At 39.2% G+C, this 72,089-nt stretch overlaps 1 protein-coding gene across 1 annotated transcript; it reads right to left on the bottom strand.

The window, feature by feature from the left end:
* Positions 1-21,366: 21,366 nt before the first annotated feature.
* Positions 21,367-40,403, bottom strand: TMEM212 (transmembrane protein 212). The gene is made up of 4 exons (XM_061168017.1): positions 40,245-40,403; positions 32,177-32,236; positions 30,891-31,214; positions 21,367-21,474 (listed from the first exon to the last, which is right to left on the bottom strand). The coding sequence occupies exons 1-4, from the start codon at positions 40,401-40,403 to the stop codon at positions 21,367-21,369; spliced, it is 651 nt and encodes a 216-aa protein (XP_061024000.1).
* Positions 40,404-72,089: the final 31,686 nt, after the last annotated feature.

The following is a 72,089-nucleotide window of genomic DNA, read 5'->3' as shown; positions in this document are numbered from 1 at the left end:
GGTTGCAAAAAGTTGGACAAGACTGAGTGACCAAACACACACACACAGTCTCTTTCATGTGAGAAAATACTCCAACCTAAAGAATAGCCCTTGGATTAGAAAATCACTTTCTAGGCAACTGCTGTCCCACTCCTCTCCCATCTACCTGGAATTTTACCCTCCACATTGTAACAAATCCCCTCAACTGAAATTTCTTGGCATCTTCCTGCAAGTCCCATGTCAAGGAATATCACCTGTATCTTATTAACTCTGGATGAACCGCGTTCTAACTTGCCTTCAATTCCCTGTAAACCTAGAGTCACCTGGCTGCAGCCTCTTGCCTTAGAATTCTAAACCATAATACTGCTTCTCTATGAAATCATTTACTTTCCCATACAATTTGCTTGAGAACTATTTGATAAGTTTGTTGTCAAGAAAGAGAGAAGGAACCCAACAAACATTTGTGTTGTGTCCTGCATCTCCCACAAAGATAAAGCTATTCTCTCCAAATTATGGCCTCCAAAGACATCCTAAATCCTCCAGGCTTAAGTGTTTTAGGATAGCCAGTGAGAACTCAGCAAACAACACATGGCAAAGAACCATAACCACAACGTCTGCTTCTAAGCAATGTAACTCATGGGATCTGAGCAAAGAACTGGTCTTTCAAGACTCCATTTCTCACAGAAGTACATGTAATTTCTTCCTCATGCCTTAATTTAGCTTGGCAATATTTTCCAGCTTTTGTGTTTTCCAGCTTGACATGGGTAAAGAAGAAGATACGGCTGTAATACCTTTGGATTTTGTACGGATTGTTGGTGCCCAAAGCCAAACTTTTCCAGCAGCTGGTAAACAGCTTTAAAATTCAGGATCTCTTCTTTTGGCTCTCATTTGCCTGAAGAGCCATAAATGTCAGTCTTGTAACTTCCTCACAAACAAAGCCCATTGGTAAGTCAGTAAAAGCAGGCGGGATGTATGCTCATGACGAGCATGTTAAGACATTTCATTACCTTCTTTTCCTGATGGCTGTGCAAGGACAGAGCAGAGCAAAGAGCCTGCACAGCTTACTGATGAACTGTGTTTTTAAAGCTTAGTTGAAAGATATACTTAGCATTCAACTGAAACATGCAAGTCAAATGAAAGGGCTATTTTCATCAGGTTTCCCTATAGTTTGAACAATTTGGAATAATTAGATTGGATCATTAGGCCAGAAATGAGTGCAATTACAATACATAGGCTGTCTTCTAAGGATGGTTATATTTATTGAGTAGGGATTAAAAAGCAGAATGTCTTTTCTTGCCTTTTACATTTATTCTCATCTTTTCTAAAAACTCCCACTCTGCCTTTTCCTGTCAATTATGTCTAAGTTGAGGTTATTTTAAAATTTTAGTCTTTTCAGAATTATCTGTGTGTTTTTTTTTTTTCTCCTAGAATGTTAAGTCTTCCTGGCTAAGTCTTACAATCTCTTTTCCTTGAACCTATAAGAACCTTGTTAACTACATGATATGGAGTAAACCAAACATTTGTGCAGTGTCTGTCTGCTTAGGAGATAAAGTTATTCTTGCAATGAAGTTCTGGAAGACATCAATAACCCCCTTTAGCTCTAGGCATTTTAGGAGTGTTGTCTTGAGAAAAAAAGACTGTTTTACAAACTCTGGATGTGTAGGGAGCCTTAATCTCTTGCAGTAAGATAATGAGTGTACTCTTGGGTAAATAAGTGAAGAAAAGATTGACAAAGAATTGAACATGTTGACGACTTTTATTCTTCAGCAGTAATGTAACAGTAAAAATTTTTCAAAATAAGTTATTTTTGACCAGATTTTAAAAATAAAATGTATTACTTGATCCTACTTGATCTAATGCAGCAAACTCTTGGTTTTTCTATCTTAGTTTCATGTGTTGAATTTTTTTAAAGAATAAAAACTAACTCATTCCAGTAAATTAATAGAAAGAAATGTTAATTTATAATAGTGTCCTTAGTTTTTGCCAAAGATTGTGTAAATGACCATACCTACTTGTAGATTTTAATAGGCTATTCTTCCAAATGTCACAGATCCAAATGACTAAAATTCTATTATTAAGGTTTCTATACATCACTGAGTTTTGTTCAGAACTTTTCTCAAGGGTTATGCCCATTAGTAAATTGTTCTCAAAACCAGTGACTTACTTTGAGGATTGAAATGCTTTGCTTAAGGAGCAAAGGACATATTTTGTGAAAAAAAACTCTTCAAGAATACCATTATGATACCAGAATGATTATAAAAAGTGACATCTATTGTTTGGTGAATTCTAGTTCTCTGTTATTCTACAAATGAGTCACAATTTCTTCATTTTCTAAATTACAAACTTGCATACACATAATGTGTGGTGATGGTGGTGGTGGGGTGTGTGTGCGTGCAGAGAGGTAGTTAGAATGTGATATGATCAGTCAAGTTTAAGTAATTTGTTTTATGTGAAATGAAAAGAGCACACTACAGCTCATGAGAAAGTCAAGACTGGAAAAGCCAAAGTAGTCCTCCTCTTTTTTAAATGTCCAGAAAGTTGCGTTGGCTTTTAACAGGCATACCTCAGAGACATTGGGGATTCAGTTCCAGACCACCTCAATAAATCAGATGCTGTAATAAAGTGAGTCACAAGAATGTTTTAGTTTCCCAGTGCATATAAAAGTTATGCTTATACTATACTGTAGTCTATTAACTGTGTAATGGCATTATGTCTAAAAAAGTCCACAACTTAATTAAAAAATTCTTTATTGTTAAAAATGCTAACCATCATCTGAGCCTTCAGCTTTGCTGGTAGAGTGTCTTGCCTCTATGCTGATTGAACAGGGTAAAGGTATTAATTGGCCTAATTTAAATATTATTGTGTCTCCAGGGTATAGGGAGGGCTTTCCCGGTGGCTCAGATGGTAAAGAATCCATCCGCCTGCGATGCAGAAGACCAAGGTTCAATCCCTGGGTCAGGAAGATCCCCTGGAGGGGGAAATGGCAACCCACTCCAGTATTCCTACCTGGAGAATTCCTTGGGCAGAGGGAGCCTGGTGGGCTACAATCCATGGGGTTGCAAAGAGTCAGACGTGACTAACATTTTTTCAGGGTGTAGGGAGGCCCAGGGAGAGAGACTGAACTTTGGTTGGTAGAGTACTCAGAACACACTCCCGCCTGCCCCAATACACTAAGATCCAGTGCTTATCCCGCTTGTCCTCAGAAACCTTCCCTGACCACGCCAGCCCAGGGAAGTTTGCCCCCTCGGTCTCTCACTTACTATTTGAACTAACCATTTGACCCATATCAATGACAGGCTGGTGGTGCCATTTATCTCATCCTGTGTTTATGTCTTATCTGTCCAATTAAATTCAGGGTTCTTAAGAGTTACTACCTTACTATCTTGGTTTTTTTTTTTTTTTAATTGTGTCAAATAAGAGCTCAGCATGGTGCTTTACACAATGGAGTAGGTGGTCAACAAATTTGGTTGAATGATTAGACAGTAGAGAAAATAATGTATTTTTCAAGACCACCTTGTTGGCTAAAAGAACAGAAAAAAGTTTAACAATCCTCAGGAGTCAGAAGTTTTCCTTTATGGAGAGTCGAGCTTCAAGATCCAAATTTGAGTGACTTCAGGTTGAAGATAATTCCATTTCTGCTGTTGTAGCAAGCCCTGTCATTTAACAGACAAAACAGCCACCCAGCTGTAGTATCCATTTCAATTTACAAATTTTAACAAAAGAGAAATTTTGAGGAGATTTGTGTTGAATTGGTTAGAAGGAAAGAAAGGAATTGGTTAGCTGCTGAAGAAGCATTGTTTGTACTTTCACATCCCCCTCTTAATATATTAAAATTTCTTTTTTCGTATTTCTCTCCAGAAGCACCATTTTTCACAGTGGCCAAAGAGCTACTTAGGACTAGTTTTCCTTCCTGCTGTATTTTTGTCCGCATCAAACTGCTCAGCTTAGATTAGAAGTCAGGGGGTTATTTTGTTTTTTGTATCCTGGACAGGTCTGAAAATAGACTTTGTCACAACAAGCAGCAATTACAGAGCACTTAATATTTGTAAAGTGCTTTCCAATCTTTTACCAGTTTGCCTTTGAAATGCTATTGTTGATGTGAGCTACTTATCTTCTGAATTTCCAGATGGAGAAAGGGCAGAGAGGTTAAGTGGTTTGCCTGAAATTTAATAGTATGTTACTAGTAGTGCTCCAGTATTAATGCTCCACAATTCCTGAGTGAAAAATGTTATCCACATTTCCTTTCTAATTTTGAAGGAAAATAGAATCCTAGAGCTATCCATTAGACACTTATTGGTAGAATGGTAGAAGTATTTGATTCCTGGTTTTTATTTGTTAAGCGATTAGAAGGAGCTTTAACAAAATAAGACCAATTAGAGAACTTTTAGAGGAGGAAATGGCAACCCACTTCAGTATTCTTGCCTGGAGAATCCCATGGACAAAGGAGCCTGGAGTCACAGAGTCGGACATGACTGAAGCAGCTTAGCAGCAGCAGCAGACAACTTTTAAGTAACTTCGTAAACGAAGAAAACAATTTTGTGGAATAGAGATACACAGGACTTTTACATAGGACAATAAAGCTACATAGGACTTTTTTTTTTTTTACTTCGGTATCCAAATAGTCAAGAGCTCATGTTAAATGCTAACAATAAAATTCTCCTTTACGAAACACTTTTAATCTTTCCATTTTATTGAGATAATTTTATGCATTGAGAAAAGGGGAGGTGGGATCACACTGCTGATATGGGGTAGAGATTATCGGTGAGGGTGACCAGTTCTTTCCCGAACTCAGTTTCCAGTGGGAAACACCAAGACCCCATCCTGTGGACTTAGCACTCCTGAATTCAGTGAGTGACCTGGAATGACCTGGCACCGTCGATTTTTTTTTTTTTTTCTTCTCTAGATCCATCTAGGTGAATTGTAGACACTTCTTTCCACACAACCAAAGAAAGCCATTTGGGAATGCTATTTTTCTCTGAATAGGCCTCTTGTGTTGTGATTGTCTTTGCTCTTGGGAGACGGACTATAAATGGAGAGTTGCAACTGTTAATAATAAAGATTCTTACCCAAGTTCATTGCTACCTCTGCTCATATCTGCTTGGTTTTCAATTTGTTGCTCACTTGCAGGTGGAGCAGGGTTATATGCCTCTAACTTAAACACCATTGATTAAGCAATATAGCAATCTTCTGTCAGTATTGAAGTACAGAGCTAAGGAATCCACTCCTTTTTAGGCCCACTCACCAGGAATCACCTTGACCAGACTTCAGAGAAATGCCCTTTTTCATGAGGCTCTGGAAAAGCTGAATGGAGAGTAACTCATATCCTCCTTCTGCTTCTCTGTGAGTGAGAAATGCTTTAAAAGGAAGAGAGATTTGCATACCTAGGAAGGTCACCATGGCTCAGATATTCCTGGCCTCATCTTTGAAATTGCTCATCAAATAGAGGTTAGGAACTCTGACATATTTGGAGAAAAAAAGAGATCAAATCAAGCAAACTCTTTCAAAAGTTACTTCTAGGGAAAAGAAAAGTGTTCTTATTTGAAGTAGCCAATCTTCTTCATTCTCTGAGAAAAGATGCTTTGGCTACCTTTGCGATGTTGCTAAGTCGCCTCAGTCGTATCCGACTCCGTGCGACCCCATAGACGGCAGCCCGCCAGGCTCCACTGTCCTTGGCATTCTCCAGGCAAAAACGCTGGAGTGGGTTGCCATTTCCTTCTCCAATGCATGAAAGTGAAAAGTGAAAGTGAAGTCGCTTAGTCATGTCTGACTCTTCGTGACCCCATGGACTGCAGCCTACCAGGCTCCTCCGTCCATGGGATTTTCCAGGCAAGAGTACTGGAGTGGGTTGCCATTGCCTTCTCCCTTGGCTACCTTAGTTCACAGTAATTCTTTGATTTATTTGGAAGAAAAGAGTAAAATGAATTTTCAGCCCCTCTGATAGCTACAATCATCTTATGAGTTCATAAAGCCAAGTCTTTAGAAATATGGCCTTCAGTCCCTGTTAATATATCAAAGTCTAAAAGTCTGTATAGTGTTACTGTTGACTTATTTTTGATGACTACATTCTTTTTCCCCTCAACATATCATTAAGGGCAGGACTTGCCTGCCCCAGGATATTCAGAGTTAAATGAAAAAGTCATTTTGGAGGTAACACTCCAAAGTAATGTCACTATGATAATCCAAGGAGAATGGAATCATAGAATATATTTCTTTTTCATTTCACAGTTGGCATGTTTATTACCTATTTATTTCACTCTATCTATCTCTGGAAAAAGGCTTAACATTAAAGATGATTTACCTTTTTTCAAAGTATGTCTTTGGATGGTGATGAGGAAACCTGGGAACCTATGGTAGAGTATTTGGGTATGGTATACTAATAAAAGTCAGCCTTCTCACCTCCTCGTATCAGTTTTCTAAAACTCCTTTTTATGGAGAATGCCTAGGATAAGCCCTAGTTGAGCTTCTGAGTTAATGGCAGAAAATAATAACAGAAGACATTTATTAGGTGCTGTGTGAGAGGCACTGAGATGATCACTTTGCATGTAGCACTCTATACAACAATCCTATGATAACACTGATACAAAACCCATGTTAATACTAGAGTATTATTATCCTGAGTGAGCAGACTGTTGATACTGAGCTTAACATGGTTAAGGGACTTACATGTGGTCACACTGTTCATGGGAAAAAAAATGGAAACTGGGCAGTTTTATTCAGAGCTGGGTCCTTGGCCTTTCCATGAGCTGCATCTAGCTGCTTTTTGTTGGTCAACATCTGGGGAGGTAGGGGAACATCTTCCCATAGCTAATAGATTGTGGTCCACTGTTTGCTCTATGTTCAATCAAAACACATAAACTCAAGAAAAAAAATTTCCACAAAATACTGTGGAAGAGACTGAAACTTAATTTATGCTAAAGAATATGTGTGTGTGTGTGTGTGTATATATATATATATATATATATATATATATATATATATATATATATATGGGCTGAAAGAACCAAAAGAGGAGGACAGAGGTACTTATTTTGGTGGACAAAAATGACTGCTATTTGCTCGAAGCCTAAACTGCTGGTTAGGATGAAAGTATCAGCCTGCCAATCTCTAGAATTAGTGATAAGTAAGCACAGTGGTCTCTCCCCACCCCCTACCGGAGGACTTTTTAACAGAAACTTCCACTTTACAGTCAGTGGTTTAGAAACCTCAAGAATCATATAATAATTGTAGGGAAGTTGAGATTGAAGAAATAATGAATGTGTTTAATAGATCAAATTACAGTGAGAATCAACATACATACATGTATTGAATATGTATGTATGAAAAGTGAATCTTGACCCCCTTACCTCACACAATACTAAAAAAGCAATTCCAAATAGCTTATAGAACTAAATGTGAAAGGGTAAATGGTAAAGATTCTAGGAAATGACATAGAAAATATCTTTGTGACTTTAGAGTAGAAAAATATTCCTTAAACAAGACACAAAAAATTAAAAGAAAAGATTGGTATATTGGACTTTGATAAAATTAAGAGCTTCTGTTATCAAAAGACATCTTAATTAAGAGAATAAAAAGGAAAGCCACAAAATAGAAGAATATATTTGTGATGCATAGAACTCACTAATGACTCATAGTCAAAATATTTAAACAACTTCGACAAATCAGTAAGAGAGAAAACAGACAATCTAGTAAAAAAAAAAAAGTGCAAAAAACTGAAATAGAGATGTCACAAAAAAAGATATGCACATGGCCAATAAATATTATTAACCTTCAGAGAAATCCAAATGTAATTCCACTATACCTTTACCAGAATGGCTAAAATTAGAACTGAAAATGCTAAGAGTTGGCAAAGATATAGAGTAATACACAGTGCTGGTAGGAACATAAGTTGGTACAGTCACTCTAGACAACAGTGTGGCAGTATCTCCGAAAGCAGAAAGTATGTATATCTTACACCAAATTATTTCACTCCTAGGTATGTACATGGGCTTCCCAGGTGGACTAGTGGTAGAGAACCTGTCTGCCAATGCAGGAGACATAAGAGAGGCAGGTTCAATCCCTGGGTCAAGAAGATCCCCTGGAGGAAGGCATGGCAACTCACTCCAGTATTCTTGCCTGGAGAATCCCATGGACAAAGGAGCCTGGTGGGCTACAGTCCATAGGGTTGCAAAGAGTTGGACACAACTGAAGTGACTTAGAACAGCACAGCACAGCACAGGTATGTACTTAATAGAAATGTATTCATATGTTTACGCAAGACATGTTCATAGAAACATTAGTCATAATAGCCCCAAACTGAGAACAACCCAGTTACCAAACAGTAAGAAAATGGAGAAATGAATTGTGAGTATATTCATATGATGGTATACTTGAGAGCAATAGCAACACCATGTACTGCCAACACAGGCAGCAAAATAGATAAATCTTGTGAATGTAATGCTGAGTAAGAAAAGTTAGACACAGAAAAATACATATCATGAGATTTTATTTCTAAGAAGCTCAAAGACAGGCAAGGCTTCCTGATGGCCATGGTGACAGAACTCAAAACAGTGGTTATGCTCCATGATCTCCTCTGCCCTGACTGATCACTATCAAAAACTGATAGACAACCTTCACTCTGAAGCTTCATGTGATACTCTCCTGCGATTCAAGAGAATATTGCTTGTGTTTCTATTTAAAATTTATATCATCTGTCTTGCTTAGTAATTAGCAATATTCTTCCGTTTTCTTTTAATGTCTGTTTTCTCCTTCTATCACTAACCCCCATCTCATTGTATACAAATATACTCACATACTACCTCATAAGGAAAATAAGGTTGAATTTCTTAAAGATACTCCTAATAAGTCATTTAAAATAGTGTTTTTACTGAAGTATAACATACATGTAAAAAAGTGAACAAATCATAGTTGTAAATATAAATTAATTTTCACAAAGTGAACAATGCCATGTAATAAACACACAGATCAAGAAACAGCACTTTTTAGCATCCCAGTTATTACCTTCCCAAAGGTAACCAAACCCCCAAATCACAAAATAGTACTCTCTTTCTCTGAAGGAGGGTGTATTCCTGCTCCCAAATTTTGTTCAGATGTCAAAATTAATAATGTCACGAATATACCAAGATGATACAAGAAGGTTTATTCCATTCGGAGGCTTTCTGAGGAGAGTAGGGAAGGCCTCCCAAGTTGCTCTAAAATTGGCTTGAGTGATCAAGAAAAGGGGACTGGCCTCAGATATTTATGGTAGTCAAAGAATGGGGCCAGGGTGAGTGTTCCTTCATGTAAGAAGGCGCCTGAATGTTTTGGACCTCCCACCGACGTGAAAGAAAGGAGCACCCAAGAGTTTTTTTTTTTTTTTTTTTTTTTTTCAGCTTATGCAGATGTGCAACAGAAGAGAAAGAGGAGTGGTAAGGTTTAAAAGATATCAGCAGTCCCACATCAAAAAATGGAGTCAGGCTTTTCACTACATGCAGACAACCTATATTTATTTCTTGCTGTGCTGCTTGTCCATCATGGTCTGAGTGGAGCCTCTGGTCCATGACATGTTTACACTTAGGCTGTCAGGGCAACCATTATCTGGAACATCACTAATCACTTTAATGGGGAGAAAAAGTCAATCTCATACTAAATTGTAAAGCTTCTGCTGAAAAGTGACATATGGTACTGTACTTAAATTTCATTGGCCAAATCAATTCATCTGGATGCAAAAGGGTAAGAAGAGTACAGTCTACCATGTGTTTAACAGGAGGAGAACCAGAAACAATGATGAGATACACTGTTGTTACTATAGGTGGTTCTTAAAGGATGAGTAGGGTATTGACAGGTAAAGGAAGAACTGTGTTAACACTGAAGGAATAAGATGAGCAGAAATGTGGAAAGGTAGATGGTCTGGCCCAACCAGAGATTGCTTAAAATGAACATGTGGGAGATGAGATTAGAAAGAAAGGTTCAGTTTAGTAATAAAAAGCTTTGAAAATTAAGTATCTTGGGCTTTTAGCATTGGATAGAATGAAATATTTTGAGGCTGTTGAACATGTATTTTCAGTAAGAATTTACACAAATAAAAAGTCAGGAAGTTACTGTAATAGAAAAAAGTAGATCAAGGTCTGAACCAGAACCGTGGCTGTGAGAATAGGAAAGTGGAGGCTGGGGTCTTTGGTGGTCCAATTGGATATGAGGTAAGAAAGAATAGTGAAAATTATACCATTTTCTTCTATCCTGGATGAATGGAAGAAAGGTGGAGACATTTCTAGGGCACAGAGGACAACCTGGGGTGAATTAATAAATTTGCTTCTGAAAATGCTGAATTTAATATAATGCAAGGACATTGCTATAGTCTGCATGTTTGTGTCCTCCCTTCAAATTTATATGTTGAAATTCTAATGCCCACTATGATGGTCTCAAGAGATGGGACTTTTGAGAGATGATTAGGTCGTGAGGGTGGGGCCATTATGAATGGGATTAGTACTTTTATAAAAGAAATTCCAGAGAGTTCCTTTACCTCTTATGCCACATGAGGAAGCAGAGAGAAGATGACTGTTTATGAACCAGAACGTGGGTCTTCAGCAGACACAGAATCTGCCAGTGCCTCCATCTTGGACATTCCATCATCCAGAGCTGTTGTTTCTAAGTCACTAAATCTGTGGTATTCTGTTACAGTAGCCTGAATGGTCTAAAACTGACATCCAAGTGTAGAGAAACACTCAAAAATTTTTGTCTAGCACCTAAAAAAAGAAAGAGGACTAGACTTACAGATTCTAAAGTCAACATCAGATAAGACACATTGATGAGGTTGCCCAAAAAGAGACTATAAAGTTAGAAGAGAAGAAGGCTGAACTTTAGAGAACATATACATTCAGGGAGCATGAAGAATATAAAGAATGCTAGAAAAGAAAGCCAAGGAGAATCTGTCAAATAAAGAAGGAGCACATGCTTCAGGAACAGAGACAGCTGAGGAAAAGGGGAGTGACGTACAGTGTGTGAGGCTGCCGACAGGACACGCAGGAGGAACATCAGCAAAGATATGTTGAAAGGTGATGAGAGACTTGGGAAAGTAATTTTATTAATTTTATTTTTAAAGTCTTTATTGAACTTGTTACAATCCTGCTTCTGTTTTATGTTTTGGCTTTTTGGCCGTGAGGCATGCAGGATTCCAGCTCCCTGACCAGGAGCTAAACCTGTACCCCCTGCAAAGTCTCAACCACTCTAGTGCCAAGGAAGTCCTGGAAGGCCATTTTAGTAGAGAGGTGGGTTTAGATGGCAGGAAGGTTAGGGCGAGGAGGGGGAATAAGCAAATATAGACTCCACTTTTGGTAAGTTCAAAACTGAAAAGAAGGTGAGTTATGTGTGGGAAAGCTTAGGAGAAAGGCAGAGTTTCTGGAAAGCTTAGCTGTATATCTTGGCATGCTGTTCGATATACTTTCTTTAGGGCAAAGGTTTTAGTTTAAAAAAATTATGCTATAAATCGTACCCTTAATTCTTGGTAAATTCTAAAGTACATCACCAGTACTTTATAGGCGGGGCCAAGGAGAATTCCACAAGGGTGGGCACACGACTCAGGAGCAGCCAGACAGAGTCGGCCCCGGGACTGTGTCTGGAGTAATCCAGAAATTCTTCTGCCGGGTTTTTGGAAGCTGGCCGAACGTAAGCTGAGCATGGCCAGTGGCCGTCTTTTCCATTACATGGGTTGAGCCTGCCTGAGAAAGTGCCAGTGCTGAGGAAAACAGAGTGAGACAGACCGAGAGACAGAGTTGGAGATAGAAACCTGGCCCCAGTGGGATCCCCTTTCAGCTGTACCTGTTCTACACCTGTACTTTTCTGATATGTAAGTTACTCAATCCCATTTTTTGTTAAAACCGGTTTGGGTTGGGTGCTCTGCCATTGCAACTGAGAGTCCTAATATAGTACCACATCACCTAAAGTTAGGTACACACGCTTTCCACAGGTACCTTCTGTATGACAGTGGGATTTTGAAGAAATTAACATCTGTTAAAATCTGTGCATCTGTAATTACGAGAATGTCTGAAGAGAACTGGTATTTAACATTTATCTTTCCTTAGATTGTTGATGAGTTTCACTGTAGGAATAGGAAAAATGTAATGAGATAAACATTAACTTTTGAGTCATCAGAGTACATAGTTTTCTTTGAGATATAGTTATGGAATGCATACACATCAGATTATTACATTGCTTTTCTCAAATGGAAACTTTTGAAAGAAACCCATCGCCACCAACAAAAAGGTGACATCTTTTTTCTTTCTAAAGGAAAAACTTTCCATCTCTGTGATCTAATTGCAAGGTTCACTCGAAGACTCTTCCCCCACACTCATAGCATGAGCTGTCTTTCTTATTTGTTTTTGGATTAGTTCCCAATTGACATCAGACATGGTAGCAAGAAACCCTTTCTCTTTTGTATGGTATCCAGCAGCATCAATTTGTGAATCGCAAATATTCAAACTCTCTCCTGAAGATTAGCCTTAACTAAATTGCTTGGGGACAAGAAACGAGGAATTCCTCCTCCATTTGCAGAATTAAAAAAAAAGAAAGAAACTAACTTTCAAAAGGAGCAGGAAGCAGCTTGTTCACAATAAATCACCAGCAAGCAGTGTTCTGAGGACGAAAAGGTTGATATTAACAGAGGTGGCATTTTTCTTTCAGCAAAAAAGATCTTTCAGTGAATTTGGAACTGATAGCATTGAAAACCTAGTCAGCTGAGAGTTTGAATGCTATAAACTTAGGGAGAAATGTTATTGTGGTTTATATACTTGAACATGCCTCTTCCTCTAATTGGGAGGTAGTTTCATTCAAATGTCCAAATCATCTACAGCCCTTGTAAGCTCCACACACTTAAGACCACAGTTCACTTTTTGTTTCTATGCCAAGGGGTTTTACTAATCCACTTAATTATCAGTGGGAATAAAGCATCAATGAGGATAATATTATGGCATGACAAAGAGAAGTTCTTTGGACCCTGCTTATAATTATATAGAAATGTTCTCACTGCATTATTATATACGAGAAAGAAAAAGGCAATGGCCTAGGGGTCAGAAAACTAGTTCTTAGGGCCTGCATTACTGTTACCAATTTAGAACCAGGGATAAATCCGGTAATCTCTCTGGGTCTCAATTTTCCCAGCTGTTAACAAAGGTAGGATTCTATTGAGACATTGGTTGATGTCTTAGTTACTATTGCAATGTAACAAATTATCCCAAACTGACTGACCTAAAACAGCAACCATTTTATTGTACAAACAGGCTGTTTGGGTCAGATATTCAGGCAGTGCTCAGCTGGGCAATTCTTTAGTTTTTTGAAGCAATTACTGAGGTCACTCAAAAGTGCTCAGCTGGAAGATGAGATATTCTTGAAGGTTGAAGACAACCTCACTCACGTTTCTTGGCCGAGATGGGCTCAGTCTGTAGACTGGAACAGCTGCACATCGCTTGTCCAGCATGGTAGCTTCTCCAGCCAGGTGGTCTCAGAGTGATCAAACTTCTTACATGGTGGCTAGCTTTTCCCAGAATGAGCTTAGTAAGAGAACCATATAGTTCCAACCTAGCCTTAGAAATGACATATCATCATCTTCACTGCATACTGTTTGTCACAAGCCTACCTAGATTTAAAGGCAAAGGGTATAGATCCCAGGTGAAGCAGGAAATGGCAACCCACTCCAGTATTCTTGCCTGGAAAATCCTAGGGACAGAGGAGCCTGGCGGGCTGCAACCCATGGGGTTACAAAGAGTCAGATACGACTGAGCAACTGATCTCACAGATCCCGCTTTTTGATGGGAGCGAAGTCACAGAATTTGGCAGCAATATACACATATTACTGCTGCATGGGGTCTCTGTTGCTGCATGTGGTCTTTTCTCTAGTTATGGTGACCAGGGGCTATTCTCTAGTTGGGGTGCTTGGGATTCCCATTGTGATGGCTTCTCTTGTTGCAGAGCATGGGCTCTAGGACACGTAGACTTCAGTAGTTGTGGCTCATGGGTTCTAGAGTGCTGGCTCAGAAGTTGTGACCCATGGGCTTAGTTGCCTCATAACATGTGGAATCTTCCCAGACCAGGGAGTGAACCCATGTCCCCTGCATTGGCAGGTAGATTTTTAATGACTAGACCACCAGAGAAATCCAATGGCAGCTGTATTTTAAAACCACCACAATGACTTAGATGGTTCCAAATATTACTTTTCATTATTATTTTCCAGGATTGTCTCCATTCCCATATTTCTTTAATTCATTCATCACATATTTTAGTCCCTACTCTGGATCAGACATATTGGATAAAATTGAAAAGCAAAACAGAAAGATGATTTCTGCTCTTATGGTGCTTATAGTTCAATGAGGGGAACACACATTAATAGAGTTTGAGTAAGTATACCATTACAAACTCTGCTGAGTGCTACTAGAATCTCTGTGGTTTCACAACAGAGAGACTGGTTCAATCAAGATGCTGAGTCTCCCCAAGGAAAGAATTTGAGGTCTAAAGAATGTGTTGGAGTTGGCTCCGTGAAAAGCATAAATACATCATCACACAAGGCTTCCTCTTGTTGCCATGTTGTCCCTAAATCTTGGTCTCCTAACTCAGAAGACCCTTTCTCTCCACTCTACTTGATTGCTCCTTGCTGTTGTTCAGTTGCTAAGCCACATCCAACTCTTTGCAACCCCATGGACTATAGTATGCCAGGCTTCCCTGTCCTTCACTATCTCCTAGAATTTGCTCAAACTTATGTCCATTGAGTTGGTGATGCCATCCAACCGTCTCACCCTCTGCCTCACCCTTCTCCTCCTGCCCTCAATCTTTCTCAGCATCAGGGTGTTTTCCAATGAGTTGATCTCTTTAGCTGTAGTTTATTTCAGAATTTACATGCTTGAATGTACCCAACCTCTTAGTGTTCTTGTCCCCAGAACTTCTACTGGCTCCCTATTATTTGCTAGATAGAATTAATTGGATTAGTATGGCACTGGAGGCCCTACCTACATTTGCTGGCTCCATCCTAACTTCCTGGCCTCGTCTCCTCCTGCCCTATTTGTATCTATGCTCTAGCCATAGCAACCTCCTTGCTATTCCCAGGGCATGCATTAATTTTCATGCCTCTGGGTTTTTGTTCTCACTGATTTCTCTCTGAGGTGAGTTTCCCCTTGCCCCATGTCTCCCCCACTGGTATACTATTCATCCACTAGTATACTATTCACCACTAGTATACATCTTTCCATGTCTTGTTCTAGGGCCATCTACATTAAAATCTACCCTAATCTTTGGGTATGGTTACTCTATGCTCTAAGTGTTCTCTATAGCTCTTTCCTGATACTTCTTTTCCATTCTGCTTTGTTAGCTCTTTTCTGACCCCACTAAATTTTAGGATCCTTAAAGATAGGAACCATTAAAAAATCATGCCCTCCAAAGAGTCTGTCGTGGTCCTTTCCCCATAGCAAGCATTCAATAATTGTTTGCAGAATGAACAAATGAATGAATATGCATCATTTTGATCAGGTTAGAAGCGTACAAAGTGCAAGGATCTTTCCTACCTTTATGTATAGTCAGCATTTAGCATAGTGGGTGGTACCCAATATTGATATGTTGTTGTTGTTGTTAAGTCACTCGGTCGTGTCCAACTCCTTGAGACTCCATGGACTATAGTTCACCAGGCTCCTCTGTTCATGGAATTCTCCAGGCAAGACTACTGCAGTGGGTTGGCATCCTCTCCTCCAGAGGATCACATCTCTTATGTCTCCTGCATTGGTAGGCAGGTTCTTTACCACTAGCACCACCTGGAAAGACTACCCAATATTTGATATTTCACTCTAAATAAGTGTAGAGCTTTCACTTGTACATGTTGTAAAAACCACTGAATCTATTAAAATTTTTGCACATGAAGCTGGATACATTTTTAAGCACTTAACACTAAATGATAAATCCTTTGAGAGAGGAATTGTGTCTCTATCTATGTATTTTATACTCTCAGATATTGTTTTATATATGCAAATCACTAACATGAAATAAAAGTGCTTGTAAGTCATTTCTTGAGTTCAAAAGTTATTCAGATAGTGTTCGTGTTTATTATATACACATCTCTCTGCTAAGCAATATGTGAATATGGGTGTGTATATATACAAATATTAGAACTCTGGTCAAACGTATTTGCCATGGATTTGGATATGCTATGAAGGAAGTAATCTCTCCTGAGAAGTAATAACCACTTACAGTAAGCCTTTGCTATAATAACTCATAAGACTTAAGAAGGTCTCAATCTTGTCCTTCAGTATTGCTATTACAAAAATGTTGCCGCTGTACTTGTTCCCACATTGGTCTTTATTGTATTTGAAGAGGGTAAAAATGATGACTATCTGTGTTGAGTGGTGGAGCCAAAAAACTGGAAGCAGAACTGATGACTATCAAGTGACAGATAATTAGCGCTAGAAGCGGCTAGAAGACTAGTGAGTCCAGCTCATTTATTCTAGTGGTGAAGCAACTGAGGTTCAAGTTCATACTCTTGCCTTTGTATCCCACGATACTCAGTTCTAGGGATTCAGAAGTTAAAAGGGTGGACTTCACAGATTAAAGGAAGCACAAAGCTCATTGACTGTTTTTCCTCAAGGGTCTCTTCCAAACAGCACGGTTTTGGAACACACCTGTTGGATCCCAGTCAGAATTTAGTAAGCACACACTTATTTAGACCACAGATGACATTATCCATCCATCTTGGAAGGCACAGTGCTCACCCCACGACCTCTCAACGGTTGCTGAGATGTCCCCTGATTTCATCAACCTCTGTATGTCTTGGTGCCTTGACCTTTAAGGCTCCCTGGTGCCAGAATGTCTGCAGCTGTAGGATCAAAGACCCACAGGGGAAAAAATCCACTTTTAACTGAGATGGAGATCGGATGAGTTATTAGGAAAAACAGCTATATACCCCGGAAACCTTGTTCCTCTGGAAAATGCCTGAGCTGTAACCCATATATAAACATCAAGCCCTAAGATCTAAATACAACACAAGCCAGAGACAGAGTCTCCTGTCTACCAGGCAGGAGTCACATTTCATCTGCCTTCCAAAATGACTTGAAGTGCCCAGCACATAGTAAGTGCTTAATAAATATCTGTGAAATAAATTGAATGAATGAGGTGGCATGAAATGAAAGAAATGAATAAAGCAAAATTATGAGCAAAAGATCAAGTGAGAAGTTAACATTTTTTTAAAATAGGGTGTTAGATATTTAAGTGTAAGCCCTGAAATTAAATCTAAGTCTTTTCTGTAGTTTACTGGCCATCAAGGCAAAATGGCAATGCAGTGGGCTTTGCCTAGTTCTTATTGTGGAAAAGAATATATCATTCCAGGGTGTCACGTTTTCTCACTTTTCTCTCTCTTGGGGAAAATTGAGCTGTGTGAGAATCTTCCTAGGACCCCAAAGTGTCATTCACATCTTGAGGAAATGTGAAGATTCTTCTTTGGTTTGCAGCCAAAGTGATTTTCAGTTTGGTGATCCCCCGCCCAAGTGTCGTCCAGAGTCTTGCTTAAAGAGAGGAACTCTATTCTGGTTGCCATGCTTTCCCTGGCTGCCTGTAACTGCCGGTTCTCCACAATCCTCAGCTAGGACCTACTGTTTGAAACTGAACCTCAGAGCATTCTTAAAATATTTTCTAAGCCCTCTCTCCTTACAGATGTCCTTCTTCCACTAGTCTTATGGACTGAGACGCTAGGATATTTTTGCAGTACTATACTTAGCGTGGCTTATAATCCTTGACCATGTTATCTCAGGCACCCCCTAAGAATCCCTTAACAAATAAAGTAACCTGAGTCGAATAAAATCCTTGTTGATTGATTGATCTGAGGCTTGCAGTGCCCTCAGCCCCATCTTGCTTTACAGCTCTCTCCTCTGGCTCCCTCTCATTCTCTTTCCACTTAGATATATTCCCCTATTTACAGCCAAGCTCCATATTTTTCCTCCTGTTTTTCTCTATCTCTGTACTAGTGTCCATCTCCTTATCTGAAGTAATAATTCAACTTTGAGCTTATCTTCTTCACGATATTTGCCAAACAAAGCAAATTGTGAGTATTTGCAACTTTAAACTCATTTTTAACACTGGCATATATTTCTTTTAGCCCCAGAATTTGGGGACTAAAAGGACCTTACAACTAATTTTAACTCCTTTGTCTTATAGATGAGAAAACTTAAGACTGCAAAAGTAAAACAGTTTTCTTTTCAGTCCTTATCCTGGTAAATATTGAACCCATTAAAATTTCTTTGTGGTGTTTATTTTCTTATTCATCTCTCTTTTGTGGGCTAGGAGATTTCATTTCCCAATTCTTTACACCTTGTCCTGTGGCCAGTACCCTGCATATTCTCAATTGACAATAAATTCGTGAACTAAATGAAATGATATCATCATTAATTTATATTTTATTTCACCTGAAAAGAATTAATGAATTAATAAATAAATTAGGGTTCCTTTAAGATAAAAATAGAATACATAAAACCTCTCTGTCATTTGGTTATATCAAGGCAAAGTTGATAACAGGTGAGTTTTTCCACAGTTCTACGTCAGTCTCATCATTATGGCATATTAATTACCAACACTTTTTTTCACCTATCAATCCTGACAACTCTTTCTACTAAAAATATCTATTTTGATACTATGAATTTAAAAAGCCATCATGATTAGGTAAACAATCTATCCAGTGGATAAATTCCCTTTTTTAGGATGCCAAATGGGCAATGAGAGTCTTGTTTATGAGAAGTAGATTTATAGAAAAGAAAAACAAATCAGCCTGTGCAGAAGCTTCTACAAACAGGAGATGTGAGATGTGTTCAGAACAAAGAAGGGGTCATCCTTAAAAAACACAAGAAGCTTTGATCTATTTCCCTGCCTAGAGCAAGGTGAAAGGGTAGAGTCTTAAACAAGCCTCATCTGTGTATTTAAGTTAAATGACACTTTCAACATGTACAGGCAAGCAGAAGGGTTACTGAAATGGCAAAAATAACAGCTCTAGGCCTGGTGACTATACAAATAGGTCAAAAGTAAAATAAATTCCCTTTTACTCCTCATAAGTTTAACTATAGGAAATAATATGTCCTCAAAAGGGAGTGATCAGATAGTATAAGAATGCAAATTTGGCAGAGTACTAAAACCCCAGTAATTTCGGACATTTTACATTCTTGCCCATAATTTAAAGTTCCATACTTTTTTCTAGGCTTGTTAAGCTTCCTGGGCTTGTAACCACCGATACTTTTGACAGACCTTGGAAACAGTGACTCATTTACAAAGACCCGCGTATTTGAGAGAACACCCACAGGATAATGAAAGAAAGGTGTGACAACTATGCTTGTTTTGGCTCATCCTGGGGAAATATATGAGCCCTTCGTGCATGTGTGCATGCTCAGTCGTGTCTGACGCTATGAGACCCCATGGACTGTAGCCCGCCAGGTTCCTCTGTCCATGGGATTTCCCAGGCAAGAATACTGGAGTGGGTTGCCATTTCCTCCTTCAGAGGATCTTACTGACCCAGGGACTGAACTCACATCTCCCGCATCTCCTGCACTGGCAGGCAGATTCTTAACCACCCTGCCTACTGGGAAACCCCTTATAAGCCCTTCAGATATTTGCAAATTTTTCCAGAGATAACACATTTGTCACTACAAGGTCCATCCAGTTACTATGTAATGATTTATAGATGTGAATACTGTGTAAACTGTGTCTCAAAGCATCTCTGACGTCTATCCACTCAGCTGCAGTAGAGAGCTTAAATCTGTTTGGCAAACCTACATCATATCTAGAAACATTGTTTCTAATGTGTAACTTCATCCTACTTCTAGGACTTTTCATTTCTGAAATCAGAAGTGTTTGCTATTTTGGTAATAGAAACTTGCCTGCTCACTCTCCTCCAGTGACATGCAAGTGAGTTAGTGTTATTAATCTGTGCTGAAATGGACAAAAGAAGCATCAGGAATCTGGTTTGTTTTGTTTTTTTTTTTTCTGTCACATCTGCAGTCTTTGCTTGGCAGATTCCACTATCTCCCCAGAAGGATCCGAGAAGGGAGACAAAGAAAAGAAAAATGACAGAAGATGATAAGGCTAGACCCCTCACTTCACTGTATATGGGATAGACCTATGGTTTCTAGAGGGACATGGTTATCATCAGTCAGGGAAATAAGCACTTGTTCACTTATTCCCAGGCAGTACTCACCAGGCACTTAACCCCCAGAACCCATGTCCCAGGCAGACACTCAGTTATTGAACCAAATAATCACAAGGCCACATGTGGAGAAGCAAGGGCAATTTGATGTGGAGTCCCAGGGGACTGGCCCAAGCTCTTCTTGCTTGATCATGTCTCTAAGCAGTTCTGTCTGCATGTGGAGCCCAGAGCAGGGTCTACCATGTGGGGAACAGTCAGGCCACTACAGTTATGCAATTTGCATGCGAGAGCACCTGGCCAGGCTGAACTCGAGCTCAGAGCTCCCACTCGCCAAGCATGGTGCCTCACACTGCGTGTGTTGACTTATTGGAAGCACCTGTTCAAAATCCCTAAAGGACTCCCTATGTGCTTGGGTGACCCAGTCAGGAGGTGGATGTGGCCCAGAGCTCACAATTAGGCAGGTCTTCCAATACACACTTCTAGAGATATCTTTGAAGATGTTATGGGTGTCTCTGTAACTGTAGATATAACATCTTCAAGGCTGTCTCTTGAAGTGTGAATTTGAAGATTGAAAGCAAAAGACTGGCTTATCACTCTCCTTCACACTGTGTCCTGTTCACTACCAGAACATCTATCGCTGGTTGTGAGACGTTTGTGTGAATCTGAAAAAGGGAGATCCAGCCCCTCACCAGCAACCACGGTTTGATAGTCAAGAGAGTGAGCCAGATTTGAGTCCCTCTCTGCCTCTGGCCAACCTGCACAGTCACCCTTGGTGGCTCTTGCCTATATGCCAGTTTTCAAACAAATCTGTAAATCATTTTGCAAGTGGCAAAATTATATTCTTTTTGCCTAAAGTATCAAATGCTGTCACAACTAAAAAATTCAAGTTTTGTAACTATGTTTTAGCACATCTTTATTGTAAATATATCAGAATTGTCACTAAACAGAAGTGGCCAGGATCTCTCTCTCTCACTGATCTCTGGGAAGCCCTAGCCAAGGAACAGGAGGGAGGGTGGCAGGAGCTGGCATGGGGCAAGCCTGACACCTTGCACTGCAAGCACTGTGGCTAAAAGGCTGCTTGTCAGCTCTAATCATTTTCCCTGCAGGAAATGTCATTGCTTCATTGCATTGCAAGAAAATGATGTCATGGTGTGGGGCCCTGATCCATTTCCTGACTTTTAACCTGAATCTTGTAACCTTTTCAGCTGTACTGTACCCAGAAAAAAATGGAACACATTGACTGTAAAGGCCAGTATGTCTCATTAAGGCCTCTGAGGTTCCAGGACGGGGGTGACTTCTGCATATATGTTAATGATGGAAATACGGTTTTGTTTGGGTGTTACATTCTCGGTATGGCACGGGCCCAGGACCTAGGAAAGTAAACAGTCTTTAGGATGTGTCTGTAATTTCTTGGCAGCAACCTTTCCTATACTGAGTGAAATTAGTGGGGACAATGTTAAATTTAATTAGGAAGCCTTGCTTAGTTTTGGCTTTGTGGTGGTGGTCTTCTCTGTTAAACTCTGTGTGAACATGAATAATGGTCCCTGAACTGATATTTAAAATTTTACATACTGCATTTGTGTCTCCGTGTCTTAGGATTGGTTACAACCCCAGCCTAAATGACATTATTAAGCTATTTCCTGGAATGTCAAGGGTTGAAATTGCCCTGTCAAGAACGACTCTGTTCTTTCAGGGTTTCAGAGAGCAAGGGCTCAGATTGCATTCTTGCTCTGTTATTGTAAGTTTTTCCCTGGCAGGAAACCACTAGATCTCAGAAAATTTGCATATATCCAATGAGAGTGATCTCCTGTATGGAGGTTTTCAAGATTGCATGACAACACTGTGGAAGAATCTCATATGGGGAAAGGGGATTTTTTTTTTTTTGCTTTCCCCAAGCCCCATTTTAAATAGTTTCCTTCCCACAAGCTGATGTGTCCACATTCAGAGTTATAAGTAACCCAGCCTATTTTCCCGCCTTGGCGCCTGCCACTAGTCCAGTAATATCAACAGCCCCACAAAACTGAGAACAGGCTGTTTAAAGTAAAAGTGCCTTATTCTTTGTACTCTGTAAAGCAAACTTTTGGGAGTGGGCATGGGATGATGAGCATTAACCATTTAGTTTCCCCAGGCAAAGGCATAGCAAAAAACCCAGTACTTTGTACATGCAAGAGCTAGAAATAACCGGACATATTACTTTGTTTCTGATTAGCAGTTTATACAAGGGATTCCAGTTAACCTAAAGCACTTACTGTTGGCCTACTTCTCTTATGTATCCATTTGGGATCCTCAGAATTGTGCACATTTTGCTGATAGTCACTTGCAAAAGTTCCAGGAAGTGACTATTGGATTTACTGATCCAACAGTTAGTGCTATAGGGGCTGGAACTCCAACTGTTGATAAAATGCCCAAATTGTTGTTATTTAGTTGCTAAGTCATGTCTGACTTTTTGTGACCCCATAGACTGTAGCTGCCAGGCTCCTCCATCCATAGGATTTCCCAGGCAAGAATACTTAAGTGGGTTGCCATTTCCTCCTCCAGGGGATCTTCTTGACCCAGGGATCGAACCTGTGTCTCCTGCTTGGCAGGCAGATTCTTTACCACTGAGCCACCTGGGAAGTCCAAACATATTTACACCAGTCTTAAAAATGCCCAAGTCACCTTAAATCCTTTTAAAACCGAATAGGATATAAATAGGAAAACAAAATGTAAGTAGACAAATAAGTAGCCATGGTGCCCAATACTAGCTGGGAATGCTCAAATAATATTAAAATTAATTCAGATAATATACTGATAAAATTGAAGTCCCTACTTGCATAATCACCAGGCCTAGGGCTAGATACCTTATTACTGCATTAAGTGACAGATAAACATGTGTTGATTTAAGAGCTACCACTGGGAAGCACCCTAAAGGCTTCCATACACCAGCAATTGAGCTGTGTATCTTTGAACATGTCACTTAGCCTCTCTGAATGTTAAGTTTTCATTTGTAGAATGAAGGTATTTAGCATTGTTATGTCTATGGTGTTAAGTCGAAAATTTTCTGTACTTCTCCATTCTCAAAAGAATGGACTTTTTAGAGACTTACATTCAAAGGCATGTAATAACTGTGTTGAACAAGCCAGTATCACTTGACACTAATTTTGAGAGCTTACCATGTGTAAAATAGATAGGTGGTAGGGAACGGCTGTGTAGCACAGGGAAGTTGGCTTGGTGCTCCATGACAATGTTAGAGGGGTGTGAGGGAGGATCAAAAGGGAGGAGATATATGTATACATACAGCTGATTCACTTTGTTGTATAGCAGAAACCAACACAATTTTCTAAAGCAATTATCCTCCAATTAAAAATAAATAAATAAATAAATAAATAAACCTTTTTAAAAAATAATTTGAGTGCTTAGGGTGTGTTAGGTTCTCTGCTATGTGCTTGACTCATGTAGTATCACTGAATTCTCTCTGCAGGTCTGGGGATTAGCCTTGACCATTAGCTTCATCTGATTAGGGAGGAAACAGAGTCTATTGCCTAAATTGACAGAGGGCCAGGAGCTGAATCCAGGTATTTTTCATACCTAGGTTGCATCCATTCTTGGCTACACTATACCAGTGCATCTCAAACTTTAATGTGCATCAGGATCACCTGGAGGAGGGCTTCCTAAAATAGACTGTGGGACCCAACACCAGACTCTCCAGTTATTACACATTCCCCGCTGATATTGCAGATCTTGGAACCACATTTGAGAACCACTGAACTGTGCTCTCAAGGGCTACAGATGCAAGACCAAGACATAGAGATTGTGAAAAGCAGGTCTCCAGCCAAGACAAGAAAGACGTCTACATTTAGAATCATTCAATAGCTGATGGAAGATGCCTCTTGGAAATGGCTGAGCTGTCAGGAGCATGTGGATCTTGGATAGTCAATGAAAATTTGGTCTACAGTGCCTCTACTAAAAATGTTAGTTGCTGAGTTGTTTCCAACTCTTTGTGACCTCATGGACTGTAGCCCATCAGGCTCTTCTGTCCATAGAATTCTCCAGCCAAGAATACTGGAGTGGGTAGCCATTCCCTTCTCCAGGGAATCTTCCTGACCCAGCAATCAAACCCTGGTCTCCCACATTGCAGGCAGATTCTTTACTCTCTGAGCCACCAGAGAAGCCCAACTAAAGTCCTTTCTAATTAATTAAACTGTTTGTCTTAAGTGCCAAAGACCAGCTATAGAGAGGTCAGGAGGGAGGGCCATAGTCCCCCTGTAGGAGACCTTTCTCATTATGCCCACAATTCAATTGTGCTTTGAAGATTTAGAATCACTTCCGTAATGGCAATGAAGAAAGGCTGAAAAGCGTTTCCTTAATTTGGATAATATGAAATTACAGTTTAACGGAACATCACACAAAGAACAAGAGGAACTTAAAACATTTATTCACATTTATTCCATTTCTATTTCAAATTTTAAAATTCTATGACAACAATGATGTAATTTCAATTTTTGTATCATAGCATATAAATCAGAAAAAAGGTTAACTATCAAAAGGGCTAAAATGTATAATTATTTCAATTTTTATGTTATAAGAACATAGAGGAAAAAGTTTAAAGATCAAAATAATTTTAGAAATATTTCAAAATAATGGTCACAAATATGACAAATTTAAGAGGAACATTGCTTCAAATTTATTGTCCATTCTTTTGACCCTAGGAAGAAAAAAATACAATACTATTTATTTCTACAATTTATCAAAGAAAATAGAGTGTCATTTCTGACATTTAATTTAGCCTTTTTTATGTCACAGGAACCTAGTGAAGAATGATTCAAGTAACAACATCATGGTACCACTTAAGGATTTAAGAGGAATCACTAGAGAGAACAAAATTGGTGATATTGGTGGAAGGGGATGGCGGAGAAATATAAAAAAAGAAATATATGTGTCATAAAATATCTGGCATACGCATGAAACAGTCTGGAAGAACCATTACTTTTGTGGGCAGGGGTTGTCTACGGAGTGGGGACTCTCTCTGTTCATTGTCTCTTTTGGTCATTTGCTATTTTGTCTGGTTTGGGTTTTTTGGAAAATTACGGAAGGCTAAAGGGCATGTTCTGAAATCTTGACTGAGCCAAGAATTTAAATTTGATTAGAATCGAGGGGAAGAGAGCAAACATCTGAGGACTTGTCAAATACCATGCTCAGTGTAAGGCTCTTAATATTAATTATATCATTTCATTTTGCAACATGTGAGGTAGGTGTTATCTCCATTTTACCAACAAGGAAACTTAGGCTCAAAGAGGTTCAATATTGATTTGTTCAAGGCTGCTCAAATAGTTGATGATAGAAGAAGCCATTACCCTTCAAACTGTTTGACTTAAACAGTATATATCAGATTCTGTGTGTAGCCTAATATTGAAAGCAATTCTCCAGTAAGCCACTGCTCCTTGGTTGGGGAGCATGGGGTCCGACTCTTTGTGACCCCATGGAGTACAGCAGGGAATTCAAATCTACTTTTCTATTGTGTTCGTTTCTGGAGATTCTTCTTGGATTCCATGACCATAGTAAATTTCCCCATGACATGTAAATTGTCTTTACATTTAAAATTCTCCTGCTGTAGGTTTAAGTAAGATTTTCGCTATGGCTAGAGGACATAAAAAATGACATTTAGTATTGCAACCTGCTTCTCTCCCTCTTTTGATTCTCACACTCCCAGACTCAGCTTTCTTGCTCACCTTAGTCCCTGGAACTTAAGGAACTCACGTGCTCAGAGAGGAGCTGAGTACACATGATGTCATGTGAAGGAGTGTGAAGGGGAAAGCAGGGGAATGATACAAACAGATCTGAACTTGAGAGTTCATTCTAGAGCCTGTGTGGAGGATACTTTTTAAGAAAGAGATTGGAAGTGAAGAAGTCTGAGTGAGAGAATACAGGAGCCAAACCAGGGTCCCCACGGTTGGTATAGAGAAAAGAGGACAGAGTAGAGAAACACTTGAGAGGTACGGTACAGTTGTCAGGAGAGGAAGTGTCATAATGTCCGGATTGGTTCCTCACCTCCCAAAGCCTCCATTATGTTTCCCCCTCATTACTTCCTCTCTTTCTCTCCCTTCTTTCCTTTGAAGAGGGGTCTCAGGCATCCAATAATAGCTGTCAAGTATTCCCTCCAATTAATAAAATTTAAAGTGTCCAACCAACAATGTTGCAATCCTAAACGGCTTTGTATTCATAGATTAGCACCATTACAGTCATTCTGAAATATTCACTAGCAGAAATTGAGTTTGCTTTGTTGAAAACTGAATTTACATGATTATAGGGAATGGAGGCTTCTGATTTCTACTGAAGTTTCTGCCCTGTTATGAAATAAAAATTTCTTCTTTCTTTTAAATCTATTTCTAATTTTGAAAACTATGACATTTAAAATTTGTTAAAAATGTATTCACAATAATATTTTAGAGTGAGAGTAAGTAACAAGGGAGAAAGCCTATTAGGATATTTTTTATTAGATGTTTCAACTGACTGCATGTTAAAAGGAAAATATGTTGAACTCAAAACAATATATAAAGTAAAATTCAACAGAAAGCAGTTCTCTGGTTGCTAACCCCTCCCCACCTATTGCTCCCTCTTTGACAAAATATCAGGCGTATTTTAATACATTACAATGGACACTTCAGTCTCATTTCCTCTCTTAGTAAGTTGCTATCACCTTTGGTATGGTCCCACTGATTAAATAGAAAGAAAATATCCTGGGAAAAATACTTCCATTTCTAAAATATGAGTTAATTTTGGTCTGTGAATAACATAAGAAAAATTGTCCATGAAAAGCATGATTATGCCAAGTCACTTGGAGTATGTAAAACTGGAGATACACCACCTAAGAGGTATGATACAGTAGCAAGGAGCCTGGCCTCCAGGCCCTGCAAGCCCTGGGAGAGAACCCTGATCTGACATGAATACCTCGACATCCTCGTCTGTGAAATGAGTTCAGTGAGCTTTGGAGTGTTGTGAGGAATACAGTAAGCAAAGTGCCTGATGAACAGTAACTGCCCAATAAATAGCACCTACAGTTATTCTTCTATTCCCCAGTTTTATGTAACTACTATTATTATTCCAAACAAAATTATGAGATAAAAGGAATAGTGATGCCCCGAGTTGTGATTCTTTTTCTAGATTCTGATTTTTCTACTGACCAATTTGAGAAGACCACACGATAGAATTTACGAGGAAGAAATACAGTGCATTCTTACAGTTGCATGATCCTGCTTCAGTTTTACTGGATCTACCCAAAGGGATTAGTTCCCAGAGGCACCAGAAAGACCTTGCTATATAGCCCAACATGGAACCTCAGACCTTTAGAATAGAGTTATAGATGAACTTGTTTCAAAACACGTTTCTATTGCTAAGGATGCAGAGTAGGTTTGCTGGAAGATTAGGAACCAGTATATTGCTGCTAATCTGCCTTTAGTTTGAAGAAAGGAAAGTCGTCCACTTATAATCTGTCCCCAATGTTTTAAATTGCATTTAAAGGGTTTACCTACACCTTTTATGCCAAATATTTCTCAATTCAAAAAAAAATAAAAAATAAAACCATCTTATCACATGATAAGGGGAAAATATTTTCTTTCCCCCTTTCATTAAAAAAAACAACCCCAAACATAACAATGAATAATGAAAGGAAAACAAATGAAGCCATTCCATTCCATGGAGGAGGGGCAGAGTAGCTGTAGGGGACAGCTGCAGTGTGTCTGGCATCCCAATTCTTTCCTTTCTCATCACTTGATTACTTACTGAACCAAGAATGTAGACAATTTCAGCTATGGTTGTTTTGCATGTTAGTTTTTCAACTTAAATTTTATGTGATGCTCATTTGCCCCATGCATTGAGTGCTAAGCCCACAGGATCACTTTAGTGTGTTGTATGGAGCCACGCAAGCAGGGGACTCTCAGTCTTTTTCCAGCTCCACCCCTTCCCACGAGGCCCTACAAATTTGGAAGGACTCACTGTCTTGGTCAGCCTGGACTGCTATAACACACAACCAGATAATGGATGGCTTAAGCCACAGATATTTGTTACAGTTTTGGCAGCTGGACTTCCAAGATCAAGGTGTCAACAGATTCAGTGTCTGGTGGGAGCCCACTTCCTAGTTTGTAGATGGTCCCCCTTCTTGCTGTATACTGTTTTGCGGAAGAGAGAAAAAGGACTGGTCTTTTCATTTTCTATGGGCACTAACCCCATCACAGAGTCTCTGATGACCGTCATGACCTCATCCAAATCTAATTACTGCTCAAAGGCCCACACCTCTTAATACCATCACAGTAGGGGTTAGGGCTTAGAATTTGGGGGTGATAACATTGGAGATGAATATGGCAACCCACCCCAGTACTCTTGCCTGGAGAACTCCTTGGACAGAGGAGCTTGGCAGGCTAGAGTCCACAGTCACGAGTCAGAAATGACCGAAGCGACTTAGCATGCGTGCACATGCACAAATATTTAGTCTGTAGCACTTACACCATGCTTTTGTGTTTGTCAAAATCATCAAACCCTTCACACCTCTTTCAAGCATTTCTTCCTCTGACTTTAGTTGGGTACCAATTAACTGCATGCTCATACACCAGCACTTTGTGACCTTCAGTAAGATGTTACCAACTCTTTATGTCTCTCCCCTCCCCAATCCATATGTTGAGACCCTAATCTCCACACTGTGATGGTAATTTGCAATAAGTCATTTGGGAGAAGTTTCCATGAGGTCATGAGTGTGGAGCTCCCATGATGAGATTAATGTCCGTAAAAAATGGGAGACAGTAAGATTGCTCTTCTCTAGAATTGGGCCCTGGAAAAGCTATTACTTATCCAGTTCAGCATTTAGGGAATCTAACAACACAACTACATGAAGATTCTTTAAAAGTAGAGTCACTATGTAGAATTCTGTATCCCAACAAATGATCCACCTTTCCTTCTAAAAAAGTTGTCTGTTTTCTAGAATTTTGATAAACAATCCATTTATTCTACTGCTGAAAATTGTACCTAATGTAGCTGAGATTTCTGCTTGATAACAAAGGTTTGTTCAGGCTCCACATATTTCTTTTGGGCTCGGGGCAACAGTGGTGTATTTATTAATACAGGACATCATATCCCATTATGTCAGCCGCTCATCCTTGCTAATGAAATGTGATTTTCCACCCCTACAGATTAAGTGGCATTAAGTCATCCAAGAACATTCACCAGAGACAGGCTTATTAAAGTTATCTAGAACCCTCAACCACACGAGTACTCCATTTTATGTAAATTGTATAACTGAAATTCTGTTCAGAAGTGATATTAAGTAAAGCTTGTGCTAGGAAGAGAATTTTCATCAGAATCTCTTGGGACGTGTGTTAAAAATGCACATTCCCTGCCTCCAACCCCAGAATTTCTGATGTGGTGTGAAAGGACCTGGAAAGGATTCTGAAACCTCGTTTCACAAGAACCCTGGGTGATTCTGATGCCATTGAACCCCTTTGAGTAACATGTTGCAGTTCTACTGGGTCCTAAACTCAGGGCAGAAACCACACACCTAGGAACTGCTCTGAGCAAGATGGGCAAAGGCAAAAATCTGTGAAGTCACAGACTCTTTCTCTGCTTTCAATTAATTTTCTCTCTCTCCAGGGACTTTAGGTGGTCTCACTGTTGGGTTTCCATGGGGCTGGCTTACCAAGCTCTGCATATATTTTTTTCATTCTTTTCTCCCTATCCTCCACTCCAGGTTAAACCTCAGTGTTGTGGGGGTTATGCCTAAAATGATAGCCAGATGTCTGATTAGCCACCCATGTGAAGGGGTTATGACTGTCAACTCTTTAATGGGTGGTTCTCCTAGGCATATGTTCCTTTTAACAAACGACTCTAGAAAGTTAGATCATTCACCACAAGGGAGGGATCTCAAATACTAAACTGCTCCGGCAGTACAGTGGGGGTGGTGATTTTGGTCTGCTTGCCTTGTTTCTCAGAGAGTTGCTTGTAAAATCAACTCTGTTCCTAAGAATGTACAGGATTTCCTTTGCAGATTTATGAAGAAGTTGAAGAGGACAAGACTGACCACAAAAGGCATCGAGAGTGCCAAATTCTTGTCTTCCAGCTTTACTGGTTGGTGTTGATAGGATGAAACTGGAAAAAAATTGGCTAACATAACCCAAATTTACTTGACCCTGATATAATCCTAACTTGAATCATAAGGCCAGTGTAACAGTCTGTAGTGGGAAATATCTCTTTTTAGGGATAGGCTGTTCAACCTACAAAAGAGGGACTCAGTGTCAACCACAGGAATTTTGAACCAGAAATCCCTTGTGCTGTTCTTCCAATCAACCCACTCTAATCCTCAAGGAAGCCAAAGCCTTGCATCTTAAAGGTCTGGCAGAGGAGCAGAGGATACAGGGTGGTGATGAGGGAGCCCAGGGTAAATCTGGCCTAATGAAGAGAAATAGCTCTGAGGTCTGAATCTGGTCTTACTATCCACTAAGCTGTGTGATAAGCTGGACAAGTCATGTAAACTCTTTAGCCTCCGTTTACTATCTGTGAAATGGACACATACTAAATATTCAGTTTATATTTCTATTATCATATCATTAATATTATTATCAGCCCTTTTGGAAAAAGAAAGTTGAATCTGATGTTGATGTAAATCAGTCTCTTGGCTGGGGTAGAAGTAGAAAGAGGGGGAAATTTTGGGTTATACAAGATACACAGGTAAGTAAGAGAGACAGATCAAGTATTACTATACCAAACTTTCCATGTTAGCATTTAAAATGGCACAAGAAGTGTCTGCCCTGTTCTGGAAACTTACATTGACATGTCCCTTCTGGATAAGTCTTGCAGAAAGTGTGATGAAGGCCGTCAGGGACACACAGAGCATGGCAAAGCTCAGGCACAGGTCAAGGGCTTGCAGTGTCAGGTGGTACTCTTCATAGTGTGGCGGGTCCACACAGACTGATGGGAATTTTGCATACGGAAAAGGAAAAGCAACTGCATAACCAAGGTAATTGATCCCTGCAATCCCTGAAAGTGCGTAGAAGCAGTACGGGCCGAGGAGAGCAGAAACCAAGGCTACTGTAAAATGAAGTGGGCATCCCATCATGCTCAGAATCACAGAGGTGAAACTAGCTTCCCACTGAAAATAAAACATAAACAGATTATTACTTTGGGAGCTCGATTTTTTAGAAGCTTCTTAGCAACACGAGGGAAAAAGAGAGGCTGCCTGTTAATCTTTCCTACTGCGAAATGAAGGAGAAATGGGTTCCAGCCACCTCTTTAGGTCCTTTTGTTTTCCTCTTGACCCTTCAATACGGGAGAATAACATATCAACCCACTGGGGCAGAAATGAAATCAAGTCCATTCAAGAAACATTTATTTATCTCCTATCACATGTTGAGAACCAGTCTAGGGTGGAAAAAACAGAAATGAGTGAACAGAATCCCTGCCTTATTCTAGGACTTGGTTATTTAGGATGTGGTCCATGGTCCAGAACTGACACCCTCTGGGAGCTTATTAGAAATGGAGAATCTCAGTCTCTTGCAGATCTTCTGAGTCAGAATCTGCATTTTAACCAGATCCCCAGGTAACTCACACATAAAGTTTCAGAAGCCCTGCTGTGGCCATGGGAAGAGGAGCTATAATCTGCTCAAGGTAGTCATTCTGTACTTGACTCTATACTGTTGAAATGCAAGAAGTAGACTTTTTATCCTTTTTATGGGAGAGGCAGTAGAGATATTGGAAAGAGATCCCAAACAGGAATTGAGAACTTGGAAATGAATCATTAAAACAGACAAGACTATAGATCCATTTTTGCAAAATGTAATTCAGGAAGACTAACACAGGTTCTGTTCTTCCCAAACTATTAATGCAATACTTAAATGCCATAATCACAGTAACTTGTAGAAAATGCTTGGAGCAGGTATCAGATAAAAATTAGTCATTTAAAACAGTGTTTTATTGAAATGCATCATCATAAGGCATAAATTAGACAAAATTCAGTTTTAATCAGAAATCACATTCTTTGTGTTCTATCCTGAACTAGTAGAGATTTAAGCTTCAAACTTACTCTACCACTTTACTTGACATCTATATATTTACCAGGTATCTCTGTGTCCACTCTTTGTGAGCCAACAGTAGGAGGATACCAGTTGTGATGGCCTGGAAAAGGAACATGGTAAAATAACATCCATGAGAGAAGGTACCTCTGGAAAGAGTTCAATCTGCTTCACAGTTTGACAACTTTATCATGAACTGGAAGGAATTGCAGATAGCTAAATGGTTTTATGGCTTTGATTGCCTCCTCATAAGTGATGCCAATGAGGAAAAGAAGCCATCAGTGTCACAAAGACACGATTCACACAGGCTCATTTTTAAATTTTCTATCTTGCCATTGCCATCACAATTATAACCTTTACTACTGTAAGATGTCACTGCAATAAAAGCTTGGCTTTATAACCCTTGCCATATGTTTTATTTTGGTTAACTGTCTATTGTTCATCTCTCTCACAAATTGCTAAAATTACAAACAGGAGGAACTGGAGTGGAAATGTGTCACAAAACCTCCTCCCCACCCCACCCCTCAACCTACCCACACCCACCCGGACAAACCCTCCCAGTAGCAGCATATCTTTTACTGTTTGCTTTCTTCAGAGATTTTGCAGGCTTACCCTGCTGGTGGGATACAAATCCATGATCTCTATTTTTCAAGTAATAAAAATTATCATTAGAATAAATGCATGATGGGGCATTTATGGTTCTAGGGGCAGTGGTGTCCAACTTTTAAGAGATTTTTTTTAACAGTCTCCGTTGAAGAAAAAGTTCCCAAATGCAGAATGAAAATAGTTCAACAAAGGAGGGAATGGTGTCATCAGAATTGAGAAACAGATAGTGGGGAAAAATTCTGGACTCATCTTTGATTTGGCATTGGGTCTGATGGAGACCTTTGTGGCCACTGAATCCAGAAATTGCTTATTCCCAACCCATAAATAATTTGTCCCTGTGCAAGGAATGTTTTGGGGTTGAGAGAGAAAACCAGAAAGAGATGTGCCCGAAATAAGATATAGAATGAGGACAGGACTAAAAATAGTTACAATTTAGGGTTTTGACAGAGAAATAAACTTCACTGTGTGTATAGCATCAACAAATTTAAGGAGAAAAAAATCAGACCTTTTACCAAAATGGTTTTGTGGGATGTTACTTTTTTGTAGCTCCAGGTCTGGTATATTTATTGTTTTGAGAAGCAGCTTTTCATTTTCCTGGCATATTCTATTTTGAATATTGGATTTAGAGAATTTGAGAGTGAGGGGGGAAGCACACATACATATACTCACACAAAACTTCTCATTGTAGCTAAGCCTGAAATTCCAGATTTGGCATCATCATCCCATTAAACTCCCATGGATAAAAACAGAACCATCTGTAGTCAAACGAGGTTGGGCTTGATTCTGCAAGAGGAAAGTTTCCAAGCGACCCTATGGAGGTTGAGCCAGCATAAATAGTACAACAAAACAGGAGAATTATTAAGAGCAACTGTAGCACTGATGCTAAGCCTGGGGCCAATCTCTGCTTTCAGAGGCAAAGCGCTCAACTGACATGTCACTCCTCCACGCAGGAGAAACTCTAAAGCAAATGAAATAAAAGCAAAGGAGACACCTCTCCTGATTGAAGTCCCAGTAGATAACTGACATTATCAGATGCTTACATTCTAGATGGGCTTAGCTACGTTGGCACAAACTGTTTCTTTCCTTTCAAAAGTTGAAAAATCCTGCAGAATCTCAGCTGCCTGTTATTTCTGTTGTAGCTGCCAGCTTGAATTTTGCTTTGTTTACACAAAACTTTGAAAAAGATCTTTCATGGGGGAGGTTGGTGTATGAATGCCATTCAGTAACTTGTTCAATCCACCCTGAGGATGGTGACTCAGGACGCAAGCACACCCAACTCTCTTGGTGCCTGGCTGTGGGTGGGACATGGAGTGAGGGTGTTCCCCCGAGAGTCACGGGCTTTCCCCTTGCCTCCTCTCATTAAAAAAAAATATTTTTAGATAGGGAAAGGGAAAAGAATTAAGAAGGAGAGATTTGCAAATAGGGAAGAGAAGTCAGTTGGGAAAAGGAAATGGTGAAGTTCTGAGAGGTGAAGAATTGGGCAGAGAGGAGCAGCCAGCTTGTGAGGAAGGGCAGAGGGGAGGCTATGGTTGAGGAGGGTGTGAGTGCAGAGGGTGACCCAGACCTGCACCCTCTGCCTTCTTGTCTGGCTGTGGACTTGTTCTCTGGGAGCAGCTTGAGGGACATTACTTGGGTCTGGCAAAAGTTGCTGCTCACATTCTGCCTGCTAATTGTGAACCCTCCCACTAAATCTTTAAATGGCCCCAGTAAGGATGCAGTTCCCAGAAGCAGATGAATTGAAGGAAGCAGAGAGCTTCACAGCAGAAATAGAAACTTTTAGAGGAATCCTTATAATATGGGTTAATTTATTCACTTACAGACATCTATTTTGGGGGTACTGGTTCATGATAGGCACTATGCTGATGGAATGACGATAATAACATTGAGAATTTATTGTGCACTTACTGGATACCAGGCACTCTACCAAACACTTTACAAGCGTTAATTCATTTAATCCTCACAACGAATGACCCTAGGAGGTAAATCGTTTTCTAGTTTTTAACTGAGGCACAGAGAAGCTAAATAAGAAAAGCAAGCTCACCAAGCAATAATTATTCAAACCATGGCCCCAACTCTCAACGGAATTTACAACCAGATGTGAAAGGAAGGACATAAGAATGTCCACAAAATTAGGCAGGAAGAGTGAGTGCTTTCTGTGTGAGAAGAGGTCGGTGACAAGATACCACTTCCGGGGGACAATCGCTGATGGAGGCGATTGCTTGAAGGATGGTTGTGATTTCAGTGGGAGAGACAGAGGAAAAGGCAGTCCAGGCAGCTGGGACCTCATATACACAGGGGGGCAACATGGCAGGCGTGCTTGGGGGATAAAAGGTGAGAGGACCCCGGACCATCAGAGGGTCAGTCTCTGGCAGAGAGGAGTAGGAAACCAGGCTCAAAAGCCGCAAGAGGCCAGGTAGACGAGGGCCTCAAAGTCCAGGCTAACAAATCTGAACTTTGGATGATGAAGCAACACTGAAGATTTTCAAAGACAGGACTAGATGGACACAGCAGAGGTTTGGAGAGATAAGCTGTTTGTTGCATGCTGGATAGGTATGGAGTAAGACCTAGAGATCTCTATAAGATCCTGCTCTTCAAGCTTTTTCTTTAAACCTCTACCCATAATAAGATACACATATTGCATCATGGCCAAGTTATAAATATTTTTACATGATAACATGTAACTTTATTATGTGATATAACTCTTTTCTGTTTGATTTTATTCTATATGTTTAAATACTCACTACCCCACAACTTGATTTTATAATCCACTAACACACAGATTCTCACAGTTTAGCTATCAAAGTTTCAAGGCATAAAACCTGAGTGGGGTGGGAAGTGGTAAGGAGGTAGGCAGGGGTGCGCAGTGAGAGCAAAAAAGGAAAAGAACATAGAGATTTTGCCTCGTGGGAAAAATACAAGTTACTTGGCAGTAGATTGGACATGGTGGGGCGGAAGTGGGGCTGAAATGGGCTGGATTCGTGTGTTGCTGCCCTAAGTCTGAAGGACCAGTAGTATCTCATCTCTTGGGAACTTGTCAGACATGCAGAATCTCAACTGCCCTTTAGATTCATAGAATCAGAGCCAACATTTTTAACAAAATCTCTAGCTGATTTGGCTTCCCAGGTGGCTCAGTGGTAAAGAAATTGCCCTCTGATGCAGGAGACACGAGTTCAATCCCTGGGTCAGGGAGATCCCCTGGAGAAGGAAATGGCAACCCACTCCAGTATTCTTGCTTTGAGAATCCCATGGATGGAGGAGCCTGACATTGCTCTGTCCATGGAGCTGCAGAGAGGTGGACACAACTGAGCACACATGTGCACACTGGCCACAAGTGTGCTAGTTGGTTCGTATGCACATTTCAGTTTGAGAAACACTAGAGGAAAGGATTGAGTCAAAATTCATTTGAGGGTTTGAAATTGAGTTCAAAGACTGCCAAGTCAGAAGAAGAAATAAGTGCTTTTGGCGGTAAGATGATTTCATTTTTGGACAAATTAAGCTTCAAAAAGTTTAGGATAGCTAAGTAGAAAACTGACCATTGGCTGGTTGGAAATCACAGGACTGCTGACGCTGTAAGAGTCTTGAGCATTTGGTGCCATCAAGCCCCTTCTCTAATGGATGAGGAAACTGCAGATTGCATGAATGAGTCTAGCCCCGCTTTTCTCCAAAGTTCCTATCTCCAAGCAGGACTGTGGGTGCAGCACTGCTGCTCACTGTTGGCCAAGTCACTGGATCCTGCAGGCTTTAGGTCCTGTTTTGAAATTCACTGCACTTCAGTCTCTTCATCAGAATTTGATCTACAGGCCAGGTTTTCCAGGATTAAAGTGGAGCTCAGTCCTTAAGGCACTATGATCTCCTTGCTGCACACTTCTAGCAGCTGATACCTTTAAATAACCTACACCAGAAATCCTAGGAAAACTGACTATCGTGTTGCTGTCCAAATTGAGGTGAGAGTCTGAAGAGAAATATTTGTGAAGAATAGAAAGCCTTGAATGAAAGTCACCAAATAAATACAAAGTATAGATGACTTCTAAAACTTTCTCTCTTCTAATCTCAAAAGAGATATGGAGTCATTTTCAAAAGAAAATATTATTGAAGTGTAAAAATCATCTTTCTACCAAAGGAAGATAAATTTTGCACACAAGTTGAGAAGTGATTGGCAGAGATGGCTGCAGGATGAGTCAGAGACCTTTTGAGATTGACCCTGATCAGACAGAGCTGTGGTTTACTGTGAAAACTCACTAGGAAAAAAAAATCAGACTGTTTCAAATTTAGATCTTATTGAAAGAGTAAGCTTTCTTATTGCTTTCCTTCTCATGAGGGTATTTTTCCTGCTTCAGTATAAATATCAGCTGGACCTTTATTCTTTGCAATCTAATCAGAGTTCAACTGTATAAGGAGTTTTGTTCTATCAAAATGGAGAGCATGGGATTCACCACTCATTTAACACTGACAATATCAGGCAAATTCAGGCAAATATCAGGCAAACACTGCCAAATATCAGGCAATATTTACTGAATATATGGCATGATATTTACTCACTCTGTTTTAAGTGTTGGACATACAGCAGTGAACAAAATAGAAAAAAAAATCCTCCCTTTGTATAATGTACATTTGGGGGGAAAGGTGACAACAAATAAGACAATTACTTTGTATATTAGATGGTGTTAAGGGCTACAGGTGAAAAATAGGACAATGATGAGAGACTGAGAATACCAATGTGGGGGAGGTATATAATTTTAAATATGGCAGTGAGGGAGGGCATCTGTGAGAAAGTGACATTTGACCCAAGAACTGAAGGAAGTTAGGGAATAAGCTGTGTGAGAAAAGGTTTCAGACAGAGAACTGGCAGTGCAAAGGCCCTGAGGCAGACACACCTTGGAATGTGATGGGAAAGAAATGACCTAAAAGAAGAGTGATAGGAGGTGAGGTCCAGGAGGTAACATGATAGAGAACTTAGCATGTCATCAGGGAACAGATTGGGAGAGTGAGGCAGGTGCAAGGGATTAGGAACAAAGGGCTTAGACAGAGAGTGGGGCATAAATCAAACGCATGGTATTAACTAGCATTTGTAGGGCTTTGAAACTGGCAGAACTCTTTATTATGAAGTCTTTGTTCAAAATTGTGTTCATTCTCTCTGAGCCTCTTAGGTTAGACAGTTTCACATGGGCTCTCTACCTGTGAAATTCCATGGTCTATAGGTAAAGGCAATGAAGAACCAGCTGAATGAGTGCCCTGCTCTTGACTACATGCCAAGAATGTCAAAGTCAGGCCTTGAACAAGGCCCACCTTCCCAAATCCTAACTCTCTGACTCTACTTCCCTATGCTGTCACTCTCAAAATAAAAAAGCCACTGACTAGTTCTGGGCTACCATATCATTTCTCTGGGCCTGATTAGCTAAATGAAGCATGATTAGTAAAACAGATGTTTGGTGTAGAAAGTTTATATTCAATAACTTGTGAACTAAGTCAAATCACCAATATCTGTTGACTATATTATGATAGACCCAGCTGGGATAAGCAAAGATTTATAAGAAGGGGAAACAGGGTTGAGCTATAATAATGGTTTTGTTAAACTCTGCATTAGTTGTAAAGTCAGAATTTTCTTTTTAAAATTGAATAGAAAATATAAGAATTTGCTTCACACAGAAGCTAAGGTATTTTTTTGTGAATCTTTTGTTCTATAAATCTACTTATATGTATGTTTCAACATCTATCTTTTCCCCTTGAAAGATTTATTTATGTACATTTCAGATCTTGATGTAAAATATTTTTCTTACTCTGGGTCACTAACGAAAAAGTTGGTAGTCCTTTGTATAAGTGTAACTGTCATCTCTGCATTCTAGTAGATGTTTAATAAACACTTTCTTGAATGACTGTGTGGTTTGTGGTAGGGGTTGGGGGAAAGAGGAAAAGTTCAACACTTGGGTGGTGGTTGTAAAAAATGTGTTAAATAAAGAAAAGAAAAATCCCATCAAGTGGTTTCCACATTCATTTCCACACTCCTCCCATCCAGTGTTCCTCCATCCGCACACCATCATTAAACCCCCCCTAGACTGAGTGCCTTTAATAGCAAGACTTTATTTTCCTTTTCATTGTAACTCAAGCTTGTAGTAGGCTATCAATATATATTTATTTAGTAAATAAATTAAAATAATATTTCCTAGGGATTTGCTTTTAAATGGCATCTCCATTAAAGTTTGATTTTTTTAAAAGACTTAAGGGAATTCCCTTAAGACTTCCCCTTCCAGTGCAGAGGGGTGAGGGTTCAATTCCTGGTCAGGGAACTAAGATCCTATATGCCTCACAGCCAAAAAGACAAAAACAACAACAAAAAAAACCATAAAACGAATATTGTAACAAATTCAATAAAGACTTTAGAAATGGTCCACATGAAAAAAATCTTAGAAAAAGGACAAGATATTGCCCCTCTCAACAGTGGCTATATTGTAAGAGAAAACTTCATAAGATCAACAAGTTTCAAAATCAAATTATCTAGTTTCCAATAATGAATATCAGGCAGGCATCCCGGGAAACAATGAGAGAAGGATTTGTTGAATGTTCAGGCCTCTACAACTCCTCTTCAATCATGCCACCATGGTGGCCACCTACTTCAAGGCTACGTGTGTTTGTTTCTTTGACCCAGGAAGCTGAGGTACCAGTATCATTGTTCATCTGTGAGACCATTTAACAGCAAGACATTGAGCACTTGCTTAGTATCCACATGTATCTGGCACATGCAGGTTTGGCAACATATGAAGCTAGTGAAGCCCATCACCCAACTTCTTCAGTTATTTTCAGTGCAAACAGTTTTGTTCAAAGAAAATGATGGGAGAACTAAGATTTTGGGCTTGCAAACTTCTTGGTCACATAAACACACCTTAGTGTTTCTAATAAAAGTATTTGCCAGAAAATTATTTTACTCTGTTCTTCATTTAAAAACTATTTTTCATGGTTTGTATTTTTTTTCTAAACTCAAATTTTGAAAGATAGATTTCTCAGAATGTCAAGGTGAGAAGAGTCAAATTAAGTTTTGAGAGAACAGCATTTCATTATAGTATATCTGATATACTGTGTGTGTGTGTGCATGCTAAGTCACTTCAGCCATGTCCAACTCTTTGCAACCTCGCGGACTGAAGCCCACCAGGCTCTTCTGTCCATGGGATTATCCAGGCAAGAATACTGGAATGGGCTGCCATGCCCTCCTTCAGGGAATCTTCCCAACCCAGAGACTGAACCAACATCTCTTACGTCTCCTGCATTGACAGGCAGGTTTACCACTAGTACCACCTGATATACTGTATACATGATTAAATGACATTAAGAAAAATGTGTATTTTAAAAGATAACTAATAGAAATCAATGTTCTAAGGTACAATCTGATTTTCTGTAGAATTTTTATGTCTTCATGTTGTTGAAAAACTTTAAAAGATGTATCATTCTCATCCCTCTTTCCTTTATTCTCTCAACATATGTAATAAAAACATTAATATTAAATATTTTCCTACCAAAACTCCATTCCAGATGGGACAAGCAATCCAGACACTCCATCCTGTGAACCAAAACTTGCAGGAAAAGACTGGGAAGAAAGCAATAACTCCAGAGAATACACTGAGGGCCCCCAGAGTGATGAGAATCCAGCCAGCAGACTGGTATAAAGGCTGCATTTTCCTCTGTGACTTGGGTTCTGGGTCTCAAAGACGTCTCGTTACCAAAACATGAGAGTATGTCAGGCCTCGATAAACAGAAGTTTCTAAGAGACAGTAGCCATGACACATGTGGACTGTTGATCCACTTGGAAACAAGATTATATTTGTTTTTAGTGAGATAATAACAAAATGGAGTGAAATAATCCTCGACATAGATTTGACACAGTAAATTCTAATACTTCAGACAGGGACAGAGAGATCATTCCTTGTTGTGGGCCACCGCCTTCATTCCCTTCATTCTGCCCTGTCGTGGGGAGTGACCACTTCCTGGCTTAATCAGATTCAAAGGCTTGCTGACTGAGCTAATTGTTTCTCAACTCAACCTGCCTGGTGGTTGCAGCAGAAAGCCAACATCCTTTGTGCACAATAGATCCACTTTCCCAGCACAATTTCCCACAAAACAAAGTAAAAATAAGCACTCTGATCACTTTTCATTACATTTAATTTAAATGATTTAAAGCAAAAGAAAGACCTCTCCACCCCTTCAAAGTTCAGTTTTACTATATTATTTTTGAATTTTTGATATGAATTTATCCCCCAACAGGCATAAGCTTCATTAGGGACTTCTACATTGTTTTCACTAAACCAGCTTCACCTCAGTTTATTTATTGTTAATTCAATTATCAAGTAAAAGGCAAAGATGGAAATGTATGCAGTTATAAAATAAACTTTGAGGAGTAATTCATTAGTTGGTTGAATTACTGATCTCCATTCACGAATCGTAATTCAAAATTTAGATGATGGGCTCATGGATATTTAAGCAGTTGCAAAAGTTCATCTCTTAATTTCTCATGCGTTGTAAGAAAGTATTTGCTTTTGATTCAAAGGACAGGTTTGACCATCTCTTTCAAGATAACATCTGGAAAACACAGACTTCTTTCAGAAGATTTGTGATTAAATAGCCTATGCAATGTTAGTACCTTTTCTCTTTTTCCTTAAATACAATGAGGAAAATAATTTTGTTGATGGAAAGATTGTGGTTTAGAACAAGGCTTTTGGAGTCAGGCAGCTAGGATCATGTCCTAGTTCCACTCTCTACCAGGGATGCATCCTTAGGCAAGGGCAAGTCACTTAGATTTTTTAGGACTGTTTTTTCATGTGAGAAATGGGAACAAAATGAGCGTTTATCTTACTGGGTGATGATTGTGAGGATTAAATGAGCCAATACAGGTAAAATGCTTAGCACTGAGCATGTGCGCTCAGTCACGTCCGACTCTTTGCGACCCCATGGACTGTAGCCTGCCAGGCTCCTCTGACCATGGGGTTCTCCAGGCAAGAATACTGGAGTGGGTTGCCATGCCCTCCTCCATAGCACTGACCTCCAAATAGCAAAGATGCTTGAGAAGATACCTGTTATTTCGTCAGAATGTTCCATCTTTGGAGTTCTTTCAGAAGTAAGGGACAAAGGCATAGTTTTCATTGTTTCTCTTATCTGTCGTCTTACAGACACTATGTTTGACCCTTTCTGATAGCTTGGAAAAGCTCCTAAAGGATGCTCGCGGGAACAGCCGAGGAGAGAAGCTTCTCTCTGATTCTCTCCCTTTTTCTGTCTTAATCTCCATTCCATTGTGTGACCCAGATTTTGAAGAAGTTGCATTCCTAGACAGATAGAATTCAGAAAACCAGCTCGGATTTTCCACTATAGCAGTTATTTTCCATCTCCTCTCAACACTGTGAGTGTAGTCTCTGATCCCCACCCCCCACCCCCTACCAATGCCACTAGGTAAGTTCCATGTGATCAGAGGCCTTGTAAGTCTTATAAATCCCCTTGGTGTATAAGATATTGCCAACACCTAGCATCATGTCTAGCACAGAGTAAATACTTAGGACACACTTGTTAAATTAATTAATGAACACATTCGACTTCCCAGCTATGCAATTGGGGTAACACAGGTCTGCCTCCTTGTATATGAGCACCACAGCCAGTGTGTGCTAATGTCAGTGTGTTCCCCTGTTACAGAGGCAAGGGGTCTGGACTGAAGAAAAACTTGTTTGGTTTGAGCTGTTTTGACTTTTTCCTTTACTTTTTATCTCAAGGTTATAGCTACATGGTATGTCAATGTACTGTGGGTCAGATCACTCTCTCCCGTTTGCATGTTTGGAAAATAAAGACTGTTGAAACATTCATGTTAAACAGTACAAAGATGGCAAACAAAAGGAATAGTTTTTGTTTTAGTCTGGGGGTAGGGGGTGCTTTTTCAGGGTGTGTGACGCTGACAGGCTAACCCTGACTCTGCCATTGTGACCTGTAACCCTGAACTTATTAGTGATTAGAAAAGTCAACACTTTCTGCAACAAAGAGAAGGGGCAGAAGAACTAAGGATTTCTCTGTGTGTTTTTCCTGATCGAGGAAATCTTTCCACACTGATTTCGTGAAAGCAAGAAGACGTATAGGGAGGGCAGCTATCGGGAAAGAAGAGAAGTGTAATTCTGCTCCCGGTCTGCGCTTCCTCTCAGACTGGCCATATCTCCTGTTCCCAGGGTCTGGCAGCCAGCGAGGCTTACAGGGCCGCTGCCCCTCCAGGGCCCTTCCCTTCCGTCTGGCAATAACTTAGTACAAGGCGGGTCTGTAGTCCCCGGTGGAGATGGTGTTTGTCAAGGTCTTTGGAGGCTGCTTTGCTGAGCCTTCCTTGCCCTTCACTGTTGTGGCTCGGGGAAGAATGATAAACATTCCACCAAACTCTTCAATTCAATTTTGCTGCTAGAAAAATAAAAGCTCCTAAACGAATTGATGTTTTGATTCCAGCTCTCACCCATCCACTCCCTGCAAAAAAAAAAAAAAGGAGAAAGAAAGGAAAGGAAATATAAAACCTGGAACCCTAAAGAGATGGGATAATATCAGTGATGCTGAGAGAGAGAGGATGATTTGGACATATTCCACCTCTCTAGGTACATTCCTTCACATATGAGAAGTAATAGCTTTGTGTGTGTTCAAGTCATGCGTTTTTTTAAAAGTATATTTCAAAGTGGCAGAAGGGGTCCATTTTGCCAAGATGAAAGAAAATGGAGCTCTAAACAAGAGATGGAGAGAAAATGTTTTATTTCCCCAGCAGCTTCAGGTTCAGTTCAGTTCAGTTCAGTCGTGCAGTTACATCCGACCATTTGCAACCCCATGAACCACAGCACGCCAGGCCTCCCTGTCCATCAGTAACTCCCGGAGTTCAACCAAACCCATGTCCATTGAGTCGGTGATGCCATCCAACCATCTCATCCTCTGTCATCCCCTTCTCCTCCTGCCCTCAATTTTTCCCAGCATCAGGGTGTTCTCAAAGGAGTCAGCTCTTTGCATCAGGTGGCCAAAGTATTGGAGTTTCAGCTTCAATATCAGTCCCACCAATGAACACCCAGGCCTGATCTCCTTTAGGATGGACTGGTTGGATCTCCTTGCAGTCCAAGGGACTCTCAAGAGTCTTCTCCAACACCATAGTTCAAAAGCATCAATTCTTCGGCGCTCAGTTTTCTTTATAGTCCAGCTCTCACATCCATACACGACCACTGGAAAAACCACAGCCTTGACTAGACAGACCTTTGCAGCTTCAGGTGACCAGCTTCATTTTTTAACACATCTGAGAGGTAGCTCCTGTAGCAGAAATAACATGGCCTTTAGCATCAGAAAGACCTGGGTTCCACCTTCTTTCGCTGTTGGTAGGAATGTGAATTAGTGCAGCTACTGTGGAAAACACTATGGAGGTTCCTCAAAAGACTAAAAATAGAGTTGTCATATGATTCAGTAATCCCATTCCTGGTCTTATACTCAGAATAAACTATAATTTGAAAAGGCACATGCACCACGATGGGCATAGCAGCACTATTTACAATAGCCAAGGCTTGGAAACAAATAATGACAGATGAATGGATAAAGGAGATGTGGTACACATATACAATGGAATATTACTCAGCTATAAAGAAGAATGAAGTAATGCCATTTGCAGCAACATGCGTGGACCTAGAGATTATCATACTAAGTGAAGCAAATGGGAAAGAGAAAGACAAATACCATATGATGTCACTTATATGTGGAATCCCAAATACAAGTGAATATATCTATGAAACAGAAATAGACACAAAGACATAAAGAACAGACTTGTAATTGTCAAGGAGGGGATGGAGGAGGGAAAGATTTGGGAGCTTGGGAATTAGTAGATGTAAACTATTATATACTGTATGTGCAAATAACAAGGCCCTACTGTATAGCACAGGGAACTATATTCAATATCCTCTGATAAACTATAATGGAAAAAAATATATATATATAAAACTGAATCACTTTGCTATATAGCAGAAATTAACATAACATTGTAAATCAGCTATATTTCAATAAAATTTTTAAAAAACACCTGGGTTCCATACTGAGGATTTCATCTGATATATACAGAAGGAATGAAAAAATTAGAAAATCAATACTCTTCTAACCTCAATGCAACAACTGATTAAAGCACAGCAGACATCTTTACAATGGAAAATAACTTAACCAAAGTAAAGGTTAAATCACCATCTTAACCAAGTGGTCAAACTTTACATCACCAACACCAAACTGAGGACAAACTGACCTCACGGCTTCCTGATAAGATGCAATGGAAGTATACACAATCACCTGTGTATCGTTTTTAGGAAAAATGTGTAGCTTGAATCTAATCAGAAGGAAACAATCAAACTCAGATTACTGGGACATTTTACAAAGCAGTACCCTTGGCTCTTCAAAATTGTCCATATCATGAAAGATTACTGGTACAATTGGGGAAATTTAAACGTGGAATTTCTATTAGATAACACTAGTGCCTCAGTGTTAAGTGTTTTGGGAGTGTGAATGGCATTGCAGTTATGTAAGAGAATGTCCTATTGGTGAATTGGGTATGTTAGTGTTCTTCATGCTTTCTTCTAGCTTTTCTGTGGGTTCAAAAATTTCAAATTAAAAGGGGGGGGGGACAAAAAGGGAAAAACAAAGATTATAGCTTTAGTAACTTGAAAAAAATGAAAGGCCTAACTTTTACCCAGACATACAGTCATGCTGCTCAATCATCTCTGAGAATATTGACAAATGTAGATCACAGGGTAAGGAGGGTAAGACAGAAACTGCTTTGGCCCCTTCAGTCCCAAGATGAACCTGTCTTCCTTAGCATAGGAATGATGGACACATGTATTTGATTATACCACAAAGACACAGCATTCATGTAGACACTTTAATGGACATCTTTAATATATTTTTTGGTCTTTCCAAATATTCCAGGTCCTTAACTGGATTAAAAAAACGTTCCAATGCTCATTCACAATGCGCACTTCCCTCAGCTTTTTACTAGCTATTCAGCTTCAACTTTGAGTGAACCCTCCCTTCTCGTAATGGCTTGGGGTTTAAGGAGAGCAAAGTTCAATTTTTATCATCCCTAACTGGGAATTGTCAAATTTAAAGACTTTCAATCTGCAAGATGTTTGGACCTAAAAAGAGATTTGTGCCTCAACTTGTACTTACCTAATTCCGATTTTATCTGCCTCTTGTATATCTGACCCTCGAATGTGTTTTGAAATCATCTGGAATTTATCAGAATTTTCCCCTGTTTTCACAAAGAAAAACAACTTAACTGTGTCACCGGCAAACTTGTGCAGCTCGCTGTTGGTTGGCTTTCCCCAGCCCTGCAGCTGGAAGGAAATGCTCTTATTGGCAGACTTGATGCGCCAGGCGGCCTCCCACAGGCTACTGTGGAGATGTCTGTCTTTCAGAGCCGCTGCTCCTATCTTATTTTATCCTGGATGTAGAGGAGTCACAGACAGAACTGATTATGACACTGGTGGTGATTGATGGGTGCTTTGGCCACCAAGGAGAGGGGAAGAAGCTAAGAAAACAGGAAGAGAGAAAGCAGTGGAGGTGTCTGGGGAAGCGAGGTGGAGAAAAGATGGAGAGGAGAGAAGGACAACAAGAGAGGAGTCAGAACATAGAGGAAAACATTCCTGAGGCCAAAAACAGCTTCTTGCGTCACTCACAGATTCAGAGCCTGGGTCTGCACAGAGTTGATTCCGGGACAGAGGAGCTATGGGAGCCATGGGCCGTCCGTGTACATTTGACAGAAGTTGTTTGTAGGGAGGACAAAGGGGAAATAAATTGAGGGAAAGGGCAAAAAAAAAAAAAAAAAAGTGAGAAAGGAACTGCTCTAAGTATCCTGAAATGTTCTCAGATAATGTTTGCTTTTAAAGTTGCTTTTAGGGACAAATCTTTAAGTTCTCTTAAATGGGAGATTTATATTCATTTCGGTCCTTCTCTTGGCATTTTTGAAAGAGGAAAGGACCAAACTATTCAGTGAGAAACTGAACATACTTTTTGATCCAACTATATTCACGTATGTGAAAGGGGAAAGGGAGGGAAGAATAGGGAGGATGTGTTCTCTAAAGCCCTCTACGGGTATCTTCATTATTCCCACTTTGCAGATGGGAAAACTGAGGTTTTAGTGTTAAATAATGAAGCTTACCCAACTAATTAGTGTTGAATCCTGGTTTTGAACTTAGGAATACTTGACTCTGAAGTGTGTAATTTTCATTTTTCTCTAGTATATCAGTATACAGGCGTACTCCAACTTTTAAAGCACATATGTACATCGGAAAATTGAACTATAAGATACCAAAGTATATAGGGCTGGACTGAAGCCAAGGACATAATAAGAATGGAGATGATGGTGCATATGTACAAAGGAGACATTATTAGAACTTCTGATTCTACTCCCAGTTACAAAAAAAAAAAAAAACTGAACAAAGAGATTCCTTGCTATTTCTTTCTTTCTTTCTTTTTTTTTTTTTTTTACAATTAGGACAAAGAAGGAACTAAAGTCAAAGGTCCATTTCTGTGTATTGATGTGAAAATCCAAGAATTCCTGTCTAGAGCATTGCTGTGGCTAGCTTTCCATCTTGCAGTGCTTCATGTGTGGATTCTGGCCCTTGATGTGGAGATGGCCTGGATGGTTGCTGTATGGAATGTTCCTGAACATCTGCTCGAGGAGGTGTGGGCTTAAACAAATGAAGATGATGAGAAGCAGTCTGGCAGAAGAGACAGAGACCAGGGCTGTGTGACCTTGAGTAATTCAAAACCTCATAATCTTGTTGTCCTTCTTGGTAACATGTGGTGGAGGTTAAACTAGATAATTTCTAAGACTCCTTCCATAGCTAAGATTCCATAGCTTAAAATAAATCCCAAAGCAGCAAAAGTACATATGTGACCAAAATCCCTGTCCCTGAGAAGTCTGTATCACCAAGAATGTTATCTCCTTGAGGACTGGGAACTTCCAGCTAGGTCCCCCTCTATCCATCTTACAAGCAGTGGGCATGTAATAAACACGGCATGCTGTGTATTGCCCAACTGGATTCTTGTTGGACAGATTTCACCTCGAGTTCCTCCAAAGAGGCCCCCTTTGACCTTTGTGGCATACAAATAGCCAGTAACAGGGGGAAAACATCCACCAGCTGGACATTTAAAAACTCCAAGTAACAAACTGGTGATCTCAGCCCGGCTCTGGTGTCTGTGTCATAAAATAATGAAAACTTGTCAACACACACAGCAGAGAATAAGGAGGACAAGGATTGAGGGAACATATAACCTACTCACTCTTCCTTCCCAGATTCTTGAGAGGGGATGAAAAGCTGGGAGGGAACGGGTAACAGACATTCCAGGCATGGAGTTCCAGGTGTAGATAAATGCAGAGATGAGAATCTATTGAGGATCTGGACGTGGCAGAGAACTTGGAAGCAAATCCCCATCCAAGAGTGACTAGATAGAATGAACCTCTTTTAGGCCAGTTTCTTTTCTTTCTTTAAAGATTAATTATTACTTTTTTAAAAAATTATTACTTTTTAAAATTTTTGGTTGTGCTGGGTCTTCATTGCTACTCTCTAGTTGTGGTATGGGGGCTTCTCATTGCAGTGACTTCTCTTGTTGCAGAGCATGGGTTCTGGGTGCACGGGCTTCAATAGTTGCAGCACACAGACTCGGCTGGTGCCGCTCTGGGCTTCTAGAGCGCAGGCTCAGTGGTTGTGGCAGGCGGGCTTCTTTGTTCCACATGCAGTGTGTGGAATATTCCCAAACAAGGGACAGAATTTGTATCCCCTGCACTGGCACGCAGATTCTTATCCACTGTACCCCCAGGAAAGTCCTCTAAGCCAATTTCTGATTGGTCAGGAAACAAAGTCCCTACCCTGTTTTCCAAGCAGCAGGTAAAATATCAAGAGCCTCAATTTTCTACATATTTTTAAATATAGGAAAATGATGTGAGCCAAGCACGGTTCAGCTTAGCTAAGACCTCCTTTGCTTCATGGAGGTCTCCGCTCAAAGGGCCTCTCATCACAGACTATCCCTCATCAATCTGTTTCTCCATCCCTTTTGTAAGTTTACTTACTTCTGCCTGATTTTATTTTTCCTAGCTCTTGGGCTTACTTGTTTACGATGTGTCTCAACTAGAATGAAAGCTTCACAAAGGCTAGAACTTTGTTTTGTTCACCGCTACATCCCAGAGCCTAGAGCAATAATTAATGTTTAGGAAAGTACTGGTGAATGAATGAATGAATTTACGAGGTCACTGCTTGTCACAATTTAGATGATCCAGACCATTTTGCCGTGAGGGTTAGCTCCTGAGACCTTCACTTAAGAAGATTTAATTTCTTGGTACCTTAAATCTCTCCATGAAAATCTACCCAGAAACACAAGGAGGAGCTCACCCAGAGAATACACTGTGACACTTCCACATTGTATGTAGATACATGCGAGAGGCACCCCTAAGTCACCCATCCTGGGATTCTTTGGGCCTGGCTCTACCAGCACATGACATACTGCCACACGACTCTGTTAAATAAAGGAAGACACAAGGTCACAGACTAAGTGCCTTGAGTCCAGCAAGAACTTCTGCCTCTGAGAGAAAGCTCTCATACATACTTCTTTTTTTTTTTTTTTTAAAGAAAAAGAGTTTTTTATTTTGTATTGGGGTACAGCCAGTTAACAAAGAATATGGCGGTAGTTTCAGGTGAACAGAGAGAGAACTCAGCCGTGCGTATACATATGTCCATTCTCCCCCAAGCTCCCCTCCCATCCAGGCTGCCTCATGACATTGAGCAGAGGTCCATGTGCTTTGCAGCAGGTCCTTGTTGGTTATCCATTTAAAATATAGCAGTGTTTTGTACATACCTTTTTAATCCACTGGTGTGATGCCAACTTTTAAAGCAGTTCATGTTCATGGTGATCTATCTAATTTAACGGTTTCTATAGATCTCTGCATATTTAAAGACTTTATTTCTTTATCTGACTGCTTTCCATAAATACCAAGTATTTCCCCCCTAATCTGCAGAGAAATGAAATAACAAAGACATATAAAACTTTCGCTTGGAAGAATTTGGCTATGTAAACTTATGATCCTATTGTATTTCCATACAGAAGATATTGTGATCTTTTCTGAGCTAGGATAACTATTATAATAATAAACTGAGTGTATCTTTATGACATAAGGAGTTGGGTAGCATAGTATAAACATTACCTACTATTAGCAGATGATGCTATCGTTTTTGTATACAAAGGCCCACACTTTCCTTTTTCAACAATGCAGATATCTTGCCCCTAGTATTTATTTTTTTAAAGAGGAGAGAGGACATTTCTTGGAACTTCCCCACAGCATTGTCCCAGTACAAAAACACTTCTATTTCTTCCTCACAACCCACACAAAGCTAATTGACTTAAAAGGTAAAAAGCCAGGTCTAAGCAAGCCTCGTTTATCTAATGGATAAATTCACTAAGAAGAATGTGGGGCAGAGAATGAAAAGTACATAATAATAACCCAACTGGAGGATCACAGAGAGAAAGAGTCTAAAAGAACCTTAGAGATTAGCAGGTCCATGCCTGTCACTTCATGGAATAATTCCATGGTTAAAGTACCACGAAAAGAGCCATCCAATTGCAACATTAACCTTAAATTTAATGAGCTAGTTGTGACCAAAGATGTTTGTGCTATATCTGCCTTTAGCACTAGGTGTTGCTCTACTGCTATTTATAGATCAGCTTTTCTTTGATACACAGTAGGAGCTGAACCTCCAAATTTGAGTTCCATTCTGCAAATGCTGAGTCTTAAGATTATACTCTGTTACAGTATGATATGTTAAGTTGAACAAACTTCATTTAAAGGGTGTAGCTATCGCATACTGAATCTACTGAAACAGCCACTCTGGAAAAAAGTGATCAATACATGCCAGGGAAAGGCTACTGCAAAGTTAAATTTTTCAAATTGTCCTAATTCAAATATTTACTTAAACTCTGTTTTTATATTATGTGCAATACAAGGGGAATGACATTGTTAGCTGTGTGTTTCCTGGAACTGACGGTCTGCTACAAGGCCACAGATAAAGTTTGTTTACAGAAAAACAAAATATGAAAAAAAAAGTTTAACACTGTTTTATTTGGGGTTTAATACTCCCACACATACCAAGTGGGAGAAAGGACAATTTTCTAGAACCTTTCTCTGTGACAACAGAGGACAGAAATGCTTCAACTCCCTCTAGTGACAGATGAATCACTACTCAGATTAGCTGAGTTGTTTAAAGTTGAATGAATATACCATAGGGAGAGACAGATCATGCTTCAAGAAATTTATAATTTAGGAAGAGGGCAGATTTTCAACTCACCTGTAAGTTTTAAAGGGTATAAAACTCAGCTGTTAAATGTGACTCTTCAACATCGTTACTTGGTTCTTTCAGCTCAGGTTGATTTAGTATACACCCGCTTCCCAGGTGGTGCTAATGGTAAAGAATCCTCCTGCCAATTGCAGAAGACACAGGAGATCTTGGGTTCGAGCCCTGGGTTGGGGAGATTCCCTGGAGGAAGAAGTGGCACCCCATTCCAGGATTCTTGCCTAGAAAATCCCATGGACAGAGGAGCCTTGCAGGCTCCTCTGGGAGTCCATGGGATCACAAAGAGTTGGATGTCTGAGCACAGGCACGTTTGGTATTTACCAAAACCTTATAATCAGATAATGATGTTAATAATAGGCGGAAGTTTTTAGCACAAAGGAAAGTGGCAGCCTGAAGCCCAGAGTGGAGAATCAATCACGTTATAGAGCTTAGGGTAAACGGAGAGAAACAGTTCATGCAGAGCCGGTGCTGGGACCCATAATACAAGCCCTCTGATCTAGTCCTAGAGACAGGGTTTCTTCTAATTTTTACAGTTTGAGCCTCAGGCTAAAAAAACCCCAAGCCCTTGGCTGAAGTTTGACTTCTTTAAAAAATATACTTTACAGCTCTCTTCCTAGCACAAACACAGCCCTTCTTTTCTGACAATTCTATTTCCTTTACATTCTTTGAGGATAAAATTATGCTTTGTGATAAAACTGTGCTTTGCTTTTTATATGTTTCATTTAGGGTATTTAGAAACAAAGGGAACTCTACTTTTTCTCCCAATTCTTTTTTCACAGAGGCTGTCCTTTCCCCCACCAGTCATCATGTAAAACAGTTTCCACTACTATTTTTGCACTTCTTTCGTCGGCCTCCAGGTTAAAGAGGGGCAATTTTTCAAGTGATAGGTCAAACTCCTGATCCATGTTCTTGTAAACTTGGGGTAAGAGATGTTTATGTGTTAAGATAATTGTCTATTTCCTCTGAAGGGGAGAGAGGGAAGAATTTCTGAAAGAATCTGCTTTGGAAATCAATGTTTAGTGAAAGTCAGGAGACCAGTGGCTCATTTGATAAAGAATCCGCCTGGAATGCAGGAGACCCTGGTCTGATCCCTTTGGTCGGGAAGATCCCCTGGAGAAGGAAATGGCAACTCACTCCAGTATTCTTGCCTGGGAAATCTCATGGACAGAGGAGCTTGGTGGGCTACAGTCCATGGGCCTGTCTGGACAAAGAGCCAGACACAATGGAGCAACTAACACACTTTCACACTACCTAATTGTAGATACAGTATACTATGTATTGGGCTTCGCAGGGGTCTCAGTGGTAAAGAATCCACCTGCCAATGCAGGAGACACAAGAGACAAACCAATCCCTGGATCAGAAAGAGCCCATGGAGAAGGAAATGACAACCCACTCCAGTATTCTTTCCTGGGAAATCCCATGGACGGAGGAGCCTGGTGGGATATAGTCCATGGGGTCACAAAAGTCAGACACAACCACCACCAGGAAGCCAAATGATAGTAGATGCCAAGGAAGCTTCTGGCATCTCTAGTCAGACCCATGTCTGTATGGACCATGTATAGATAAATCTGTGGGTATGTGTCTTGGGGGTAAGAACAGTAAGAGCTATGAAAATAGGCTTACTGTTTACACACATACACAAATTACAAGATGCTTTCCCTTCATTTTTCTTAATGCTAAATTGACCAAAGCCTTTTTAAAAATTCTGCTATACGAACTCTTCTAATGTTACTTACTAATCTCTTCCATCCCTTTTAATCCTCCAAGTAGCTTTAATCTACATAATTCCAAAGAGGGGAATACGGGTCTTGCTCCCCCTTAAAAATTATCTCCAGCCTAGTTTTATCACCTCTAATGTTTAAGTTCATTCCAAGATTGAGACAAATCCTATCTAAAGCAAAATAAAAGCTAAATTCCTACCCTTTTGCCTCATTTCATGTTTTATTATTTTATGTTTCCTAATAATACAGTTTGAAAATATTGAAGTGGGCAGAAGTTCTGTGTTCCAGAGGAAAGGCTATGTACAGTTAACACAAGCCCTGATTCCCAAAAGACGTCCATTTCAGGCCACACGCAATTTACATTTTTTCTTCCTTTCTTGACACAGGAAAGAGAAATAAAAATCTAGAAAACATGATAGAATCCAACTATATTCATTTTTAGGCTAATGATAAACCATAGGCTTTCAATGCCCACAGCAGGGCCAGAGCTGGCCCTTACTGAAGCCTGAGGGTGTGTAAGTTGATGCACAGCTGTGATATTCACAAATCAGAAAATGTGGGCAGACTGCCTTATTACAAGGTTCTACTAAAAAGCTTATTAAATTCTAGCATCATTAAAGTCTAGAGATGTTTGCTTAATACCAGCTAAGCTCACACACACCGTGAAGAATTCATTTTACGTGTTTATAACAAAAATAATAGAAATAAGAATTTCCCCCCATCTGCTTACTTTTTTCATGTTAATTCTGGGTTAGAGAAGACAGTTATTATAAGAAAGACATTTCAAAGAGCAAGTACACTTTTGTCAAATAAAAGAAGTATCTACAACATAGATTTAATTATGTTCTTAAAAATGTAATTATTTCAGTTACACAAACCTTGTGCTCTATTTCCTTAGCAAGGGATTTGCAGCATCTTGGGGGTGTGTTTTAGTGAACAGAAGGCTTCCTTTTGAATACCCACATCAGAGTAACTTTGGAATAAGCCATTAGCATGTTCTCCCTGATGCAGTAAATGTGGTATTTGTAAACAGAGGACATTCCTATAGCACAGGTGAGTTACTTTGATGAGCATTTCCTCACAAAGAATGACAAGGAAACATACCCTTTAAAGTGCATGAGTTACCTCTTCAGATTTATTTCCAAACTACTTCAAAACATCAAATCCCTGGGCCACACTAATTTCCTGTGACTTTACTCTTGCCTGTAGAATTGTAGGACTCTGCCCCAGTTCTGCAGGATAATGTTTCCTGTCTCCCTCTGGGAGTGTTACTCTCGCAGCACATGTTCCTACATTTATTTCCTCCAGATGCCTCTAGGCGGCCCTGTGCCCTGTCCCTTCATTCAGCAGCTGAGGGGATGCTCCAGCTGCCCAGTGTCCTTGGCAGATGGTTGCAGTATGATCTAGCCCATTATCTTTGGACCTTGACTCTCCTTCCTTATGAATCTGCTTCCCCAGGGGAGTCCTCAGTCTCATACAAATACAGCTGGCCCTGGAAAGTCCTTAGACTTGTCTGAATTTGCAACAGTTTAGGCTGGCCTGGGGGCCCTCCATTATATAAAGATTAGGGGTATCGCTGTCAGTCATGATTGGTGCTTAGAACTGTTTCACACTACAGAAAGGAGGAAAGCGATGGAGGGAGTGGGGAAGGAAAAGAAGAAAGAAAGACATTTTTAAAGGCTGAAAGAAAAGGGCTGGAAATGAAAATTCTAAAAGATACATGTTTCCTGTCTATAGAAAGTTTATGATCTATTGTTGATTATAATTAGTCATTGCTACACTGAAAATTTCATAACAAGGTGACTAAATGAGGGCTTATCTAGATACCAGCTTAAAGACGATTGGCCAACAGACAATCAACATCGATCAAGCCAGCCAGCAAGCTCCTCTTACAGAAGATGTCATTGCAAAAACCATCTTCTCTGCCCAGGACCAAATCCAAGTTTATGGTTTTAGTAATGAAAGGAGAACACTTCATCTATCCATCAATCTTAAACTCAGCTGTGGCCTGGACTTCAGAAATAAGCTAAGTGCTAGAAATTTTTGAAAGTTCTTATGCAATATTTTTTCACAAATACTCTCATGGAGGAGGAAATTTCACCTTAGGGAAATTGCATCAGACAATCTACTCTTTGGTCAATCTAAATATTGGGTTCAAAGAAGTGTGTGAACTTCAAAGAACACCAGCAGCCCTAGCTTTGTTCCACAGGCACTGAAGAATGTCTCCCAAATTCTCTGGGAGGAGGAACATCTCTTTTTCCTCCAATCCCTCTCCAACTCAGTGGGATTGGGTCAATTAGGGCACAAATACACAAGTAATAAAGGTTGTCATCTAACGAGAGAATGAAGAAATACAGTCCACCTATTCCACGTGTGACATTTTTATAAATGCTACCTAACATCATGGTGGGCTTCCCAAGTGGCGCTAAAGGTAATGAACCTGGCTGTCAGTGCAGGAGACATGGGGTGGATCCTTGGGTCAGGAAGATCTCCTGGAGGAGGACATGGCTACCCACTCAGGTATTCTTGCCTGGAGAATCCCATGGAGAGAGGCGCCTGCTGGGCTATGGTCCATGGGATTGCAGAGTTGGACATGACTGAAGAGACTTAGAAAACACACAGTATCTTGGTAGCTTTGAGGCACTCAGGGAGGGTTCTTAGATCTTACTGAGCTCACAGTCAACTGAAGTTCTCAGCCGTGTTACTGTATTAGCGCTTCAGTCATCTCCCATGGCATATATACAGCCTTGATTTGTCGAACTGGACACTTATCTTTCTTTAACTACTTGGTAGTGTTAACCCGCTTACCTAGTCTACTGAAACCGACATGAATCTTGATTCTGATATTTTCCCTCAGTTTCCATCTGCCAACTTAACGACAACAAATTTGTTTATTGCCACCTACTTTATTAGATGAAGGTACCTGGAATCTCATGGCAATCTACTGAAGGCCTTGTTCCAAGGTGATAATCACATATTATTGTAAACACTTTTCAGCGAATGATTATTCAATTAATTTTGGTTCCACATGATAAAATAACATGTATAGATAGTCTCATAATTTACCAGTAGCTCTATCCAAATATTATATCAGACTTGTTTTTGATAACTAATTCCTGGGAAAACTCTTGCTGGCTCATCTGAGCCTCCTCATCTGAGAAAAATAATGTTAATAAATAGTTTTCTGTTTATACCAATGAAAGTAATGAGGCTCTTCATAAACAGGTTTTTAAATTAAATGAATAGAGAAGAAAACAAAGCCATACAAAATCTCACTACCTACCACTGTGAATAGTTTGGTTAATTTCCTTTCAGCTCCCTCCCTCCCTCTCCACTCCTCTCTCCCCCTCCTCTCCTGCGCACATATCTTATTCAGTCGCCTCTGACATTCACTCTCTGCCTTCCCATCCTCCAGATCAAGTAACTGGATGATAGACATCTGGCACTTTGAAAGTGTATGGGTACAACTAAATCTGAAACAAAGAGGTGAGAGAATTTTGATCTTTAAGGTCAAAAGTTACAAGACTAACTCTAAAACAGAAATGTCTGTATGCATACTTGTAGAGTGAATATTCTTGAAACAAGCCAGAGGTAGTCAAGGAAGACTGAGATGTGGACTTGGACTTATCATAGTCTACAGCAACCTGAATGTGAGAGAACACGGCCCACCTGGTCCAGCCACCTGGATGCCAAATCAGTGCCCAGGTGTTTTTGCTGATGCCCAATGGAGGCCACCAATCAATGGTGGCCAGTCAATTGTCTTGCAAGTTATACCACGGGTATATACACATGTTGAGGGGGGTTTGTTGGAGGGCAGATGGCAATGGTTTTACTTGGGGCTCAAATTCATTCAACACAGGTAGGACTTTGAATGGATAAAGTTGAGTTAGCTGTTCCTCCGCTTCTATTTGAACTATTTAAGAGAGGGTTGTGGTGAACGTGAGAAAACCTTGGCTGGGACTTTCCTGATGGTCCAATGGCTAATATTCCACATTCCCATTGAAGGGGATGCAGGTTTGTTTCCTGATCAGGGACCTAAGAACCTGCATGCCATGTAGTGTGTGGGAAAAAAAATTAAAAAACAGAAAATATCTTGGCCACAGAATGGTATAACTTGCAAGACAAATCCTGGGTCAGAAAGATCCCCTGGAGTAGGAAATGGCAACCCACTCCAGTATTCTTGCCTGGAAAATCCCATGGACAGAGGATCCTGGTGGGCTTCAGTCCATAGTGTTGCAAAGAGTTGGACATGACTGAGCATGCAAACACACACACACACGCACACACACATATATGGCTGTACTATACATTAATAACTATATACCTCTGGGTATTTGTCAACCTATGGCTCTGCCAGTGCATCTGTCTGGTCTTTGCCAAGCTGAGGTCTTGCCATCACGCTCACAACTAGAAACCTACTGAAACTCTTCTCATCTACCCTTCCATGGCTCTGCCTCAAAGACCAACCTCACCCCCTGCTCTGAGGCCTGATGCCCTCTGCCTTTCCACTACTTGGCAGCTAAACATCTCCTAAAACAGTGTTAAGTTAGAGCGCTAATCCACCCAAAGCTGTTCTGTTCCATTCAGCCTTTCCTCCTCAGGTATATGTATAAGCTTCAACAACTTACTGCACTTTACTTTTATATTTTACAACTCCCAGTGAGGTTAAATGCTTTTTCATTTATTTATTTGTTGTTAATTTTCTTTTGCAAACTGATTGTGTAGCTCATTTCCGTTTGTCTTCCTTTATGCGCCCCACAAATTATAAGCAAACCCTTTCCTTAACTACTGGGAAATCATCTCTTTAGAGGTCAGTTGATCTGAAGTCACTGAAGAGTCTTATTAATTCTTGCATAGAGTAAAAAAATATATATATATACAAGTCTAACTTATGTCTTCCCCTTCACTGTCTATGAAATTCCCACTTTAGTACTCATCAAAATTTTGAAAAAAAAAAACTAATAAGTCTTAGTGTACTATTGTGTGGCTCAGTTCACACAGTCATGGTTAAGGAATCATAGTCCAAGAACTACAAAGAGTAATTTTAGAAACTCCTGGTATTTATAGGTCACAGTTTCTGATATTTATATATGATCATTCACCTAGACCCAGACATCCTGGAGTGTGAAGTCAAATGGCCCTTTGGAAGCATCATTATGAACAAAGCTAGTAGAGGTGATGGAATTCCAGATGAGCTATTTCAAATCCTAAAAGATGCTGTTAAAGTGCTGTACTCATTATGCCAACAAAATTGGAAAACTCAATAGTGGCCATAGGACTGGAAAAGGTCAGTTTTCATTTCAGTCCCAAAGGAGGACAATGCCAAAGAATGTTCAAGCTACCATACAATTGTACTCATTTCCCATGCTAGCAAGGTCATGCTCAAAATCCACCAAGGCTTCAACAGTATGTGAACTGAGAACTTCCAGATGTTCAAGCTGGATTTAGAAAAGTCAGAGGAACCAGAGCTCAAATTGACAACATCTATTGGATCATAGAAAAACCAAGGGAGTTACAGAAAAACATCTACTTCTGCTTCATTGACTACACTAAAGCTTTTGACTGTGTTGTTCACAACAAACTGTGGAAAATTCTTAAAGAGATGGGAATACAAGACCACCTCACCTGCCTCCTGAGAAATCTGTATGCAGATCAAGATGCAATAGTTAGAACCGGACATGGAACAACAGACTGGTTCCAAATTGGGAAAGGAGTACGTCAAGCTTGTATATTGTCACCCTGCTTATTCAACTTATATGCCGAGTACATCATGCAAAATGCCAAGTTGGATGAAGCACAAGCTGGAACTAAGATTTCCCAGAGAAATATCAATAACCTCAGATATGCAGATGACACCACCCTTATGGCAGAAAGCGAAGAGGAACTAAAGAGCCTCTTGATGAAGGTGAAAGCAGAAGAGTGAAAAAGCTGGCTTAAAACTCAACATTAAAAAAACTAAGATCATGGCATCTGATCCCATCACTTCATTCCATATAGATGGGGAAACAAAGGATATAGTGAAAGATTTTCATTTTATTGGGCTCCAAAATCACTGTGGATGGTGACTGCAGCCATGAAATTAAAAGACACTTGCTCATGACAAACATAAACACCATATTAAAAAGCAGAGACATTACTCTGCTGACAAAGGTCTGTGTAGTCAAATCTATGGTTTTTCCAGAAGTCATGTATGGATGTGAGAGTTGGACTATAAAGAAGACTGAGCACTGAAGAATTGATGCTTTTGAACTGTGGTTTTGGAGAAGACTTGAGAGTCCCTTGGACTGCAAGGAGATCCAACCAGTCCATCCTAAAGGAGATCAGTCCTGAATATTCATTGGAAGGACTGATGTTGAAGCTGAAGCTCCAATACTTTGGCCACCTGATGTGAAAGCTGACTCATTGGAAAAGATCCTGATGCTGGGAAAGATAGAAGGCAGGAGAAGAAGGGGACAACAGAGTACAAAATGTTTGGATGGCATCTCTGACTCAATAGACATGAGTCTGAGCAAGCTCTAGGAGATGGTGAAGGACAGGGAATCCTGGCATGCTGCAATCCATGGGGTCACAAAGAGTCAGACTTGACTGATCAACTAAACAACAATATATCACAAAGACCGTAAAGGAGGCTCCAATTCATACTCTTCAGCAATGTACAGTTCAAGCTCCATGAAAAGGAGAAGCCAGATTCTCTTGGCTTCATGCTCTAACACTTTCCCTCTACTCTTTTCCTCACACAAATTTTCTTCTTCTCTCTTCCCTATTGTCTCCTAGCTCTTAGCTTTATCTGTTTATTTATTGGCCATGCTGTACAGCCTGTGGGATCTTAGTTCCCCAACCAGGGCTCAAACCCGTACCCCCTACATTGGAAGGGCAGTGTCTTAATCACTGGGCCTCCAGGAAAGTCTCCTCTCCTAGGTCTTTATCATTTATACAGTTTGGCCTCTCATCCTGAGTCCTTTCCTCTTTCATATCTACCTCTCCTGCCCTATTCCCACCTGATAATTCTCCTAATTACAAGTCACACATACACACACAAAAAAACCAAGGGTAAGAAAGTTAACTAGACAGTTCACACCTTTACCAATTTTGTTCTTGAAACACAATTGAAACATTTGATAAAGTCTGCTACAATGTGCTAGCTCCCACAAGCCTCAGATACCACCAGGAACAAGAGTTTGCACCTGCATGGAAATAACTCTACACCAGAGAGCTATAAACACTTCAGACCAGTTAATTCCAACACTGTCTATCCTTCCCGTACCCTTGGCCAGTTCCCCAGCTTCAGAGGCTCCAGCCATTCATACTCTCATGTGCTATGTTTTGTCCCTTTTGCCTCATTAGCTCCAACACTAACCTATCTCTGGAGCCTTCTTCCTGTGCTCTGCTGTCCTCTAAACAAACTTCTCATCCTAAAATACTCACAGAACAACAACATGTGTCTTACACTCCTGCGTGTGTGTGTATGTGTGTGTGTGTTTGTGTTAGTCACGCAGTTGTGTCCGATTCTGGGACCCCATAGACTGTAGCCTGCCAGCCTCTCTGTCCATCAAATTCTCCAGGCAAGAATACAGGAGTGGGTAGTCATTCCCTTCTCCAAGGGATCTTCCTGACCCAGGAGTTGAACTCAGGTCTTCTGCATTGTAGGCAGATTCTTTACCATCTGAGACACCAGCAAAGTCCATACAGAGCAGCCTGCTGAAAGGAAGCCACTGTGGTATTTGAGGAAGCATCTTCAGATCATCAAAGCTTATCCTTCTTTTTGCCAACAACTCTTTGATATGATTTCATCCTTAGTTTAAAAGTATTTGTGGCCCTCCTGTTTATGAGTATGGATTACATGCAAAAGTTACAAGGTGGGGGAAAAAAGGCAGCCCATAATAAATATTTGTTAAACTAACAGAAATATTTGTATGAGCCAGTTGCAGATATTCTAAAATGGTTAAGAGATGGAATCCAGATCTGTAATATCAAGTAGAATCAATATGCCAAGGCTACTTTCTTTCTTGAGTTATATTCTCTTTCTTGCTGAAAACTGGGATATCAGTTTTCTTTTCCCCTAGTGTTCTGGTGATCTTTACCTTCTCCATGACCCTGCAATTGTTACAAAGCACAGATTCCACAATTCCACCTACAGTACTTTTAGGGTCTTGGAATGTCAAACATCTGTGTTTAGAAACCAAAACAGAGGAACTAAGAGTTCTCTTCCCATCTGATTTTCACTTATCTTATCCTTAACCCTTGTGATCGCTTTCAGGTTTTTAGCTTGAATGTTACACCCTCTGATAAAGACAAGGTTAAAGTAGAAATTCAATACTTTTGCTTTCTTTTTGCATCTCTAATGACTCCACCTCTTTTTCCTCCTATTTCCTGTTCCAACCATTGCTTTATAAAATAGTCTTTTGGAGTGGAACTTAGTATTTGTCATGAGTCTCCCCTGAGTCAGAACTTGAGCCTTTTAAACAAAATTCTTCTTTCGATTTTAGTTCCCTCTTTTTAACTTCTCTATCTATGCTTTAGAGGGTTAGAAAAGTCCAGGAACATTCCTTGAAGAGTCTCTTGATAAGCAATCATGTGAAAATTTCTCTATATGTATTTTGAAAGCTGCTTTTTAATGTTTAGGGCTTTTGTCGAGTAGGCACAGGGCTCTCATTTTTGGCTATTGTAAATGCTAAGAAAAAAAACAGATATTTTCTGATCCCAAATCAACAAAATAACTTGACAATCTAAGGAACTAGTAAATAACAAAATAAACCCAAAGCCAGCAGTAGGAAAAAAATAACAAAGGTTAGAGCAAAGGTAAGTGAAATAGTGAATAAAAGAACAATAGATAAAATCAATTAAACTAATTGCTGGTTCTTCAAAAAGATCAATGAAATTGACAAAACTAGCAGAATTAAGGGTAAAAAGAGGAAGACCCAAATTTCTAAATCAGAGATGAAAGTGGGGGCATTACTATTGACTCTACAGAAATAAGAGTTCAAACACAACTGTATGTCAAAAAATTGGATGAGCTAGATGAAATGGACAAATTCCTAGAAACATAAAACTTACCAAGATGAAGTCATGAAGAAATAGAAAGCCTGAATATACCTATGACTAGTAAGGCAATTGAATCAGTAATCAACAATTTCCCAAAAAAGAAAAGTCTGACCTCACTGGTGAGTTCTACCAAACATGCAAAGAAGAGCTAATGCCAATCCTTCTCAAACTTTTTCAAAAAATTGAAGAGGGAACACTTTCTAACTCATTCTATGAGGCCAGCACAACCTTGATACCAAAGCCAGACAAAGGCACCACAAGAAAAAATACTATAGACCAATATCTCATATGAACATTTATGCAACAATATTTAACAAAATGCTAGCAAATGGAATTTGACAGCATATTAAAAGGATTATACACCATGACCAAGTGGAATTTATTCCTGGAATACAAGGATTGTTCAACATATGACAATTGATTTAATGTGATACATCAATAAAGGGGAAAATCCAACTTAACCATCTTGATGCAGAAAACATCTGACACAATTCAATATCCTTTCATCATAAAAACACAACAACATAGGAACAGAGGAAGCAACCTCAAGATAACAAAAACCATACACTTTACTCATGAATAAGGCAGTTAGGTACACCAACCCCCTGAAGAGCTGAAAATCTGTATATAACTTTAGAGATGATGCTCTGCATCTGCAGTTCTGCACCCATGGACTCAACCAACTGTGGATTGTATAGGACCATAGACTGTATTTATTGCAAAAAAGGTGCACATAAGTCAACCCATACAGTTCAAACCCATGTTGTTCCTGTCAACCATGTATGAAAGCCATGTTTTATATATGAAACAACAAGCATCATACACAGTGGTGAAAGCCTGAAAGCTTTTCCTCTAGGATCGGGGACAAGGCAAGGATGCCCACTTTCACCATTTCTATTTAACATAGTACCGGAAATTTCAGCCAAAACAGTTAAGTAAGAAAAAGATATAAAAGGCATACAAGTTGGAAGAGAAGCAAAATTTCTCTGTTTGCATGTGATATGATTTCATATGTAGAAAACCCTGACGACTCCACAACAAAAGCTGTTAGAACTGTCACGTGAGTGTATGCTCCTCAGTTCTTTGTCTCATCACAACAAAAATTTGGAGTGATGGAACCAATGAATGTATTTAGCAAAGTTACAGGATACTAAGTCAACACACAAAAATAAGCTGTTTCTATACATGAACAATGTGAAAAGAAAATTAAGAGAACAATTTCACATATAATAACATCAAAATAATAAAATACTTGGTAATTAGCTTAACCAAAGAGGTAAAAGCATACAGTGAATACTACAAAACATTGCTGGGAAAAATTAAAGATTAAATAAATGGAAAGACATGCCATACTCATGGATTGGAAGACTTAATATTATTAAAATGTCATAACTACCCAAAGTGATGTAATACCATCCCTATCAAAATCCCAATAAAGATTTTTTTTTTCTGGAAAAAGAACAACGAATCCTAAAATTCACATAGATTCTCAAGGTGCCCTAAATAGCCAAAGTAATCTTGAAAAAACAAAACTGGAGGACTTACACTTCCTGGCTTCAGAACTGACTGTAAAAAGCTACAATAAATAAATTGTGTGGTATTGGCACACAGACAGACATAGAGACCAACAGAATAGAATAGAGAACCTAGAAATGAACCCTCACATAAATGGTCAAATGATTTTTGAAAAAGATGGCAAGACCATTTATTGGGGAAAGGATGATCTCTTCAACAAATCTAGCTGGGATAACTGGATATTCACATGCTAACAAACGAAATTGGACCCTTATCTAATAAAAAATGCAAAAATGAATTTAGGATCATAAACATTTAAAACAATGAAACTTGGGAGAATAAATAGGATAAAAGCTTCATCACATTGTATTTGGTGATGATTTCTTGGATATGACAGTGAAGGTGCAGATAACAAAAGCAAAAATGGGCAAAAAAAACTGGACTTTCTAAAAATTAAAAAAGAGTTGCGCTTTGAAAGCCACTATCTACAGAGTAAAAAGGTAACCCATGGAATGGGAGAAATTATTTGCAAATCATGTATTTTATGAAGGATTAACATCCAGGCTATATAGAGGACTTTTAAAACTCAACAACAAAAAAACAACCAACCCATTCAAACATGAATAAAGAACTTCAGTAAACATTTCTCCAAAGAAGATATGCAAGTGGCCAATAAGCACATGAAAAGAGGCTCAGCATCACTAACCATTAGGGAAATGCAAATCAAAACTACAATGAGATACCAACCCCCAGCCATTAGGATGGCTTCTTTCAAAAAAACAGAAAATAACAAGTGTTAGCGAGGATGTGGAGAAACTGGAACCCTGTGTACTGTTGATGGGAATGTAAAGTAGTATAACCACTGTGGAAAACATTTATGATTGCCTCAAAAAATTAAAAATAGAATTATCATATGATAAAGAGGGCTTCCCTTGTGGCTCAGATGGTAAAGAATCTGCCTGCAATGCAAGAGACCTGGGTTTGATCCCTGGATTGGGAAGATCTCCTAGACGAGGGCATGGCAACCCATTCCTGTATTCCTGCCTGGAGAATCCCCATGGACAGAGGTGCCTGGAGGGCTATAGTCCATGGGATTACATAGTCAGGTATGACTGAGTGACTAAGAACATCACAGCAAAGCATATGATCCAGAAATTCCATCTCTGGGTATGTACACAAAAGAACTGGAAAAAGGGTCTCAAAGAGATATTTGTACACCCATGTTCGTAGCAGCATTATTCACAACAGCTAAAAGGTGGAGCAATCCAAGTGTCCATTGACTGGTGAATGGATAAGCAAAATGTGGTATATACATACAGTGGAATATCATTGCTGTTTAGTCAATAAGTTGTGTCTGACTCTTTGCAACCCCATGGACTTTAGCCCATCCTGCTCCTCTGTCCATAGGATTTTCCCATCAAGAATATTGGAGGGGGTTTGCCATTTCCTTCTTCAGGAGTTCTTCCCAACCCAGGGATTGAGCCCATGTCTCCCGCGTCTCCTGCATTGGCAGGCAAATTCTTTACCACTGAGCCAAGAGGAAAGCCTACAGTGGAATATTATTCCGTCTGAAATAAGAAGGAAATGCTTTTCTTATTGAAGTATATTTGCTTTACAATGTTGTGTTCGTTTCTGCTCTGCAGCTAGGTGAATCAGTCACATATTTTCATTTCTCCCTTCTTTGGATTTTCCTCCTCAGTCTTCTGTCACCACAAAGCATTGAATAGATTTCCCTATGTTATACAGTTGTTTCTCATTAGTTATTTATTAAATATGAAGGAAATTTTGCAATATGTTACAATATGGATGAACTTAAAGAACATTATGCTAACTGAAATAAGCCAGACACTAAAAGACAAAATACTGTTATTCCACTTATATCAAATACTTAGAACAATCAAAAATCACAAAATTGGAAAATGAAATGATGATTGTCAGGGGCTGAGGAAAGGAAAGAAAGGAGAGTTATTGTTTAATAGGTCTAGATTTTCAGTTTTGCAAGATGAAAAGAGTTATTTGGCTGTATGGTGGTGAGGTTGCACAATGACATGATTGTATTTAATATCACTGAAGTGCACAATAAAATAGTTAAGATGAGACATTTGATGTTATATGCATTTTATCCTAATTTGAAAAACTGAAATTAATAGACACTAGACATCTTCTGCTAAGATTTTCCTCATTCTTAAATTTCCAACCAGTTCTTTCTTGTGGGTCAAAATTAAATCGTGAGTAGCAGATTTTTTTTTTTTTAATTGCAAAGAAATTGTGAGGAAGGCAAATCAAGCATTTGTTTTCTTGTCATAGATGACAGAACTGTGGTCCACAAGTGACACAGAACACTGATGTCCTTTTATCAAAAGGAGAACTGCAGTGATGTCGCCATTCTGTCTTGCTCATGGGCCACAGTTTCACCATCTGTGACAGGAAGACATTATACAGCTTCTATCTAGCCAAGTAATTTACACTTTAATTCCTAAACAACTGTTGCTTTAAAAGTCTACCTTCTTTTTGGTCACATCCCCTCCTTTTTTGCTCATATGTTTCCCACAAGTGTACAATTTCTCAATTTAGAGAATCCAAGATTCAGCCTTTCTTTTCCCCTGTTTCCTTGAACAGATTTTAACTCATTCATTCTGTCTTCAATATTTGTACACAAAATTTTTAGTTACATACATGCAATTTGTGTAAAACTATAAAATTACATTGCTTACTATTCATATGCTTGTAATTGGTATGCAGTTAGATAAATTATATGAAAGCAAAACCCAAAGAGGGAAAAAAGAAAAAAGAGTAATACATTCCTCATTTACAACTACCAAATTTCAACTGTGTTTCTATATGCATTATAAAATTCAACCTTTCTGAAGTGCTAGCCTAATAGAATTTTTTAAAGTTCTGAATTCATAAACAAAGTTATAAGAAAAGATTCCTCAATTGGTGTATGTTATATATTAACCTATTTCATAGTGTTCAAGTCTGTAGAAATTATTTCATAGTGACCAACCAACAGAATAATGTAAGATACTCTCTGATTAGGATTTCTTTCTGCTTAGTTCCTGCAAATCAGAATTCCTAAGCTCGAACACTAAATTGAGTACCTCAGAGGAAATAACTGCTCCTACAATTCTCTGAAGAGTGGAGGAGAAATATTAAAATTTTTTATTATTTTTATTTTTTAAAATAAGAAGGAAGTTAAGTTTAATAAAATATTTTGGTTGACACAGGTATCCTCCCTCAAGCTTTTCTTCCAGTAAAAATACTTAAAATAATGTGAAGGAAACAGTATGGCATCCACACACCAGCAAATAATCATGAAAAATGCATAAATCACACTGTACAAAACTTAAAAAGCAACTGTTAGAACAAGTTTCTGAGCATGGAGCTTTGATATGGAGCTGGAGGAAAAAATGAATGTTTCTACAATGTCTAGGTCTGTGCTGGATTCTGTTATAATTAAATACTAGAAGTAGTTTTTGTGTTTCACGTAAGCACCGGCAATCAGCAGAGGTCAAACTGTCATCAAAATGTCCAAACATTTTGGAAATGGGGTGCATTTTTGATCAACAGAGTGACTGGGGGCTACTGAATGACATTTAGTGAGTGGAGGCCAGGGATGCTAGATGTCTGCTATTTGTGGAACTATCTCATACAATGAATGATTGTCCTTGATCCCACACAACCTCTGAAGGTCTTACTGGGCATTCACATAAGTGAAAAATCTGAGTCTAGGACCTAACTCTGTTTTACACGTAAATTCAAAATACTGCTTGCGTACTTTTCACATAGACTGCATTTTTGGTGAACGTGACTAGTGTACAAATTGAGAGGAAATTGTTCTTTGGAACTTAGCTAAAAGTTGTTCATAAACAACTCTTGTTCATTCCACCATCACAAATAGATAGTTCATAACTCACTTGATAACAAAATCTGTCCTGAATTGATCTGAAGCTGTTTGAAAAAATCAAGTCACTCATGGCAACACCTTTATTAGCTGACAATTTAACTCTTGTATTCAAATATCAACATAAAACAATGGTGTTAACTCTCTCCACTAGATATCCAGCTTTAAGTAGGCCAGCAGCAATAGAATCAGTCTTGCTAGAACTGCCCACTCCAGACACGTGAAATCAGAATCTACAGTTTAACACAAGCCACAGGCGACTTACATGCATGTTGAAATTTGAGAATACTTAGATCAAAATTTGTCTCTAAAAAACCTGTATTGATTATAGGGAATAAAAACATCTATCCCTCTTATGCCTTCCAGAGTGGTTTGTTTCAGAATTTTACAGATTGAAAGCTATTCTACTTTCTATCATGTATTTTCTCTTATTTCTCCTTTATTGTCAGTACATATTTGTATTTTGTGAAATTATGAGTCAATTCCATTGCAAGATAATAAAAGGGATGTTACAATAAATCTGATTGTTAGATACATTGTAATAATGTACAATATTGTTACAACAATAAAAAGGATGTGTTGCTTTTAGGAAGCTGAAAGCTACTAAGTAAAGGAAAGATGTACTGAAGGACAAAATATATTCTAAGCATACATGAATTCCATAAGAAAAACAATGTCTTACGGAAAAATTGTGACAATGTAACCACTGATGGAAGAGTTGCTTTGACTTGAATAAAATTTGGATTCTGGGCTAAAAATGCAGAGATAGCTTTAAATTTATTCATTCCATCATTCAGAGGCAAGAAGTTCATGCAGCAAAGAAGGTGAAGCTAAAAGTGTACAAATTGCTACAAGATGTTACTGATACAGATAATGGTATAAAAATCAGACTTTTAAACTATAGAAACTATTCATTGTTCTTGGTAGGGATGATGAGTAATGATGTAAACATTTTGTATCACAAAGAAGGTTGGTGTTTTATTGGTTTTATCATGGCTGAGAACAGTTTGGAACTGTCAAGTTTAAAGGAATGACACATTTTATTTTCTAAAAGCGTTAGTGTTCCACCCTCTGTCTTTTCTATGATAACAAGGGTTTATCAACTCTGTGATAGTAGATCAGAATTTTAAATTAATACTGCTTCTTCAAGATAAAAATGTCACCTTAATCTTGAAAAGTTTCTACTTTTCAAGGCAACTTGGGCCATGGTGAAGGGCATGACAGCCGACCTTTGGAAGTACTTCCTTCTTAACTGATTGACTTTAGAAAATGTGGATCAACTATAAAAATTCTCACCTCTGCTCACCTTAAACAGCTTGGAAACAGACATTTCTAATTCAATTTAAAAAGTCTTCCCTCAAATAACTTTCAGATGGATTTTGAATCTACTTGATAAATACAATTGTTAAAAGTATAAAAATGCAATACATCTGATTAGTTGGAAAAAATATATATTGTTCTCTAAGATATTGAATGATATGGGAAGAGGCAGGGAAAGAGTTCTAAAGTATTCTTCCTTGTTTCCAGGGTCTGCTCCATTCTGTTTTAATCCAAGTCTATGATGTCCTGTACAAAATTCTAAAATCCAAAAAGTTCTCAAAACCAAGTTTTGTTCCTAACTCATGTGGCGAGAAAATCTGACTTGAATTGATTCAATGCTGTTTACAGTTTTTACTTTTCCATGCAGTGTGCCTATTCATACCTTTTGCTGTGGGAATATGAGGGGACTTAATTACGGGGTGCTGTCCCAAGCCTCTCTGGGGGTATTATATAATATGTGCTATATGAATTTTTGAAAATTAATACAATTGTGAATATCCTAAATTCACCTGATCCTAAGGGTTTTGGAGCTTGTGGACATGTGCAGTGTGAATATAAGATGAGTAAAGAATAACAAAGTGTTTTTGATGATATGCAGGGGTTTTTTTCATTGCATTTTAATGTTAAGGATGGATAATTCTGAAATTTGTTTCCTGAATTTTTGCTGTTGAAAGGATAGTGGAGTCACATCTTTGGGCAGAGGGTCTATAATTCTAAGTGAGCATGTAAGTCAAATAGATTGCCCCACTAAAGCAATAATATATGCATATGTGTGTGTGTGTAAAATATCTATTTCTTCTTTTTGGTTCACTTTGTTCTTGCAGAGGATTCTGCCTCCTTGAAACAGAGCTCAACTGAAGCCGAGAGGTTCTGAGAGATGCTTCTGCTATATCTGGGTGTGAGGGTGGGGAGTCTTGACTGGCTTACAGACTAGACTAAGGCATGAATTTGAAAATGCGCCTCCAGTGTGATGAGTTATACAAGTGTGAAAACCTACATTAGCAAGGATTTAGTGTGAGTTTCTATATGATTATATTTCTAGTGGAAAATGAAAAGTGATGCAGGCAAACAATAATGCTTTCCAAACCCCTTAGCTGTTAGCAACTTCTTGCCAAGAAAACACTTTCATAATTTTCTGAAGGTTCTAAAAGATTAGAAGGCACACAGCTGGGACCCAAATGGTTCTCCTCTTAGGGAGTTATGCCATTCTATTATCATTAAAGAAAACTTTCATAATGTGTCCTATTTCTGTTCTTTTATTCTAAATAAAAACATTTGCTGGTATAACAAACATAGCTTTCTAAATGTAAACTGAACTAAGAAAGTGTAAAACCTAATAAACATTTGTAGAAACATTTTACTTGGAAAATGCAAAGTATACTAATGTGTAATAGAGTCTGAAGCTACATGCTTTTGAAACTATAGGTATAATGTCTGATTTTAACCAGCACAGAAGTTATGATATAAAAAGCTGAATTGGTTGTATTTTTATTTAAATAAAGGCTGAGTCAAACTTGATGGGGAAAAACTTATTTTTAATTTTGAAATGAGATTATGTATGGTGTGGGGATTGGTCTAATGGTGGTAGAACTGAGTTCTACTGGACAAAAATACAATAACTGAAATTTGTATTTCATAAACAAATAGAGAATTTGCCCAGGTGAAGATTAAAAAATCTTCAGGGAACTCTATTCTGCAATAACTTATATGGATAAAGAATCTGAAAAAGAATGAATGTATGAATGTATATATCTGAATCACTTTGTGGTATACCTGATATTAACATAATATTGTAAATCAACTATATTCTAATAAAATTTTTTTAAATGAACATGAAAAAATGCAGCAGTAATGCTACTAATTGGGCTCCACTGATGCTCTCACTAATTCATTTCCCAAGGAAGTCTATATGGTCAAGAAATAACTAATGCCCTTGATGAGGAAGGCACCTCCTGAACATTTGATTCTCCTGAATACTGGTTCCTTTCCTATCTAACTCAGGTGCAGAATCTGACCCCTTCCAACACCTCCGTGACTCTCACTCCATTCTGTCTTTCCTTGGACTGTTGCTTGGTCTTCATGCTTCTACCCTCACCCCCATGCAGGCTAGTCTCCAGATAGCAGTCAGTGTGGTCCTTCTAAAACAAAAGTTCGATTATGTCACTCTTCTGCCTTAAGCTTTCCATAATCCATTAAGTTTAAATTCAACACATGCACATTACTATGTATAAAATAGATAACCAACAAAGACCTACTGTATAGCACAGGAACTATACTCAATGTCTTATAATAACCTATAAGGGGAAAGAATCTGAAAAAGAACCACTTTGTTGTATACCTGAGACTTAACACCACATTGTCAATCAACTGTACTTCAATTAATAAAAAGCAAAACAAAACATTAAATTCAAACTGCTTCCTCTTAAGAACTTGCTCCCGGTCACCCCTCTGACTACATTTTCTATCACTTTTCCCCCCTGTTTACACCATTCAATTCACCTTTGTTTCCTCACTCTACACTGAAAATGCCAAATATGTTTCTACCTCATGGCCTTCATATAACCTAGACCCTCTGCCTGGATGCTCTTCTTCCATACATCTGTCTGGAAGCTTTGCTCCTTTTTTTCTGCTCTGCTCTGGCAGAGAAGCCTTCTCTGTCAGCCTCCCTCAACCTCACCCTGGAAGTCTTTATCTTTTCCTTTATCTGGGTTTATATTTTTTCATAGTACCTTTCATCTCCTACACATTTCAGTCTGTCCTCCTATAGGAAAACAGAGGTTTCACTTGTTTTATTCATATAGTATCCTCTTTTTAACTTAACATTATAAAAACCCTCTACTAAAACAATACCTGCAGCATAATGGGTTTAATGTATGATTGAATAAAAGCTTATACTTGATATTAAAAGTTAAAAAATACATAGATGTTTGTATAAAACACATTAGCTTTGAACATGTTAGTTTCTTTTTATCATGTATTCCTAGAGCAATATCTCCTTGACCCAACTTTTTTTACTGTGCAATTTACAGACTTTTTGGGGAACTGATTATTGTTGTTTTTTATAGTTACTTTAATACAATTGTAGCAACCATTGACATACAATTGTGCTAACCAAATATTCACTCTTTTAAATCATCATGCATATTTTCTCATTTAATAATCATGATCCTATGTATAAATGTACAAACTCATGAAAATGAATACAATTTAAAAAAAAAACACATAAACTCTGAAGGTGTAAAAATATTTTAAACATGTTTTTAAACTTAATGACTGCTGGGGGAGCTGGATTCTTTTGGGCCTTTGGATATGAAAACACTTCAAAGGGACAGGCAAAGAGTAACTGAGAAGATTATCTCTGTTTCAGCTGGGGTTGTAGGCATCAGTGTGGCCCCTTTTTAGAGTAATGTGGTAGCCCACAAACTGACCGTTGTTGGGAGAAATTATGAAATGTATGAATGGTCCACAGGAAGCTAAAATGAAGCTGTAGAGACACAG

The sequence above is a fragment of the Dama dama genome, chromosome 19 (assembly GCF_033118175.1).
Source record: "Dama dama isolate Ldn47 chromosome 19, ASM3311817v1, whole genome shotgun sequence".
NCBI lineage: Eukaryota > Metazoa > Chordata > Mammalia > Artiodactyla > Cervidae > Dama > Dama dama.
This window is presented reverse-complemented; position numbering and strand designations above follow the sequence as displayed.

What these genes read in the sequence shown, in the direction of transcription:
- TMEM212 (XM_061168017.1), bottom strand. Translation starts at nt 40,403, where the DNA reads ATGCAGCCTTTATACCAGTCTGCTGGCTGGATTCTCATCACTCTGGGG. An exon ending in CCATCTGGAATGGAGTTTTG is followed by an intron (nt 32,237 to 40,244) that starts GTAGGAAAATAT and finishes TTCCTTTTCCAG; the next exon opens with GCCATCACAACTGGTATCCT. An exon ending in TCCAGAAGGGACATGTCAAT is followed by an intron (nt 21,475 to 30,890) that starts GTAAGTTTCCAG and finishes TTACTTTCCTAG; the next exon opens with GTCCTGGGCCCGTGCCATAC.